This window comes from Musa acuminata, chromosome BXJ2-5 (assembly GCF_036884655.1).
Source record: "Musa acuminata AAA Group cultivar baxijiao chromosome BXJ2-5, Cavendish_Baxijiao_AAA, whole genome shotgun sequence".
NCBI lineage: Eukaryota > Viridiplantae > Streptophyta > Magnoliopsida > Zingiberales > Musaceae > Musa > Musa acuminata.
Genome location: NC_088342.1, coordinates 35780472 through 35852560, shown reverse-complemented (window position 1 = coordinate 35852560; position 72089 = coordinate 35780472). Strand labels below are relative to the sequence as shown.

The following is a 72089-nucleotide window of genomic DNA, read 5'->3' as shown; positions in this document are numbered from 1 at the left end:
AGAAATTTGGATAGAAAAAGCACAGTAGCAAGATCAAACAGATGGTCCTATGCGGCTTGAATTCTGCAATTCAAGTGCAGCAGATTGGACATAAAAGATCAGTAGTTTATATTGAGAATTTTTTGATGAAACCAAAGGGAAATCCTCTGTTAAGAAGTGTCAAAGATGTCATAAAAATTTCGTAGAAATTTGGATAGAAAAAGCACAGTAGCAAGATCAAACAGATGGTGCTATGCGGCTGGAATTCTGCAATGTATCTTTCGTCGTAGAGATGAAAACTTTGTGACGAAAAGTTTATGCAGCAATATAGGAACGATTTTTTTTTTTTTTGGATTTTCGAATAAGGATAACTAAATTGCAGTAGCAGTAAGGTAGGAAACCAGAACCTGTTGCAATTCACGGGGAGATCAAAGGATGATCCGTGGTGGTGGAGATGATGACGGAATTCGGTGACGATCTTTTAAGCAATTGTGGGAATTGCTTTGGATGGTTGTAGAGGGTTGATGGATGGCTGTGGAAGGGCAGCGAGACACCAAGAATGCGGCTCTGATACCAGGTGTTAGAACCCTTGCAGATTCTAAACTTGGGGTTGATCTCTTTAGGGGATCGGCCTCCTTGGAACTCTATAGGGGTTCCTCCCTCCAAGTTGCTGCTCAAAGGCTGCAGAAAAGATTCATCTATTGCTTATGAAAAGAGAAGGAATACATGGCTATTTATAGGGCTTCTAAACCTTAACTCCTAATAGGACTCCTACTTAAGACTCTTACTTCTAACCAACTCCTAATAGGACTCCTACTCAAGACTCCTATTCCCTTACAACTCCTAATTCTTCTCTAAGAAAAAACCTCCTACATGAATGCCCCTCACAATTAGGACTCTCCTAGCTAGAGTCCTAACAGAATGTCCCTCTCAATTAGGACTCTCCTAGCTAGAGTCCTAACATTTTTATATGAATGTCCCTCTCAATTAGGACTCTCCAAGCTAGAGTCCTAACATTATCACTTTTTTAAATTTGAGTTTACTTTAATTCAATATGGTATATTGATAGGGGGAGTTTAGTTAAACTCTATCATCAATTGGTTGTCATCATCAGAAAGGGGGACATTGTTGACTCTTAGATTTTGATGATGAAATCAATTGGTGAAGTTATGATCTAATGTGCATTTGAGTGACATAGGACTAACTTCGATCATGGAAAGATAAATCAATTAAAGTAGGAGAATCAAATATTGAGCTAGAGTGGAATATGTCAGAAGATTAGACGTTGGGCCTAAGGATCAATCGACATGATGATAGAAGGACTTCGTGCTGTAAGTTCAGGCATCGAGCCGAAAGAATCGAACATTGCACTAAGATTGGATGTTGCGGAAGTCAACATATCGAAGAAGAGGACGATGCACCGAAGGATCCGATGAAGCATCGGATGAACTAATTGTTGAATCTCGGATTTTGATGATGAAGTCAATTGTCATTTGTTATCTAATCTATATGTTGAGATAAGTGTGCAGGATTAACTACGATGAAAGTAAGATATGCAGCAGGAGTTGCGCCGGAGTCAAGCCAATGATCATGTTGGGAGTTTGAGAGTTCGACGGAAGTTCGGACAGTCGTCGGAGGTTCTGCGGGAACAAATCCGAGAAGTCCATGAGCTTGCCAAAGAAGCTTGTCGGAACTCGCCAAGTGGATCGTCGCAAGTCCAGGAGTTTGCCGGAAGTCCGCAGGAGCATCACCAAGGGTTCATCGGATGATCGACGGAAGTTCGCCGGAAGCTCGCCGGAAAAAGCGATTGACGCACCGGAGCAAGTTGTAGTAAATGTCTTAGGAAATATCGTAGTTAGCACAATGATTAAGTTGGAAATGAGAGATGATCCCATTAACTTATTCTTAGGGCAATTGGGCCCCTGAAAAACCCAAATTGGGCCGAATGGATCAACCCATTCGGACCCTGATTTTTGCCAAGCGATTGAACCGCCCCAGCCAGGCGGTGGCACCACCTAGGCTCAGTCTCCGAGCGAGACTGGGCGGTGCAACCGCCCCTGACAGGAGGTGGCACCGCTTGAGCTCGGTCTTCGAGCTCTGGCAGGAGGTGCAACCGCCTCAGTCAGGCGGTGGCACCGCCTGAGCTCGGTCTTCGAGCTCTGGTAGGAGGTGCAACCGTGTTGAATCTCGTATTTTGATGATGAAACTACTTGATATATGTTTATGATTTAATCTGCGTTTTGAGTGACGCAGGATGCTTCGATCTGGATGAGACAATTAAAGCAGGAAAATCATATTGTGCCGAAGGAACATGTCAGAAGATTGGACGTCGGGCCGGTGGATCGGTCGACGTATCAACAGAAGGCTTCAGGCCGTGGACTCGGGCATCGGGCCAAGAAGAGCAGGTATTGTGCTAAGGATATCGGAGTTGCGGAGTCAACTGGCCGATTGGACAATAGGCTGCAGGAAAGGACGATGCGCCGAAGAATCGGACGAAGCGTCGAGGGACCAATGACATGCCGGACAACTTGGTTAATTGCTTAGGATTAATTGTCTCGATCGAAGTTTTTGTTTTGAGTGTGCAGGATTAACTACAATGAAAGTAAGACATGCAGTAGGAGTTGCGCCGGAGTCATGACAATGATCACGTTGGGAGTTCGAGAGCTCGACGGAAGTTCGAACAGTCGTCGGAGGTTCTGCGGGAACAAATCCGAGAAGTCCAGAAGCTTGCCAAAGGAGCTCGTCGGAACTTGCCAAGTGGATCGTCGCAGTCCAGGAGTTTGCTGGAAGTCCGCAGGAGCATCACCGAGGGTTCATCGGATGATCGACGGAAGTTCGCCGGAAACTCGTCGGACGAAGCGAGTGACGCACCGAAGCAAGCTGCAGAATATATCTTAGAAAATAATCATAGTTTGCACTTTGATTAAGTTAAAAATGGGAGGTGATCCCATTAGCTTAATCCTGGGGCAATTGGGCCCCTGAAGAACTCAAATTGGGTCGAATGGTTCAACCCATTCGGACCCAGGTTGCTGTGGGAGGTGCAACCGCCCAGGCAGGGAGGTAGCACCGCCCAGGCTATGTCTCCCAGTGAGACTGGGCGGTGCAACCGCCCCAGCCAAGAGGTGCAATCGCCCAGGGCTCAGTCTCCGAGCGAGACTAGGCGGTGCAACCTCCTCTGTCAGGAGGTAGCACCGCTAGAGCTCAAGTTTCGAGCTCTGCCAGGCGGTGCAACCTCTCCAGTCAGGCAGTGCAACCGCCTGAGCTCGGTCTTCGAGCTCTAGCAGAGCGGTGCAACCGCCCCTGACAGAGAGGTGCAACCGCATGGGCTCAGTCCTCGAGCTCTACCAGGCGGTGCAACCTCTCCAGTTAGGAGGTGCAACCGCCTGATCCCGGAATTCCGGGATTTGATCGTTTTGAGCTCCAAATTTGAACTGGGTTGGGGCCTATAAATACCCCACCCATTCAGCACTGAAAAGATACAGACCTACACTGAATTCTTGATCTTTTCTGTGATTCTAAGAGCTCAAATTTGTGTAAAGTCCAAAAGTTCTCCTCTTTCTGTTCTTCAAGTCTTGAGTTGTAAAGAGAGGAGAGAAAGGTTCTGTAAGGGTTGTCTCCTGAGCCCGTCAAAAGGAGTGAAACTGTAAAAGGGCAGTTGGCCTTCGCCTATTGAAGGAAGGCCTCTAGTTGACGTCGGTGACCTCGTCGGTGGAGGAAGCCAAAAGTGGAGTAGGTCAAGACTGACCGAACCACTCTAAATCTCTGGTTTGCTTTTATTTTGAGCACTTTATCATTACTGCAAACCTCCTACATAGCTACTGCTCTCTGCGCTTTTACGAACAAGTTTCTAAGTTCTAATCTTTCCGAATCTGCATTCAGACGTAAATCGGTGTTTTCGTACGATCTTTACATTGCAGTTTACATTTACGTTTTGATTCTATTTATAACTGCAAACTGTCTTCTGCGCTTTTACGAACGAGTTTCTTTGTAGTTTACGTTTACGTTTTGATTCCATTTATAACTGCAAACTGCCTTCTGCGCTTTTACGAACGAGTGTCTAAGTTCAGATATTTTCGAATCTGCGTTTAGACGTAAACTACGTTTTGACGTAAAACTGTGTTTAGACACAAACTGCGCTTAGACGCAATCTGAGCTTAGACGCAAACTGCGCTTAGATGCAAACTGCGCTTAAACGCAATCTGCATTTAGACGCAAACTGCATTTAGACGCAAACTCCATTTAGACGCAAACTGCGTAAACTACGCTTAGACGCAAACTGTGTTTAGACGTAAACTGCACTTAATCATAAGTAATCTTAGAATTGGCTTTTGCATCAAAATAGTTTTTATCGAACGAACGCAGCTTTCGTTTTTAATCGCTGAAAGATTTCCGCTGCACTAATTCACCCCCCCCCCCCTCTTAGTGCTCTTGATCCTAACAAACCGCCCCTGACAGGAGATGGCACCGCCCAGAGGCTCAGTCTTCGAGCTCTGCCAGGCGGTGCAACCGCCTCAGTCAGGAGGTGCAACCGCCAGATCCCGAAATTCCGGGAATTGATAGTTTTGAGCTCGAAATTCAAACTGGGTTGGGGCTTATAAATACCACACCCTTTCAGCACTAAAAGAGCACCAAAAACACACCAAAATCCTGATCTTATTCTGTGATTTTTAGAGCTCAAAATTGTTGTAAAGGCCAAAAGTTCTTCTCCCTCTTTTCTTCCAAGTTCTAATCTTTAAAGAGAGGAGAGAAAATTCAGTAAGGGTTGTCTCCTAAGCCCGTCAAAAGGAGTGAAACTGTAAAAGGGTGGTTGGCCTTCACCTATTAAAGGAAGGCCTCTAGTGGACGTCGGTGACCTCGTCGGTGGAGGAAGCCAAAAGTGGATGTAGGTCAAGATTGACCAAACTACTCTAAATCTCGGTTTGCATTTACTTTGAGCATATTATCTTTACTGCAAACCTCCTCAAAAGCTTACTGCTTTCTACGCATATACGATTGGGTTTCAAGCCTTGCACTTTCCGAATCGGCGTTTAGACATAAATCAATTTTATCGTACGATCATCATATTTCAATTTGCGTTTATGTTTTGATTTCTATCATAACTGCAAACTGCCTTTATGTCCTTGCTTTAACTGCATCTTGCTTAATCAAGTGATTTACGAATCAGCATTTAGACATAAATCAATTTTTTCGTACGAATATCATATTTCAGTTTGCACCTACTCTATGATTTGAACCATAACTGTAAACTGCATTTATATCTTTGCTACATCTCGCTTAATCAATAGTTAAAGTGATTTATGAATCGACTTTCTTACTAAAATCACTTTTATCGAACGAACGCAGTTTTTTTAATCGTAGAAGGTTTTTCGCTGCACTAATTCACCCCCCCCCCCCCCCCCCCCCTCTTAGTGCTCTTGATCCTAACAATTGGTATCAGAGCGGGGTTAACTCTCAAACGGATTAAAACCCAAGAGAGATGGCATACGCCGGAAACCAAGAGGGTCATTCTATTACACGTCCACCCATGTTCAATGGGACGGACTATACCTATTGGATTTTCGAAGTCTTCTGTTCCAATGATCGATTGGAATGAATTGGAGAAGAAGGCTTTCGCTCTTAATGCAAAGGCTATGAATGCCTTATTTTGTGCACTTGATAAAAACAAGTTCAACCGTGTTTCGGTTTGTGAAACCGCATTTGATATTTGGCACACACTCGAAGTGACTCACGAAGGCACAAGTAGAGTGAAAGAGCCAAAAATCAATCTTTTGATACATTCTTTTGAACTTTTCCGGATGAAACCGAGTGAGACTATTGGTGACATGTTTACCCGTTTCACGGATGTCGTCAACGGTCTAAAAGGACTCGGAAAAAGTTTTTCAGATTTTGAGCTCGTAAATAAGATTCTAAGATCCCTTCCTAAGAGTTGGGATCCTAAAGTCACTACTATTCAAGAGGCGAAAGATCTAAACAACTTCCCTCTTGAAGAACTAATTGGGTCATTAATGACCTATGAGATGACTTGCAAAGCTCATGAAGAGCAAGAAGACATCCTTCCAAAGAATAGGAAGGATATGACACTTAGAACTTCAGAAGACTACTTGAGAGAAAACTCAAGTGATGAGGACTGTGACGATGACTTGGCACTTCTAACAAGAAAATTTAAAAAATTCATTAAAATAAACAAGTTTAAGAATGAAACAAAAAATAAAATTGAACCCAAGAAGGACCAAGTTATTTGCTATGAGTGCAAAAAGCCGGGACACTACAAGAGTGATTGTCCCCAAGTCAAAAATAGAACATCAAAGAAGAAGGCGCTCAAAGCAACGTGGGATGACTCGAGCGTGTCCGAAGAAGAGGAGTCCAACACCGAGCAAGTTGCTCATTACGCCTTAATGGCCATCAGGGAGGAGGTAACGAATTTAATAGATACAGATTTATCATTTGATAAATTATTAAATACCTTCCATGACTTATTTGATGAATGCAAGATTATTAGTAGAAAATACAAATTGCTAAAAAAGGAGCATGATAGTCTTACTTGTAATTTCGATAAGTTAAAAACTGAATGTCATGATAGTTTAGGTTCATGCATAAAATGCCATGATCTAAAAACTCTCCAAAAGGAAAACTTGCTACTTAAAGACACCTTAAAGAAATTCGAGGTTGGTAGCAAGTCTTTGAACATGATCCTTGCAAACAAGGGTCACGTTCCCAAAAGAAGTGGAATCGGATTTGTGAGAAGTACTCACCAAAATCCAACCACCTTCATAAAAGGCCCCATCTTACATGTTCGACACCAAAGCAAATGCAACTTTTGTTGCAAACTTGGACACAAAACGTATTATTGTCCATTCAAGAAAATTAGTCCGAACAGATTAATTTGGGTTCCTAAAGGAACCATGATAAATTCTATGCAACATGATAAAAAATGTAGATCTATTTTTTAGGCACCCAAAAGCAAATGGGCCTAAAGATCATCCTTTCTTGTAAAGACATAAAACATCATAAGCTGGGAGCAAGAAATAATATCCTGCTCTTTGGATTCTCGATATTCATGACCCGAGATCCAAAAAGAACTCGCGATGCTCTCTAGCCTAAATAACAAAAGAGGATTAGAAAATTAAAATTACAAATGTGATATAGATACAATCCTATTTGATCCCTCGAAACCCATGATTCTCACTTCACATATCCTCTAGATTTTCGAACCCATTGATGTCATCCGTTCATAACTTTCAAATCCAACTATATCATGAACTGACTAAGTTTGTCATAAACTTGCAAGGCTTACCAACTTGAACAATCTGTCACAAACATGTGTACGACATTGAGAGTATGCACGTCAAAAGATCTATCTTGATCGTGCAAAAGTTCTTATCTTAAAATGAAAATTCTTACGTAATTACGTAAGTAAAGTTGATTGATCCACAAATAAAAATTCAACTCAAAGTCAAAAACATTCAAATCAGACCACACAGCAGTCAGAACCATGCTCACTGCTTGCAGCGGTTGCACCGCCCTAGCTGGAGGTAGCACCTCCGGCTATCACGTATTGCAAGCGGTTGCACCGCCCTAGCTAGCGGTGCAACCGCCCGCAATTCTGCCTCCTTTTAACCCGAGCTAGGGCCGGCGGTGGAACCGACCCCAACTCATTCCCTTCCATTCTTTACTCTTCCAAAGCTTCTCCACCTCCATTTCTCCCCTCACAGCATCCCAAATACTCCTCATTTCGAAGTAAAATATCAACAATCTCTCCTTCTCTTGAAGATCTCACTAAGGTATTCTCTAAGAAGCCCTTAAATTCTGTTTTTGATTCATTTACTCTTGCTCATTACTATCCTCCTAAACAGCAGTAGTTATGAGGTCTAGAAGATCATCAAGGGACAAAGGGAAGAGGAGATTAGTGGAAGACTTTAATCTTACCCTTTTCGATTCAAAATATCATGCTGAAAAGTTTTCCTCTTTCGAATTTAGAAGTGTCAATAAGGGAAAACATGTAGATTTAGATGAACTAAGAGACTTAGAGACAATCCAATGGTTTGCAAACCTAGATCTACTCCCTATTTTACAAATTAATGAATCCATCTATCTAAGACTTGTTAGATTGTTTTACAATAATATACAAATAGATGAAGAAGAAAGAATTGTTAGGATCGAGAGCACTAAGAGGGGGGGGGGTGAATTAGTGCAGCGGAAATCTTACAGCGATTAAAAACAAACAGCTGCGTTCGTTCAAAAACTGTTATGATGCAGAAGCAAATTCTCAGTTTGTATCTAAGTGCAGTTTGTGTCTAAGCGCAGATTGCGTTTAAGCGTAGTTTTGCGTCTAAGCGCAGATTTACGTCTAAACGTAGTTTTACGTCTAAATGCTGAAACTCGTTCGTAAAATCGTAGAGGAAAGTTTCCAGTTATCAATAAGATCAAAATGTAAGTATAAACTGTAAAGAAGCTCGTTCGTAAAAGTACGGAAGACAGTTCTGCAGAATCAAACGTAAACGTAAACAGTAACGTATGAAAATACGAATTTACGTCTGAATGCAGATTCGGAAGAACAGCACTTAGAACTTGTTCGTGAAAGCGCAGAGAGCAGTAGTAATGAGGGAGGTTTGCAGTAATGATAAAGTGCTCGAAAATAAACGCAAACCAGAGATTTAGAGTGGTTCGGTCAGCCTTGACCTACTCCACTTTTGGCTTCCTCCACCGACGAGGTTGCCGACGTCCACTAGGTGCCTTCCTTCAATGGGCGAAGGCTAACTGCCCTTTTACAGTTTCTCTCCTTTTGACAGGCTCAGGAGACAACCTTTACAGATCCTTTCTCTCCTCTCTTTACAACTCAAAACTTGAAGAACAGAAGGAGGAGAACTTTAGGACTTTACACAAATTTGAGCTCTTAGAATCACTGAAAAGATCAAGAATTCGGTGTGGATCTATATCTTTTCAGTGCTGAATGGGTGGGGTATTTATAGGCCCCAACCCAATTCAAACTTCGAGCTCAAAACGATCAAATCGATCAAATCCCAGAATTCTGGGATCAGGCGGTTGCACCTCTTGACTGGAGAGGTGGCACCGCCTGGCAGAGCTCGAAGACTGAGCTCAGGCGATTGCCTTTCTCTGCCAGAGCTCGAAGACTGAGCTCGATGGTCGCATCACCTGGCAGAGCTCGAAGACTGAGCTTGGTGGTTGCATCACCTGGCAGAGCTCGAAACTGAGCTTGGTGGTTGCATCACCTGGCAGAGCTCCAAACTGAGCTTGGTGGTTGCATCACCTGGCAGAGCTCCAAACTGAGCTCAGGCTGATGCACCTCTCTGCCAGAGCTCGAAGACTGAGCTTGGTGATTGCATCACCTGGCAGTGCTCGAGACTGAGCTCAGGCTGATGCACCTCTCTGCCAGAGCTCGAAGACTGAGCTCGGTGGTTGCATCGCCTGGCAGAGCTCGAAACTTGAGCTCTGGCGGTGCTACCTCTTGGCAGAGGAGGTTGCACCGCCCAGTCTGGCTCGAAGACTGAGCTCTGGGCGGTTGCACCTCTCGGCTGGAGCGGTTGCACCTCCCAACCCCACAGCCCAGGCGGTTGCACCTCCTGGCTGGGGCGGTTGCACCTCCCAACCCCACAGCCCAGGCGGTTGCACCTCCTGGCTGGGGCGGTTGCACCTCCCAACCCCACAGCCCAGGCGGTTGCACCTCCTGGCTGGGGCGGTTGCACCTCCTGGTGCAATCAGGGTCCGAATGGTTCACTCCATTCGGCCCAATTCGAATCTTTTCAGGGGCCCAATTGCCCCAAGATTAAGCTAATGGGATCACCTCCCATTTTCATGCTTAATCATCATGCTAACTACGATTAACTCTAAGACAACTTCTGCAGCTTTGCTCCGATGCGTCAATCGCTTCTTCCGGCGAGTTTCCGGCCAACTTCCGTCGATCAACCGATAACCCTCGGTGATCCTTCTGCGGACATCCGGCATACTCCTGGACTTTGCGACGATCCACTTGGCGAGTTCCGACGAGCTTCGCTTGGCAAGCTTCTGGACTACTCGGATCTGTTCTCGCTGAACCTCCGACGACCGTCCGAACTTCCGTCGAACTCTCGAACTCCCAACGTGATCATGATCTTGACTCCGGCGCAATACCTGCTGCTTGTCTTACTCTCATCGTAGTTAATCCTGCACACTTATCTCAACACATAGATTAGATAACAAATGACAATTGACTTCATCATCAAAATCCGAGATTCAACAATCTCCCCCTTTTTGATGATGACAATCAATTGATAAAGGAGTTGTCCTCAACTCCCCCTATCTATATGCCATAGTTGAGATAAGTCAACCTTGAATTCAAGACCTAAGAATTCAAGTGACGTATTGATAAGTTAACCTTATCAATGCTCTCATCATGATACCCATCATGATGTATCTCTTCAAGAATGATGTCAAGGCATGACATACATCATCAGGTTTGTATGATAGTGTTTGTAACTATTCATCATGTAATAATTTAATGCTGCGAAGGACTTTTTACATGATGCACACATTTGAGATTTCCTAGCAAGTTTGCATTATCTTCACAATATAGAATATTAAATCAAGATATGATGCAAACTATAGCACATGTTCACATATCTCTTGGTGATGCAAGGATGGCATAACATTGTTTATAGCATCACTCAAGTATTTGCAATTACATAGACATGATTATGGCAGTTCAGCTATGACATAGTGTTTATCAATTCATATGTTTCTCCCCCTTTGTCATCAACAAAAAGCATGATAGCATTATCAAGCATATAATGGAAGTCATGACGGAGGAAAGTCATTTTTCAAAGAGTTTTCAAGGTGTACAGGAACATCCCACCGAAAAATGAACTTCTTACATGCATTTGGTTAAAAATATTTGTCACATAATTTGCAATATGTTATTTGATCAAGCGTTGTCAAGGCATGTAATAGTAATAACATCCGAAGGATAATTTTAACTAGTTTAAGTATTCGGACACATCAACATTCCTAATTCTCTTCTTATGTAATCAAATTGTTCTTCACATAGGGGTTTTGTGAAGATATCAGCCAGTTGATGTTTGGTATCAATAAACTCTATGGTTACATCATGATTAGTGACATGATCTCGTATAAAGTGATGTCTAATATCAATATGTTTTGTTCTTGAGTGTTGTATAGGATTCTTGGTTAAGCATATCGCACTTGTGTTATCACATTTAATTGGAATATTTTTGAGATGAACTTTATAATCTTCTAAGGTATTTTTCATCCATACAACTTGTGCACAGCATGCACTTGCTGCAATATATTCAGCTTCGGTTGTTGATAGTGCAACTGAGTTTTGTTTCTTTGATGACCAGGAAACAAGGGCATGTCCTAAAAATTGACATGATCCTGATGTGCTTTTTCTATCTAATCTACACCCAGCAAAGTCAGCATCAGCATAAGCAATTAACTCAAAATTTTCTGATTTTGGGTACCATAATCCTAGATTTGTGGTACCATTAAGATATCTAAATATTCTTTTAACTGCTTTGAGATGAGACATCTTAGGGTTTGATTGAAATCTAGCACAAAGTCCTACACTGAACATGATGTCTGGTCTGGTTGCAGTGAGGTACAGTAAACTTCCTATCATACCCCTATAAGTTTTTTTATCAAAGCTTTCTCCACTTTCATCAATTTCTAATTTAGTGGAGGTGCTCATAGGAGTGTTACTGGCCTTTGAGTTGTTCATGTTGAACCTTTTTAATAAATTCATGGCATATTTAGCTTGGCTAATAAAGATGCCATTGCTTAGTTGTTTGATTTGTAAACCTAAGAAGAATGTTAATTCTCCCATTAGGCTCATTTCGAATTCAAGACTCATAGTTTTAGCAAAAGATTCACAAAGAGATTCATTTGTAGAGCCAAAGATGATATCATCAACATAAATTTGAACAATGAGAAAATTATTTTCAAAGTTCTTGATAAATAATGTAGTATCAACCTTGTCTTTTATGAAATTATTTTCAATGAGAAAAGTACTAAGTCTCTCATACCAAGCCCTTGGGGCTTGTTTTAAACCATAGAGAGCTTTAGTTAATCTAAACACATGATTAGGGTGGCCATTATTTTCAAATCCAGGAGGTTGTTCAACATAAACTTCTTCGGAAATGAAACCATTTAGAAAAGCGCTTTTAACATCCATTTGAAATAACTTAAAATTATTACAACTAGCGTAGGCAAGGAGCATCCTTATGGCTTCTAATCGAGCCACAGGTGCGAAGGTTTCTTCGTAATCGATACCTTCTTCTTGGTTGAAACCTTTGGCCACTAATCTAGCCTTGTTTCTAACCACGATACCATTTTCATCTTGCTTGTTTCTAAAGACCCATTTAGTATCAATAACTAAATGGTCATTTGGCCTAGGAACAAGCGTCCATACCTCATTTCTCTCAAATTGATTTAATTCATCTTGCATTGCGATAATCCATGAATCATCTTTCATGGCTTCATCAACACATTTGGGTTCAATTTGGGAGAGAAAGGCGGCGTTGGCACAAAAGTTTTTAAAAGAAGATCGTGTTTGAACCCCCTTTGATGTGTCTCCTAGGATTAGCTCCTTAGGATGAGCTTCTACATATTTCCAATCCTTGGGTAAGGATGTTTTGGAAGTAGATGCATCCAAGTTGCTAGTTGGAGACGGGGTTTCGTTCAAATTCAAGGAATCAAAATTAACATCATCATCAAGATCATTTTTCTTAATTTCTGAAATCTCATTGAAAACAACATGGATGGATTCTTCAATAATTAAGGTTCTTTTATTGAAGATGCGAAAAGCTTTAGAAACTGAAGAATAACCAAGAAAGATTCCTTCATCAGATTTAGCATCGAATTTTCCTAAGTTATCCTTTTCATTCAAGATAAAACACTTACACCCAAAGACTTTAAAATATGAAACATTGGGTTTTTTGTTATTCCATAACTCATAAGGAGTTTTGGTGAGCAAGGGTCTTACTAGGATTCTATTTAAAATATAGCATGCAGTGTTTACAGCTTCGGCCCAAAAATATTTGGGTAGGTTATGTTCATTCAACATGGTTCTTGCCATTTCTTGTAAATTTCGATTTTTTCTTTCTACTACCCCATTTTGTTGAGGATTTCTTGGAGTAGAAAAATTATGGTTGTATCCGTTGAGTTCACAGAATTCTTGGAAGTCATGGTTTTGAAATTCTCCACCATGATCACTTCTAATTGACGAAATCATAGATCCCTTCTCATTTTGAACAAGTTTACAAAACTTGGTAAAATGTCTAAAGCATTCATTTTTCTGTTTTAAAAAGTAGGTCCATGTATATCTGCTATAGTCATCAATAATGACAAAGGCGTATTTGCTACCTCCTAGACTCGATATAGAGATTGGTCCGAACAAGTCCATATGGATCAGTTGTAAGGGCCTAGAGGTACTTATTTGATTCTTAGTTTTGAAGCTACCCTTAATTTGCTTACCTAATTGGCAAGCATCACATACATTATCTTTGATGAATTTGATATGAGGAATCCCTCTTACAAGTTCTCTAGATGATACTTGAGTGATTAGTTTCATGCTTGCATGACCTAATCTTCTATGCCATAGCCAAGCATCCTCTTTCATAACGGCAAAGCACATTTCATCACATAAGTCATTGATGTCAATAGTGTATACGTTGTTTTGTTTTAATGCAATCATAGATATATTTTTGTGTGGTTTTTCAATGATGCAAGCATTAGATTCAAATCTTATAATATATCCTTTATCACATAATTGACTAATGCTCAAGAGGTTATGTTTTAAACCATCAACTAGTAAAACATTTTCAATAGAGAGGTTGGATTTGTTACCTATGGTTCCTTTGCCAATGATTTTACCCTTGTTGTTGTCTCCGAAGGTGACATATCCTTCGTCTATGCTAGTGAGCTTAGAGAATTGAGATGGATCTCCGGTCATATGCCTTGAGCATCCACTATCAAGATACCATTTCTTGCTCCTAGCTTGCGATTGTTTAGTTTTCTACAAGAAAGGATGATGTTTAGGTACCCATTTGCTTTTGGGTGCCTCATAAATGGATCTACATTTTCTATCATGCTGCATAGAGTTTATCATGGTTCCTTTAGGAACCCAAATTAATTTGTTTGGACTTATTTTCTTGAATGGACAACAATGTGTCTTGTGTCCAGATCTGCAACAAAAGTTGCACTTGGTTTGGTGTTGAACATGTAAGATGGGGCCTTTTACAAAGGTAGTTGGATTTCGGTGAGGACTCCTCACAAATCCAATCCCACTTCTTTTGGGAGCATGACCCTTGTTTGTAAGAATCATGTTTAATGACTTGCTACCAACCTCGAATTTCTTCAAGGTGTCCTTAAGCAGCAAGTTTTCTTTTTGTATAGTTTCTAAATCATGACATTTGATACATGAATTTAAACTATCATGATGTTCGATTTTTAACTTATCAAACTCACAAGTAAGGTTATCATGTACCTTTTTTAGCAACTTGTATTTTCTATTTATAACTTTGCATTCATCAAATAAATCATGGAAGGCATTTGATAATTCATCGAAAGATAAATCAGCATCTAATAAATCCGTTACCTCCTCTTCGATGGCCATAAAGGCGTAATGAGCAACTTGCTCGGTGTTGGACTCCTCTTCCTCAGATGCGCTCGAATCATCCCATGTTGCTTGGAGCGCCTTCTTCTTTGTTGTTCTTTTCTTGACTTGGGGACAATCACTCTTGTAGTGTCCCGGCTTTTTACATTCGTAGCAGATCACTTGGTCCTTCTTGGGTTCAAGTTTATTTTTCACATCGTTTTTAAACTTGTTTCTTTTGAAGAATTTCTTAAATTTTCTTGTCAAAAGTGCCAGGTCATCATCACAGTCCTCATCACTTGAGTTTTCTCTCAAGTGGCATTCAGAAGTTTTAAGTGCCATATCCTTCCTGTTCTTTGGAAGGATGTCTTCTTGCTCTTCATGAGCTTTGCAAGTCATTTCGTAGGTCATTAATGACCCGATTAGTTCTTCAAGAGGGAAGTTGCGCAGATCCTTTGCCTCTTGAATGGCAGTGACTTTAGGATCCCAACTCTTAGGAAGGGATCTTAGTATCTTATTAACAAGCTCAAAATCCGAAAAGTTCTTTCCGAGTCCTTTTAGACCGTTGACGACATCCATGAAACGGGTAAACATGTCGCCAATGGTTTCGCTCGGTTTCATTCGGAAAAGTTCAAAAGAATGCAGCAACAGATTGATTTTTGACTCTTTCACTCTACTTGTGCCCTCGTGGGTCACTTCAAGTGTGTGCCAAATATCAAAAGCAGTTTCGCAAGTTGAAACACGATTAAACTCGTTTTTATCAAGTGCGCAAAATAAGGCATTCATAGCCTTTGCATTAAGAGCGAAAGCCTTCTTCTCCAAATCGTTCCAATCGATCATTGGAAGAGAAGATTTTGAAAATCCATTTTCAACAAGGTTCCATAGTTCAAAATCCATAGAAATAAGAAAGATCCTCATTCGGGTCTTCCAGTAAGTGTAGTCCGTTCCACTGAACATGGGTGGACGTGTAATCGAATGCCCCTCTTGGTTTCCGGCGTATGCCATCTCTCTTGGGTTTTAATCCTCTAGAGAGTTAACCTTGCTCTGATACCAATTGTTAGGATCGAGAGCACTAAGAGGGGGGGGGGTGAATTAGTGCAGCGGAAATCTTACAGCGATTAAAAACAAACAGCTGCGTTCGTTCAAAAACTGTTATGATGCAGAAGCAAATTCTCAGTTTGTATCTAAGTGCAGTTTGCGTCTAAGCGCAGATTGCGTTTAAGCGTAGTTTTGCGTCTAAGCGCAGATTTACGTCTAAACGTAGTTTTACGTCTAAATGCTGAAACTCGTTCGTAAAATCGTAGAGGAAAGTTTCCAGTTATCAATAAGATCAAAATGTAAGTATAAACTGTAAAGAAGCTCGTTCGTAAAAGTACGGAAGACAGTTCTGCAGAATCAAACGTAAACGTAAACAGTAACGTATGAAAATACGAATTTACGTCTGAATGCAGATTCGGAAGAACAGCACTTAGAACTTGTTCGTGAAAGCGCAGAGAGCAGTAGTAATGAGGGAGGTTTGCAGTAATGATAAAGTGCTCGAAAATAAACGCAAACCAGAGATTTAGAGTGGTTCGGTCAGCCTTGACCTACTCCACTTTTGGCTTCCTCCACCGACGAGGTTGCCGACGTCCACTAGGTGCCTTCCTTCAATGGGCGAAGGCTAACTGCCCTTTTACAGTTTCTCTCCTTTTGACAGGCTCAGGAGACAACCTTTACAGATCCTTTCTCTCCTCTCTTTACAACTCAAAACTTGAAGAACAGAAGGAGGAGAACTTTAGGACTTTACACAAATTTGAGCTCTTAGAATCACTGAAAAGATCAAGAATTCGGTGTGGATCTATATCTTTTCAGTGCTGAATGGGTGGGGTATTTATAGGCCCCAACCCAATTCAAACTTCGAGCTCAAAACGATCAAATCGATCAAATCCCAGAATTCTGGGATCAGGCGGTTGCACCTCTTGACTGGAGAGGTGGCACCGCCTGGCAGAGCTCGAAGACTGAGCTCAGGCGATTGCCTTTCTCTGCCAGAGCTCGAAGACTGAGCTCGATGGTCGCATCACCTGGCAGAGCTCGAAGACTGAGCTTGGTGGTTGCATCACCTGGCAGAGCTCGAAACTGAGCTTGGTGGTTGCATCACCTGGCAGAGCTCCAAACTGAGCTTGGTGGTTGCATCACCTGGCAGAGCTCCAAACTGAGCTCAGGCTGATGCACCTCTCTGCCAGAGCTCGAAGACTGAGCTTGGTGATTGCATCACCTGGCAGTGCTCGAGACTGAGCTCAGGCTGATGCACCTCTCTGCCAGAGCTCGAAGACTGAGCTCGGTGGTTGCATCGCCTGGCAGAGCTCGAAACTTGAGCTCTGGCGGTGCTACCTCTTGGCAGAGGAGGTTGCACCGCCCAGTCTGGCTCGAAGACTGAGCTCTGGGCGGTTGCACCTCTCGGCTGGAGCGGTTGCACCTCCCAACCCCACAGCCCAGGCGGTTGCACCTCCTGGCTGGGGCGGTTGCACCTCCCAACCCCACAGCCCAGGCGGTTGCACCTCCTGGCTGGGGCGGTTGCACCTCCCAACCCCACAGCCCAGGCGGTTGCACCTCCTGGCTGGGGCGGTTGCACCTCCTGGTGCAATCAGGGTCCGAATGGTTCACTCCATTCGGCCCAATTCGAATCTTTTCAGGGGCCCAATTGCCCCAAGATTAAGCTAATGGGATCACCTCCCATTTTCATGCTTAATCATCATGCTAACTACGATTAACTCTAAGACAACTTCTGCAGCTTTGCTCCGATGCGTCAATCGCTTCTTCCGGCGAGTTTCCGGCCAACTTCCGTCGATCAACCGATAACCCTCGGTGATCCTTCTGCGGACATCCGGCATACTCCTGGACTTTGCGACGATCCACTTGGCGAGTTCCGACGAGCTTCGCTTGGCAAGCTTCTGGACTACTCGGATCTGTTCTCGCTGAACCTCCGACGACCGTCCGAACTTCCGTCGAACTCTCGAACTCCCAACGTGATCATGATCTTGACTCCGGCGCAATACCTGCTGCTTGTCTTACTCTCATCGTAGTTAATCCTGCACACTTATCTCAACACATAGATTAGATAACAAATGACAATTGACTTCATCATCAAAATCCGAGATTCAACAAGAATGTCTACCTATTTCTTAGGACAACACATCTCCATTACGGATAAACTCATTTGCGACATGATAGGTATTCCCATAAAAAAATAGAGGACTTTACTTTAGAGGATCATGGGATGATGAAACTGTTGGGACAACATATGTTGAAGCCTTAGGAACAATTTTTGCCAATCCCAATTTAGCGATTGTTCCTAAAAGTTGTGAACATCTATTACCATTAAACACTAAGGTACTTCATCATATCCTAACTAGCATCATTCTCCCTAAACAATACCATCATGATGAAGTAAGCCAAATAGAATTAGGAACTATGTATTGAATCATGAAAGGACATGACATCTGTCTTGGTTATCTTATCTAACAAAACATGTTAGAACTATCTAAGAAAGACATGATGCTTCCATATGGTGGTATAATCACTAGAATACTGAAAGCCTACAATATTCCAATACCATCCGACGAAGAAGTAATAAAAGTAGATAGGTTTAGTATAATAAATAAAAATCTACTTCACCGATTGAGATGTGTTTATAGAAACGGTAACTGGGTTAGAATGCCTAGAAGAACCGATCCCCCTCAACCTGAACCAGAACCAGAAACACCAGTCTTTAGGGGTACTCAATCTCCTCCGATCTGTCCCTTTGAGGAAACACATTCATTTGAGCAAGCTCCTACATCATCTGTCGAAGATATTGGGATTCGGATGGACCGATTTGAACAAAGACAAGAACGACTTAAACATCGACAAGATCAAATCCTATTTGAGCTGCAGCAAATTCATCGACAATTTGACTCTTTATTTAGGCATTTTAATTTTTCACCTCTTGAATGAGCTTATATGTGTATTGTAAACTCTTTATGTTACTCACCATGATCACAATGCCCTGTGCCTTGATCTTTGATATGGTTACCTGATGTATTTATTTGTGAGCAGAGTTACAAACATCACTCATTGTTTAATCTCGTTACTCACTGTCGGATTTTACATTGAAACTAAATATTTTTATAACCACCTTGAAAACCTTGTGCCTTGGTTTCCATGATAAATATGATTTGAGAAAATGATACACCAATGTAGTTGATGCATCATGTTATTATATTGCCATAATACTAAACATCAACTAGCTGATATTTTTACAAAACCTCTAAGTGAAGAACAATTTGATTTCATAAGAAGAGAATTAGGAATGTTGATGTGTCCGAATACATAAACTAGTTAAAATTATTTTTCGGACTTTATTGAATGATCAAATTACTTGATTGCCATTATATGCCTAAATAACATGTTGGAAATTATGTGTTGAAATATAAAAATTTCCATAACAATAAGCATGTTTTGTCTTCATGATTGTATTTGAAAATCTATAGCATAGTCTTGTCTGACTGCATGAAAGTGTTAATTTCATTTTCGGATTCGCTTAACAATTGGTATCCTAACAATCGGATTTTCTCATACACTTATTATATGAAAAATATTTTTCTGAAATGGATTTGATGAAATGATTCCTGCTTATAAATTCCATCTTGAAATATGGATGATAGTGTTTTTACTTGCAAAGATTTGTTTCACATACATATTTTGATCCTCGTAAAAATGAAGCATGATTTAATCTCTCATCGATTTTAACTTCACTCAAAGTAAACTCACAAATAGCCTTCCTCCTTCATGCAAAAAAGATTATAACAAATAAAAAGGAAGAAGTACTCAAAGCGATCTACATATCACGATTTCCTTTATATGCTTGTATAATTGATTTCCTATCACTTACTATTGGAAAATAACATGAACCTAGTAAAGGCATGAACAATTATCACACTTATGCTCAAAATTTGCTTATATTATTCTCCTGGTATCACAATTACCACACTTTTTATTGATGACAAAAGGGGAGAAATATTTGAGTATTAATGCTATGCTATGCCTTGTTTGTATCGTGTCAAGATATCAAACAAAAAACTTGCATCGTAATTTTACGTATTGATATCTTACCATGTGATGAAATGCAATAATTGCTAAAACATTTGAAATGTATGCATCATGTAATGATATCAAAATCTTACTTCGTAGTTTTACATGTTGACATCTTACAATATGATGAATTGCTACTATTACCATCATTCAAACTTGTAATGTAAAATTTGAAAATGAATGTCAAGCCTTGACATCATCTTCAGAGAGATACATCATGATGGGAATCATGATGGGAGTATTGATAAGTTTAAATGATTTTAACTTATCAATATGTCTCTTGAATTCAAAGGTTTTGAATTCAAGAATGACTTATCTCAAGTATGGCATATAGATAGGGGGAGTTAAGGTTAACTCGATTATCAATTGATTGTCATCATCAAAAAGGGAGAGATTGTTGAATCTCGGATTTTGATGATGAAGTCAATTGTCATTTGTTATCTAATCTATATGTTGAGATAAGTGTGCAGGATTAACTACGATGAAAGTAAGATATGCAGCAGGACTTACGCCGGAGTCAAGACAATGATCACGTTGGGAGTTTGAGAGTTCGACAGAAGTTCGGATAGTCGTCGAAGGTTCTGCGGGAACAAATCCGAGAAGTCCATGAGCTTACCAAAGAAGCTCGTCAGAACTCGCCAAGTGGATCGTCACAAGTCCAGGAGTTTGTCGGAAGTCCGCAGGAGCATCACCGAGGGTTCATTAGATGATCGACGGAAGTTCGCCGGAAAAAGCGATTGACGTACCGGAGCAAGTTGCAGTAAATGTCTTAGGAAATATCATAGTTAGCATAATGATTAAGTTGAAAATGGGAGGTGATCCCATTAACTTAATCTTGGGGCAATTGGGCCCCTGAAAAACTCAAATTGGGCCGAATGGATCAACCCATTCGGACCCTGATTTCTGCCAGGCGGTTGAACCGCCCCAGCCAGGCGGTGGCACCGCCTGGGCTTAGTCTCCGAGTGAGACTGGGCAGTGCAACCGCCCCTGACAGGAGGTGGCACCACTTGAGCTCGGTCTTCGAGCTCTAGCAAGAGGTGCAACCGCCTTAGTCAGGTAGTGGCACCGCCTGAGCTCGGTCTTCGAGCTCTGGCAGGAGGTGCAACCGCCCCTGACAGGAGGTGGCACCGCCTAGAGGCTCAGTCTTCGAGCTCTGCCAGGCAGTGCAACTGCCTCAGTTAGGAGGTGCAACCGCTAGATCTTGGAATTCCGGGAATTGACAGTTTTGAGCTTGAAATTCAAACTGGGTTGGGGCCTATAAATACCCCACCCTTTCAGCATTGAAAGAGAAAAAAAAACACACCGAAATCCTGATCTTATTCTATGATTTTTAGAGCTCAAAATTGTTGTAAAGGCCAAAAGTTCTTCTCCCTCTTTTCTTCCAAGTTCTGATCTTTAAAGAGAGGAGAGAAAATTCTGTAAGGGTTGTCTCCTAAGCCCATCAAAAGGAGTGAAACTGTAAAAGGGTGGTTGGCCTCCGCCTATTGAAGGAAGGCCTCTAGTGGATGTCGGTGACCTCGTCGGTGGAGGAAGCCAAAAGTGGATGTAGGTCAAGATTGACCGAACCACTCTAAATCTCGGTTTGCATTTACTTTGAGCATATTATCTTTACTGCAAACCTCCTCAAAAGCTCACTACTTTCTGCGCATATATGATTGGGTTTCAAGCTTTGCACTTTCCGAATCGGCGTTTAGACGTAAATCAGTTTTATCGTATGATCATCATATTTCAGTTTCCGTTTACGTTTTGATTTCTATCATAACTGCAAACTGCCTTTATATCCTTGCTTTAACTGTATCTCACTTAATCAAGTGATTTACGAATCAACATTTATACGTAAATCAGTTTTTTCGTACAAATATCATATTTCAATTTGCGCCTACTATATGATTTGAACCATAACTGCAAACTGCATTTATATCTTTGCTGCATCTCGCTTAATCAAAAGTTAAAGTGATTTACGAATCGGCTTTCTTACTGAAATCACTTTTATCGAACGAACGCAGTTTTTTTAATCGTAGAAGGTTTTCCGCTGCACTAATTCACCCCCCCCCCCTCTTAGTGCTCTTGATCCTAACACTAATGACATGTCAGATAATATAATATTCATATTTTGTAATCATGTGTGTCTAGATCGAAGTAGGTTAAGTCATAATTGAGTTAGTTTTAGGTGTAACCTGGCTAATCAATTAGGGGCCCATTGGGCCTGATTTGGGGCTGAGTTAGGCTCATTGAGAGGCCTATTCAGTGACCCACATATGGATTAAGAGGTGGCACCACTAGAATATATAGTGGTACCACCCAAACATAGTCTCCCAAACCATGTTAGGTGGTGGTACTGCCTAGTGTCAATGCTACAAGCGGTGGTACTACCCAGCACATGTGGTGGTACTGTTAGGACCTAGGAAACCCGGGATGAGACCTTTTTTGGCTCTATTTTTGAAGTCATTTGGGGTCTATAAATACCCCACTCTTTTGTGCTTAGGTAAGCAAGAAATTGAGTAGAAAATGGGAAAAATATATTTGAGAGAAAAAAGGTGTAAACTCTCTTGAAGTATAGAGTCTTTTCCTCCTAGGTTTAGAAAGTCTTCTAAAGGGAGGACTGAGGTATAATGTAAAAGAGAGTTATAAATGTTCTCTCCCGAGCCTATTAAAAGGAGAAAGAGTTGTAAGGGTAGTTAATCTTCACCTATTGAAAGAAAATCGGTAGTGAATGCCGATGGCCTCGACTGAAGAGGAATCAAGTGTGGACATAGGTCGGGACAACCAAACCACTATAACCCTGGTTTGTATTTACTTTATGCTTTTCATTTATTTTGTAAACTGATTTAATTGCTCACTAACGAATGTTTCAAGTTAAACTCATCTTTCCGATATAAGCTTTATCAAACTAGATTTTAGAATCAATGTAATTTTTCGAAAGCACTAATCACCCACCCCCCCCTCTCTTAGTGCTGAAATGGTCCTAACAACATCTTCTAAGTTAATACAACTAATCCAAAAGATGACATCTTTTGGGTTAATACATAATATATAACCTTAAAAATATAACAAACAATATGGGTTGAACATTTATATCATTAATTTCTACTAACACTTGAATGAGAGAAAATAGTTAATATTATACTTTTGGATATTAAGATATTGAATACCCAAAAAATATTGATTCAAACATTTGATTATCCTACAATTGTTAGATTATGTAGCTCTATCTAATTAGGTAAGATATATTATAATATGACTAGATTCTAATGATGGTAAGATATATTATAATCGACTAATAGAAAGAAAGTCCAATTATAATAAGATTCAATAGGAGATTACTTTAATGGGAGGAACTGTCATAATTATCATCACTCTTTGCTCCGCTTATAAAAGGATAGGGCCTCCTAGGGACAAAACACTAATTATTAAGATTACATATCTATCCTTAATCTCCCTAATCTATCCCTCATAGCAATCTTGTGAAGAATAGGAAGAGAGGAGAATATGAATTTATTTCTCCTTATAGATTGGTATTACTGTAGCTTTCAGATTTAATAATGATGCACCTACAGATTAGATAAAGATATCCTGAATGACATCGATCTGACATCGATCTGAATGACATCCTGAATGGCATCCTGAATGAAATCAAATTTATTATGATTTTATGTTTACAATTGGTATCAAAGTCATATTTCTGAAGTCAAATATCTTAGATATATTTATTAGCATCCATCTTGATGCTAATAACTTGTCACTTGATTTTCGATGGTTGAATGATCTATCTACATTATTGATCTATTTTCTTATCACATCCATCTTGCCACTTGCTTATGGGCAATGTAAGATTCCACATGTTTGATCAATAGATTATTATTGACAACTTACTATTGATAGCATAGTTGAGAGTGATGGCCTCTAATGATCATTGGTTTAGTCATTGGCAGCGATTGCATACAGGTGTTGCTATACATAGTAGAAGCTCAATGGGGTGTGACAAAGGTGGTGGTCGCATGCACGATTGCCTCTACACAATAGTCTTGCGATGGTCAGCTTACCTTAGTCACAGGTAGTTGTAGTAGTGCTGCTACCTACAACAACTAATAGTGCTTCCTTTGTTCAATGGCTACAATAATGCCGCTATAGTGGCATTTACTAGCCATGACCAGAATTGATTGGAAGTCAAAGGTTGTAGTTTCTAACGACTAAGCAGCAAACAAGAATGGCCATGGCAATCAATGGGGTCGTCGAGTAGATATGATAGCACAATTGCATGCCATGGCAATTGTGTGAGCTCGTTAATCCATGCATATGTACAATCACATGGTGGGACGACAATCGATGGCACTCGATCACCTGCACATGGTAGCGGAAGTGTTCCATTGGTTAGGAACCCGTGCGCAATGAGAACAACCATGCTTGGGTGCTGTAGCACAGCACAATGACTAATGAGATTGTTGATCAATTGCATAAGAACAGTTGTGCCACCGTAATAGGCATAGGTGACACGTAAGCGGAGGACAATCGTGCACCGCAACGGTCACATGCCTCATACAATGACAAACGAGAAGAGAAGGAAAAAAAATAGTGTCTCATTTATTAAAATGATAGTTTGTCATTATAAATATTTTAATTTTAATTTTAATTTATATCCTTTTGGTAGTTTTTCATTTCAAGAATAATATATTTTCACTATATATCCCAAAATAAAATTATAGTTTTATTCTTCAAAAATTAAAAAAATTCTTATATGTCCTCAATTACAAAATTGACTAATTTGATTTATTTCGATTGAATATTTTGGTCAAACTTGATCCTAATTGTATTTTAATTACTTGATTGGATTTAGATTTGATCAATCATGTTTTGACTGAATTTGAGAATAGTTAAATTTTTTATTAATTTTTGACTTTAGTCAACTTTAATTTGACAAACTTAATTGGGCTAACTTTGGGCCTACCTGATTAAATATGATTGACTCGTCTAATTTAGAGTTCTATAAAATATATATATATATATATATATATATATATATATATATATATATATATATATATATATATATATAATGATTTTTTAATATTTTTTTCATATGATATATTGATAAAATTTTATATGTGACAATTAAATTCTAATTATTATACTTGGATATTTATTTAGGTATTACATGCATATGTTTAAAATTATTAAATAATATCTATTTTTATATAAAGGTATAATTTATATTTTATCATGATTATAGTTATCATATGAGATTTTTTTTTTATGTTGATTAATATTTAATAATTATTATAGTTATTTTTTTAATTATTATTAAACTATTTTGATATAAATTAGATTAAAAAATATTTGATGAATATTATTTGTAATTTATATCCTTAAGTATTATTTAATTGGTAATTGCCAAAGTGACTTACGATGGTAGACTTTTGAGATATAACTTATAATAAATATTTTATCATTTATAGGATTTTTTAAATTATAGTATTAGTCTTGTAGTTGTCAAAGTGGCCTAGACCAATAGCTTCTAAAATTATATTAAAGAATTAGTTCTAAATAATATTAAAAAATAATATTGATAATGATACATACTTAAGAGATTTAGATAATCCTAAAGAAAAATCTATTTTAAATAATTATGTGATGGGATAAGATAATACTATTTTGGACATCCTTGTAGTTTAGAGTTGTATACCTAAAGATAGCAATACTATTTTACAAAAATGATATTAGACAACCATAAATAATTTTGAGTAAACACTACATATATCCATACTTTTAGCCAAAGATAAAATATAGATAATATCAATAGTTTATTATATCTTGAAAACTCAAAGTGTTAATGTTGTTTTATATTTTACATTGATACTTCCTTTTATACACTCTTATGCTTCTAATGTTCCTGTACTATTTGGTTTAAATTACTCAAAATGGTTAGAGTATGTGTAGTTCATATTAGGTGTATTAGATTTTTCTTGAATATTCTTCTATCTTTAAAGCTTATAGAGTTTTCAATAAAAGATCTATAGTTATTGAAGAATCTACTCAAATTATTTTTGATGAATTCTTGAAGCTATGAAAAGTGATTTTAATGACGATTTTAAATTTGATAAACTGAATTTGAATGAGGATTTTACTCCCCAAGACAACTTGGATATATCTACTTCTAAAGAAGTCTTATGAATAAAAAGTATGTAGATACACATCCTAAGGAATTAATTATTAAAGATATATTAAAAGGTATTTAAACTCATTCTTTGCTAAAAAATATTTGTGTAAATACTACTTTTTTATCTCAGATTAATCCTAAATGCATTGATGATGCTCTTAAAGATGACTCATGGGTCTTGACAATATATGAAGAGTTAAATCAATATGAAAGAAATATAGTTTGAATATTTATTTTTAGATCCAGTGATCATCTTATAATTAATACTAAATGAGTCTTTAAGAATAAATAAGATGAATAAGGTATTGCGATTGGAAGCAAGACAAACTTAGTGGCCAAAGATTTCAACTAAGAAGAATGTATAAACTATGAGGAGATCTTCACTTCTATAGCTAGACTTAAAGCCATAAGGATACCCCTTGTCTATTTCAAATGGATATCAAAAGTACTTTGTCACTAGGATTTAAAAATGACTTTTTCCTAAATCATGTTTATAAATTGTCTAAAGATCTATATAGGGTTAAACAAGCCCCCGTACGAGAGACTTAGTTCTTTTCTTATTCAAAATATTTTTTTAAAAGATAAGATCGACATCATATTATTTATTAAATATTTTAAAAATAATTTTCTTATTATTTAAATTTATATTAATAACATATTATATATAGCATAGATTCCTTTATATATTTCATCAATTGATCTAACTCGAATCTCTATCTAATCGATTCAATATTTTGCTCCCTCTTATGAGTTCCTACCAAAAATAATCATCCTTGGCCTAGTGAAGTTCCTCCAAGCACACTTTATGTTCCTCCAAGCTATTTCAATCTTTTCTTTATGATATTAAATTTTACTTTTGCTTGGTTTCAATGCTCTGGATTATACTTCCTTCTCTCGTAAAGAGTAATCAACTTGTTGCTCACTATTTTAACTATCACACTCCTCTTGAGCAACTCGTGTTGTGATCGTTTGTGGTTACTACCCGCCTTACGTAGCCTTGCTCAATTCGTCATCGTGAGTGTGTGAACTTTGTTGTTTGCGCAAATCACTTATCCACTCTAATATTAAAAATTATGAATTTAATAGAAATTACCTAAATCATAAGGTATTTTTATGATATTTATCCATAAAGGATCAGTCAAGTGTAAACTCGCAAAGTCTTAAAGGCCTACAAAAAAAAAAGGAAGTTAATTATATTCGAAAACAAGTAACAGACAAAACAAAACTTACGTCTCGCTCAAAATCACATTTTAAACAATTTAACAAGCACTTGGAAGAAAAGAAGAAAATAAGAACATTGAACATTAAAAATATAGCCATATGTCCAATAACAAGTGCTTAACCAACCAGACATTGCGGTGAGTGGCAAACCTACACAAACTTTCAAAATTAGAGCGTAATACTATTAGAAAGCCTCGTTTAATCTTATGTCATGCGGATGGTTTTAGGGTGCTTGAGACGATTAATGTTTTATGACATTCATCATACACCACATTATAGGCTTGAAAAATCAGATTATGAGACATGAAAACGAGACTGTTTTGATCTAATTGTACCATCTTCGGTAAGTGTTCACCACAGTAGTGTTTTGCACACAAGGCAGCCAGCCGTAGAAGCGAACAAAAACCAACAGTATCCTACGACTTAAGCGGATGACGGTTTGTCGACAAAGCCAAACGACCGTACAAACGAACAAAAGTAACGAAGATGTTGACAAAGCTAAAAGACCCGCGCAGTGGCCGTCCATGACAAGGCGGCCAACTCACAAGTGTCAAAAGTGGGAGCGAGTGGTTTCAGGCAGGTACATGAAAGGAGGGTTCTAATGCCACAGTTTCTCCATGGAACCGAAACGACTCTGTAAAGCCACCCGTTACTGGGTGGATAAAACTGGCTAGAAAATGAAAGCGTCGGAAGAAGCAGCGGGTAGCATGCAACGTTACTAGGAAGGGGTTAGAGCTAGATTGGGATTGGGATTGGGATTGGGATTGGGATTGGGATAGCATTGGATCGATATGCACCACTATGTTAATATATGACAATACCAACTATTAAGTGTAAAGTGGAAACCCCACCATTAGATCATGAATCTCTTAACTTCCACATTCAAATCAGATTTCAAGACTGACTCAGATTTTAAAGTATTTTTTTTTATCCATCACAGCATCCTATGCCAAAGGTCACTTGCTGGTCAACTCCATCGTCAAATATACACATTTTGATTTGAATTACGAACACATTGGTTATTCTCGTCCACTGTCAAAGAATACATGCATCAGCTTCAAAAATCAAGAGAGACAACTCGGTTGGAAGCTAAAAAGAATACTCTCTCCCTACATACGTCTGTTATTGTACATAGACACTACTTTCTACAACAAATTGCCTTTGATCGCTCCTAACTGACATGACAACACCATCGCCATAAGAGATTGATGCAGATGAAAGCTAACGAACCACTGAGATCCGAAGAACTATTTCACGACACATGAAGATTCTGAATTTCAACTTTCATAGCTTGGAGATTCTGTTCAACCTTTGCCAACTCATCTTGTGTTTTTGCCAGCCAATCTATTCTGTCCTGAGCTGCTTCAGCATATGGTTTACCGGTAGCTTCCACAAAGTGATTCAGCTTCTCAATGCTATGCTGCAGGTCCTTCTGCATAGCCTTCTCAATTTCATGCGCTAACTTATCAGCGACCCTCTTGACCTTCTCTACTGCTTGTCTCCTTCGTGCTGGAAAATTTGAAATTGCTAACCACCTACAATATTATATGGCAAAACATCAGAAAATGATACTTCATGTTTCGCCTAAAAAACTAGTATCATTTTTATGCTCCTCCCTTGTATTGATCAATAACATGCAATCTCCAATCAAGTCCATGACAAAACTGAAGTTAGAGATATTACTTGAATTGTGCAAAAGTAAAAACAGTTACTGCGAATTCCAAATTAACACTATTTTTAGTGTAAATCACTGCAATCATTAGAAAATTTACCAAATCTAGTTTTATTTAAACAAAATTATTAGCTACTTAGCCATGTATAAACACATATGTATTATAGAAACACACACAAGAAGCTGTTAAGTCCCAACTTTCGGGCCCAAATACATGAATCTTTCTTACCATTGAGCAGTATCACTTGTTAAAATGCCTTTTCATTCCTTTTACAGTTCCTAATAAGATTTTAGTAGGTCTTCCTAAACCTCTTGGCAACAATGTCCATATGATCGATGCTCATTCAGCATCCAATTCACAACCTTCTCCAATAGCCTCAAATCTCATCTCTGGCAATCATCTCCTATCATCCATCCATCCCTCCTCTTTCCCTCGGTCATCACGACACAGTAGCAGCACAATACAAATCCTCAACATTGCACTTCATGAATTCCTGACCCAATAAATTTTGGACCAAACTGATCAAAGTTGGAGGACCACATTGAATATTACTTTTTACATTCTTCTTCCTGAATATTAACTTATATCCACTTGGAGATGCTTTAAACTTTAAGAGCATGAGATAATGCAGAAACCAAACAACTAAAACATTTGAAGGCAAAAGAACTAATTATATGACAAGAGAGGAAGAAAGAAACATTGAGAGTTACAAGGTTTGAAATATCATACCGTACCGACGTTTCAACATTCATTCGGTACGGTACGATACTATATACCAAGCGGTATACCACTCGGTATATATGTATATGTATATATATATATATATATATATATATATATATATATGTATATATATATAATTCGGCAACGTTGCCTCTCCCTTCTTCCCAAGCAGGGCGACGTCGCCTCGTTTATATATATATATATATATATATATATATATATATATATATATATATATATATATATTGCTTTTTTTGACAACATCGTCTTTAAATATATATATATATATTTTTTTTCTTCTCCCACACGGGGCGACATTGCCGAGGAGACATGACGTCGCTTTAAAAAAAAAAAAAAAATATATATATATATATATATATATATATATATATATATATATATATATATACACCGTCCGGTAACGGGCGGTCCGTGTACCGGTCAACTGACGGACCGGTACATACCGTCCGGTACGAACGGTATTATTTGAAACTGCATACCTTGGAGGGTTAGCAAGGAGAAAAGGATTAAAAAATTAATGATGTTCAATCAAAGGTGTTGTGTTAATTGCTGCAGAATATCTTCAAGTCAGAAGCCTGACAACCTCTCATCAGAATAAGAAAGTAAACCATTAATAGTTTGCAACAGTTAAACAAATTACAACTACTGAAGTGTTGTAGTAGCATGTGATGGTCAAATGCAACCCTGAGAATATAAAGCTTAGCTAATCATCTGTAAATTCAGAGGCTCAGATAGATACCAGTTATATTTGTAGAATCCAATTAGTCAAAGTATATATATGTACCAGAAAAAATGATGCAGTTCAGTGCAAAACTCAGTACCTTAAACCCATAATGGGACAATCATAATTTGCCAACCCAATTTGGAATCCCTTTTGGCTGGCAATTTTTATTTTTATAGAAAGAAAAAACTAGAGAACTAAGTGATGAACATCCATAACATTGTTTTTATTACCTCTTGAAAAGATTTTCTGAAATATTTGGAATTAAAATATTTTTATTTAATAAATACAGTGCAAAAATTCATGATCATTGAATTTGTGAGTTCAAGATACGAAGTTCTCCTGCTTTACACCAATTGTCACGATCTAATCCGATGGGATAATTGACCTCTCAACCAAGGATTAAAATATCATACTATATCAGAGTTTCGACATTCGGACGGTACGATATGATATTGTATATCGAGCGGTATACCGCTCGGTATATATATATATATAATTCGGTGACGTCGCCTCATATATATATATATATATATATATATATATATATATATATATATAAGACTATATATATTTATATATAAATATTTTAATATATATTAAAAAAAATATATATATATATTTATTTATTTATTTATTTATATTTCGTCCGGTAACGAGCAATCCGTGTATCGGTCAGCTGATGGACCGGTACGTACTGCCCGGTACGAGCGGTATTATTCGAAACTGAATACCTTGCTCTCAACAAGCTTGAACACTTGACTCAAAATGTTTAAGCTTAACAACAGTATACTCATTAGACCCTTTAAGTTATTCTTAATCTTATCCTGCTTTCAATGTGGACTAAATTGGGATGTTATAATATATTTAACTTAAAGGTTTAATGTCCTCATCAAGGTTTGAATCAAACACTGACATGATGTATGTGAGGGTTAGCCCAATTGTAGCTCCATCCATAGAAAGCTCTTTCTACTTAATCCTCTCACCATACTCCAAAATTAACTCGACTTTGATACCAATTTTATCAGACATCTCTAAAAGCCTCTCACTGCTAAATATTGGAAGAGATACTTAAGAAATGAACATCAAAAGTATTATGTGAACCCTAAAAAAGAACGTATGCAAAATTATCTTATTTAAAAGGAAAAATACAAAAAAAAGGAATGTTATGAACAAGGCCAATGTTCTTTAGTTCAGTGTTAGTGAATGTTGCCAGCTTCGTAATATTTAGAAACAAAAAAGTACAATCAATGTACACTTTAGGTTTTCCTATTCAACTTTGATGTCACTTGTCATATCAGCATCAGCTTCCAAATCAATCATGTATAGCAAATCTGCACAGATCTTCATTAGTTATTCACTGAATCCACATATCTTCCAAACCTTCTTTTTCATTCACTCGATTAACATTGATTATTAGGTGCAACAGATTGTAATTGTACATTTTGATATTGGTTCTAGAGATTATCATAGATTGTTTTGAATCATGAAAGAGATTCCAAGAAACCATGTACTATATAACTCAGATCAGCTAGGAAAAGAAAAAAACATGAGTTGTTCTCACTCATGCAAAATGTTCTAGCTATTTTACAGAATTAGCATTGCATGCAACCTGGGACTACTCTGAAAATTAAAAGTGCTATTGAGAGAAATATCTTATTTTTTAGCAGAAATCCAAAATAAGAATAAATACCCAAAAGAAGGGATCTTTTCTGGATAGTGGGCTTTCTGTGAAGTGATCAAATTATATGAAAGAGATATGCTAAACAGATATAGGAGAGAAAAAAGATCAAATAAAGGTTTAAGAACCCAGTTGCTCATTAGGAACTTTTGAGTCTAGCACAGATTAAAGAAAGCTAATTTCTTGGAAAGGCTTAATACTCACCCACCAGCAGAACAAAAAGCAAGAGCAAGAAGATCTTCCAGTGTGGTTGGCAGGACGGATGTAAGAAGAGAAGCAGATAGTCCTGCTGCTCCTAGCCCTCCAAATGTTCCTACAACCTGCTTAGAAATTTAAAACAGTCAAATGGTTAAATTTATAACCAATAAAGAATTTCATTCAAATAATTAGAACAATATAATTGCCATCTCAAAATATTTCAACAACAATAATATACCTAAGAAATATCTTAATATTCCTAAGTCATACATCAATATTCAATGCTTATTACCATGAAGAACCATAATAATACACAACTCGATTCGAGTTAATAGTAAATAGACACCTCAAAAAATGTTTCAACGCACTTGGACTTTTTATGTTGATGACCAGTCATTGTAATCTAGAATTTTGATGACGATAAGTGTTACGGCATAATAGTGCACATATTTTAGAGAACAGAAAAAAAATCTATTAAGTAAAATTTTTCTCAAGTTTCCACATGATAGAAATAAAATTGTATTACCTACGACTGTTTATATCAGCAAAGATATTTCCTCTCATATACTTAATTTTTGAATAAGAGTAATATATCCAGAATTTCAACAGGGGACACAATAACTTTAGACAACACAATATCCAGAATGCATGTAAGGTTATCTTAAATCGTTTAAGTTAAATGATTATATAGAAACATTTTTCTAATAAAAGTTTGCATAAGTATATGCCAAGTTGTTCCAATATGCCAATGTGCTAGTGTACTATGGCCAAAAAGCAAAGAATTTAATGGTATAACCTGATCTAGATTCCAAGCTAAACAGTTCTATATAGACTTCTATACCTTCCATGCCTTTCTCATTGAGGAGTCCATTGATTGAGAACCATAATTATAGCCCTCGGCTAGAATTTAGTCATATATTACAAACTGAAATTTACAAGAAATATTAATATATGACATCAAAGCAGGATATTTTTCTTTCAATTTTCCTTCAAAGCATATTTATTCAATAACCTCTGATCCTCTTCTTATGTGCTCTCTAAGCAATGCGTATGGGAATAAACTAGAGCAAACATACTCATGTTGTGGGAAGAACAGCTAATCCCTTCGCCCTACAAACTGTCCTCCAAAAATGACATAGATACGTTCTGAATTGGTATATAACTAACCAATCGAACACTCTATTTACCAGGGCTCTTTTGCCCTACTTGAACCTTGTTTGGGACTCTAGGGACCCTCTGATAGCAGTTGAAGATAATGACAAAGTTGTATTAATTTTGCTAGAAAAGAACTACGGTTTCATCATATGGATGCCTCCTTTTCTTTCTTTATGCCCTTGGTTTTTCTCCTTGAGTCCTCCCAGCAGAGTTAGATTGAAATAGGGCTTTCCATATAATGGTAAAGCTGGACTGCTATGTTCCAAATCCTAATCCAGCTAAAGTTAATATACCGTTCTTGCTTGTATCTGGCTAAGGGGAAAGGTACATATCCTTTGAAAATCACCAATCTAAGCTAAATAAGCAAAACCCTAGACATATAGTGTACAATAAAGACATGATTAGGCATATTTCTTTATTCAAAATATAAAATATATTGATGTCAAAAAATGTGAACAACCCTATAACCAAAATTTCGCTAGTAAACTAGTAATATAGCTTCCTATATATTTGGTAAGTAGACTATTTTTACATGAAATCCCTAAAACCTACAATGTTAGGTGCTCTTTTGGGCTTCCTTTCTGTTAAATGTCATAGAGAAACAAAGAAAAACAAAGAAGCCAGTAAAAAGTAACCTTTTTGCAGAAGACAAAAATGTGAATGTCACATATCACTCTTTTTGATAAACCATCTTGAACATCAAATTTTAGTTTCTATGCCCTGTTAGATAAGTATTTATTTGCAATCATGTTCTTATAAATTCCAAAATATACTAGAAGTTTAAAACCGCCAATTAAATTCCATAAATAAGTTTGGATAAAGTAAGATCCTATCACAATCAAATTAAATTCATATATAATGAGAAAATTTTGCTAGGATCTATCAAACTCATCATCTTAGGAAACAAGTTAAAGGTAAATTGTGAGAAACACAGTACCTAAAAGCAAGGTTTGCTATATCAAAGTATACTGCCTGGTACGGGAGGTACGTATCGGTCCGACAAGTGACCAGTACGTAGACCACCCTATAATGGGCGATACCATTACATGACCCCTTATCGCCCGGCACGGGGTTTGTATCGGTAGGTAACAATCGAAATCCGATCAGTACAAGTCGGTAATGATCAGATTTCAACTGTTACCAGCCAAGTGTTGAGATTGCCCTGTTTCAAATGGTCTAAGTAACTGTTTGAACCATTGGAAAGGGTTTTTAAACCCTTTCCGCACTTCTCTTTTAGTCCATTTTACTTTCTCAATCTCTTCAACTCTCTTAAACTCTTTTTCACTTATATCTCTCTCTCATTCTCACATATTCATTCTCCTAAACTCAACAAAATTATGATTTATGGATTAGATCAAATTTGGGAGAATTAAGAAAAAGAACACTCTAATCAAGAGATACATGTTCTCGTTTTAGATTTTTATTGATTTATGAGATGATTATATTCTATATGGTCAATGACTTAATGTCTAATATGTTGTTTAATATATTTTTTATGGTAGAATAATGTTAATTAAAGACTAATTAAGGCCTTTAATATTGTGATTAGTATGTTTAATGCTGATTTTTTCAAAATTAGACACTTAATGGGTCAAATCTTTGTATTTCATGGTGATTTATATGTTTGTGATGGTATAATAGGTGTAATTAGGTTTTAATTAAGATTTTTAATACTATGATTAGTGATTTTAATGATGATTTAATCAAAATTTAATCATTATTACGTCAATTCAATGCCTTTAATATTAGGGTGTTTGAGATGTTTATAGCGGTAAAAAAGGACTAATTACGAATTAATTAACTATGTTAGTACTGTGATTAGTGTATTTAATTACGACGATATCGAACCCATATTGGGTCAGTTAAATGTCAGTGTTTGGCATATTTATAATGATGAAAGAAGAATAATTAGTGGGTAATTAACTATGTTAATGGTGTGATTAGCATATTTAATGATGATTTTATCGTAATTTAGGATCAAATACATGCATTTAATGCTTCTTAGGGTGTTTGATATATTTATAGTGGTAAAACAGAGCTAATTAGGGTTTATTTAAGTTTTTTTGTTGCTTAATTAGTGCATTTAATGAAAATTTTAATGGTATTGAGTTAATTCTACGTATTTAATGCTGAATAGGCTGAGTGACATGTTTATAATGATAAAATAAGGTTCAGTACATATAATCGCACCTTATTATTTGGTTCAATCTTGGTAGGAATATGGCACCAAAGGAACAAACATATTAGTTATTTGAAAAGTCCTGAGTGCCAAAGTCCCACAAAGCTTGAGGTGCTAGGCGCTAGCTTAGGCGTCCGCCTGAGCAAAGCGAGATGCTCTAGAATATTATAATTAAAATAATATATAACTAAATAAAAATATGCTAAACATGTTTATGAAGACCAATATTAGAATTAAACTGCTTTGTACACTTGTTATTAATTCTAAAACCTAATATATAATTTCAAAACAATAAAGATTAGAGATTTAACAATTACAGTTAACAATAGTTAAGAGGGGAAAAAAACCGTTAACAGTAGTAGAGGGCGGAAAAAACAAGAGAAAAGTATCATCGATGGTTGACAGTGGGGAAGGATAAGGCAGTGGTGATGAAGGAAGCTACGGACGACAACAACAGCAGCGGAGGAAGCTGCGAATGATAGTCACGACAACGGAGGAAGTTGCGAACAGCGGCGGAAGCTGCAGACAACAGTAGTGGCATCGGCGGCATCGACGAGAGCTATGGACGACGACATCGTGGACGGAGGAAGCTTCCGAAGCGTATGTCAATCGCGGAGGTAGCTACAGTCCTCTCCCTCGACGGTAAAAGGAACTGCTAGCGGCAGAGGCAGGAGCGCTTTCTAAGGTTGATCGCTCGAGGTCACCCATGCATGCGGGGGTGACTTTTGCAAGTAAGAAAAGGGATCACTGGGTGTCGAACGAGACTTAAAAATTTGGTTTGGTTCAACTATTTTGAACTAGGCACTCGCTCGAGGCACCCAACGCCTGGGTTCGGGCGAGCACCCAAATGGCGCCTCATTGAAGCACGCTGCCTGGTTCACTGTTGAGGCGCTCGGGCCTCGCCTCACCTTGCCTGAGCGCCTAGGCGAGTGCCCAAGCGCCCATTTAAATCACTGAGGCACATGATAACGTTTAGGATCATGCCCGAAAGATAGACGAGAACCATTATCATCGGCAATGCATTTATTGTGATTACATCGATAAGGGTGGAGAAATAACCAAGGTAAAGATGCATTTGGCCGGTGAGTATCCTAATGTTGCAACATGCAAGAAGGTTCCGATAGAGGTCGATAAATCATTTGAAGACAAGTTATAACAAGCAAGGGAAGATACAATGAAAAAGAAGGCAAGAGTTGAGGAAGAATACGATGGGGCTACACAGGAGTTCATTTATGACGAATATGAGAGTCGTGATAATGAAATTGACCCAGATCTCAAAGCTGGTAGTCGTGCATCATTAGAGCATTAGTACATATACGAGAAAGCAATGAGGCATCAGCGACCTGACTCATAATGGGAGCATGGCGATGGTAGTGGGCTTGTGCCATAAGGAATCTAGAGGTCGACCAACGTGAGACAACCAACTGCCCCTCAGTTAAGCTGAATTGGTAGCATGAAGCAGGGTGGAATACATGGTTTTATGAGAGGACTTGGCAGGAGGTCAGTATCAGATATTATTGATATTAATCTGCAAGCCTATCCTCCACAAATAATAAAACATACATGGATTGACGATGCATATACAAAAGAAAAGAAACGGGATATTAGGAAGGCAATTGCAAAATGGTTCAACTTCCATAGGATTTTGTGGATTTATAAGAGGACTTAATAGGAGGTCAGCACTAGATATTATTGATATTGATCCGCAAGCTTATCCTCCACAAATAACAAAGCAGACACGGATTGACGATGTATATGCAAAAGAAAAGAAACAGGATATTAGGAAGGCAATTACAAAATGGTTCAATTTCTATAAGATTCCAACAAATACAGCCTAAGGTCCATATTATTAGAGCATGATCTCCTCTATTCAAAAGTCTGGCACGAGGATCTAACCTCTAACACCGAAGGAGTTCACGATGTATATTTAGATAAGGAGATGGCAAAATTGAAGGATTGAATCAAATCCTTCAAGAGGAAATGGGACGAATATGAGGTAACACTGAAGTGTAATAATTGGATAGGGCCAACAAGAATGAGTATCATTATTTATTTTTTTTATTGCAACAGAAGGGTGGTTTTTCATAAGTCAGTTAATGATTCCAAGAAGATTCAAGATGCAAACTATATTGAAAACCTAATTGACATCATATTAGAGGAGATCAGACCATAGTACATTGGCCAGGGTCATCGACAATAGAGCTAATTTCAAGAAGGCTAATTTACAATTGATGGAAAAAAGAAAAATATTGTTTTGGACTTCATGTGCAACTCATTATATGGATCTAATGCTGAAGGATATTAGTGAGCTACCATCAGTCAACAAGAGTGTAGCTCGAGCACAATCGATCACAAAGTTTATATATAATTATCATTAGGTCCACTCTTTAATTCAAAAGTATATAAATGGTGAGATACTCAAACTTGGAGTCTTTCGATTTGCTACAAATTTCATTGCCTTAAGGTCAATACAACAAAAGAGGCAGGGCCTTAAGGCAATGGTCACCTTACAGGAATGGTCTAATTCCAGGTATTCGAGATCGAGCGATGGAAAAAAGATGGAAAAGACTAATCTTTCTTTTAGATTTTGAGATACCATGAAAGAAATCATAATAGGAGTAGAATCATTTTATGTTGTCCTCCGTAAAGTCGATATAGACAAGCGTCTCCGAATGCCCAATCTTTAACATATGCTAATTATAGTAATAGAGGAGGTCAAGAAAGTATTCAAAGATGATTTTAAGGCCAAGCAATACTTACAGATCCTCGATCACAGGAATGAAGTTCATATGGACTAAGATATCCATAATGCAAATAAATTTATATTCAATATAATTTAATTCATAATTTTTTAATATTTAAAATATTCTTAATAACAAAATTGTTTGTCTTGTAGCATATTATCTTAAATCCAACTATACTGGTTGATACACGCAATAATCATTTTTTAATTTTGCATGTTGATGTACCAAATTTTTGCAATAACATTATAGTTAAAATTGGTCTAAGAACATTCTGGTATAGATATTTGTAATATTATTTAAGACTTTATATGGAAAAAAATTATTAATTAACATATACAATAATTTCAAATGTAAGGTAGACTAGTAACAAGCATACACCAAGTTTAGTATTCATATGTATGTAATTTACGAAGAACTCATTAAAAATATGATGTCCAGCAACTGTTCATATATGGATTGACGTACTAACCAAACATGAGAAGAACTTCAGCCTTACATTCAACTTACCACTTCACGAATCTCCTGCTCAAAAAGTTTTGCAGCTGCAGCAGAACTGAAATTCTCTAACACCTTCATGCTAAAGTCCTCTGAGGTATCGAGACTAGCACATGTTTCCAAATACACCTTACGTTCATAATCAACTGAAGCAGGCCACCGTTTTTCAAAGCATTCCATATAGAGATTTGCTTCATCAGAATTTCTAGATTCTAACCACATTGAGTAGTCAACAAGAAGTCTCTGAAATATCACCATCACAAAAATAAATGACAACGATGTTCAAAGAGATCTTGATTAAAGAAAATGAGGTGATATGGCACAAATACAACATGCTTAAGATGTACTTATTTAGAATGAATACTGGAACGGCTTGTGATTGATTGAATGAGATTATCTACAAGTTATTCTGTTAGCTATAGGCTTTATTTTGAAACAAGTTACTGGTATAATGGAACAAGTTATCATTATACATTGGCTCTCCTTCAGCATGATCCAACTTTCAGAGGGGTTTTAGATAGAGATCCTTCACTCTATACAGGTTGCTTGGGAAACATAAGCACATTAGTCTGTTATCCAGGCTGATGTTGAGACCAGCTGAGTAGCAGTTAGCTCACTAATCTTTTTTATCAGATTCAGTCCAAATACGTCTCAGTTTACACATGCATTTTGCTGCTAAACTAAGTTTCAGAATTTGTATGGATATTTGGCATTACTTGGGGATCCCAGCCTCTCTCAGAAGTTTAAAGGCAAATAAATTTCTAGGTTTGCTTACTAGAATGCTTAACAGAACAGCAACTTGGAATGTCTGCAATTTGTTTTTTGCTGGAAGGTTAACACTAGTATATTCAGTTTATTTCTATGTCAATTCATACATCTCTTCTTGTTGGGTTTTAGTAAAAGTTTTGTAACACTCCAGTTTAGTTTCATATCGGAAGTGGGCTAAGAATAAGATTAAGGTCTGATAGGTATACTAATATTAACTTCAGCCTAGTGATCCAGGATCAATGAAGTTGATAAGTCAATTATCTCATCAGATTGGGTCATAACTATTGGTATTAGAGCTGATCTAATATTGAGCCATGATGAGGGACTCAAATAGGAAATGACTATCCGTAGACGAGATACATCACAGCATTGAGCCACCACTGGGCTATGCCACAAAAACACCATGTTAGGCTTTGATTTGAGTTATCCTAGGTCTTAACGAGGACATTAAAACCGTAAGTGGGAAATTGTAAGACCACACCATGTTAGGCTTTGATTTGAGTTATGTTGGGCCTTGATGAGATTGTCAAGCCCTTAAGTGGGAGAAATTGTAACACCTTGATTTAGTCCTACACCGAAAGTGGGCTAAGACGAAGTGTGCTAAGATTAAGACTAAGATTAAAGTCTGATGGGTGTACTACTTATAATTTTAGTTTAAGCATTTTGAGTGGTTTAGGCTCAATGAAGTTAACAAGTTGTTGTTTCATCAAACCGGGTTATGATAAGTTTTCTAAATAGGCTTGAGTTGTTGATTAGAACATTCCTATCAGGTAAGAAAATGGCAAGAAAAGAGGCCTGCATATTACATTGGGAGACTCTTACCAAGCCTAAAGTCTTAGGTGGTCCTCGCATAAAATATATTTTAATACATTGTTGAGCTAAAATTATTTTATAAAATAGAATTATTACTTTTATTATGTCCAGAACTGGTCCAGCAGACCATTTCTATTACTTTTAATGGGCTCCCGAACTGGTCTGTCAGAAATTGATCAGTCCAGCTCATACCGGTTCACACTGACCTCTATTGACAACGTATAGGTCGGTACTAGGACCATATCAGCCTACTTAATGAACATTATTGGTACCGGACATAAAATTTAGAACTTTATGGTAAGTATCTTATATTTGTCACCTATCAAATGTCTGGTTACTTTGAGAGACAGTATCCTTGAGAAAAGTGAGACAAAGATATTAAGAAGAAAAAGAAAAAGAACAGAAAAGAGAGAGGTAGAGAGGTAAAGGGGATTTTATTGATAGTAATACTTCAATTGTATCCCTTAAAGATTACATAGTTCATCTGTTTAAAGAGGTACAGCACTAATTCTACTCCATCTAAGATTATTCAGTCTTATGACCGATCCTTTCTTGAGTCCCAATCAAATTAAAAAAGGGTGAGGTGTCAATTAGTTTGCTGTCCAAACTTGTCCATGCCTTTAGTTCTCTTCCATACCTCTGACAAGTCACAAACTTCTCAAGACCTTATCCTCTTAGCTGTCCCTCCTGGTGTGAGTTGAAATTGACCTGATTTAAGTTCGGATCAAGTTAGGACTCAAAAGTGAACAAAAGTTTGGGCTGCTGCAGCCTAAGTTTGACTAGGACTTAAGAACATCCTTTGGAAAAGATGGCCATTTATAATTATTTACGCATAATGGCTACTGTGAATTCATAGTCATGCCTTTTGGCTTGACTCATGACTATGTCTACCTTGTGAGGACTAAAGAAAAATAAATACTAGACTCTTCTTTTGTGGGACATATTTGTTTTTCTTTCCGATAGATACATGGACAACAGAAGTGGGGAAGACCATTTTTGCAGCCCCTTTGCGACAGGAGATATTTCACCATCACTAGTTGTTCCTGGTGAGAGAAAATGCTTTTTGGCATGATTTCAGTCAATTAATTTTTATATCATCTTAAAATGGATGATTGCATGTGGACTGCCACTGCCACTAAAGCATTGAAAGTGCAGAAGCAGACTATGGCATCTATGCTAGCATTGGTAGTTCCAGTTTGACAAGACCTTTAAGATCCAGATGGACACATCCAAGACGAGAATACACAGAGTCCTATAAGATCACCCGATAGTATATTTTAGTCAAGCTTTGCATGGGAGATCACAAACAATCAACTTCTAAGGGAGAGCTTCTAGTAGTTGTGACAGCAATTAGAAAATGATAACCATACTTGATGATATGAGAAAATAAACCAACCCCCAACGGAAAGCTTATGTGTGGACTCCCAAACCACGAAGTACTCAACAAACTCCATTATAATTTGGCCAACTCTTATGCCACATCACCTCAATAGTGTGCATACAGGAAATCAGAAATCTTCCTCATGGTTGATCCATATGGGGTTCCAATGCTTTGAAAGAGACTTCCTCGCAAAGTAATGGAACAGACTTCTCTCTCTAGAATTTTAGTTTAATTTCTTCATCTCGTCCCTTACTTCACAATAAGAACCGACTTTAGTCTCATTGAAGAACCTGTCGGGCAAATTCCTGACACCCCTCTGTTTCGATAGGCTTTTTATCGATTAGTTCAGCTTGCTCACCCTTGGTACTCATATACATTGATTCACCTTCATGCTCCTTAGTGCAGAAGAATTCATATATGGTTACAAGTCTTATGGCAATATGGCAAGTCTTACATGTCTCAGTTCTAGGAAATGCAAATTTACTTGGCATTTCACTGTTTAACATGTCCTAGAATCCAATGGATGACTTTTGTAAATTATTATATCAAGATGCATTACATAAATTTTTCTAATAAGGTTGTGTGCACTGACCCTCCCTAGACCTTACATTAGCAGGAGCCTCATGCAGTAGGTTCACTCCTTTTTTTAAACCATGTTGGGCTTAAAATCTATAATGAACCTTTGTCAAGACCAAGTTACAAGGTTCTAAATTTTAATCCAGTACTGATATCAGTCTTTGGGCAGACCAGTTCCATACTAATACAATAGGGTCTACCATGTGTCTGTATACGGGCACGAAGAAGAGAAGTGATGGTGGAGAACATACTAAAACCACGCATATCGCTTAGTCTTCACCCAAGATTAGCTGATGGACCAATAAACACTAGTCCAAATCAACAAGTACAAATGGTATATTAAACCTTGTCATGTTATACCATTTACCAAACTTAATTTGTATCCTAAGGTTCCCTTTGGCGGTTCCTACTTTCTTGCTTTCCTTGATGAAATTATCACTGCCAAAAATGCTAGCTAGCTACAGAAATGAATTATCTTCCTGAGCATCACATGAGACAGAGGACCTTGACCTCTGGCATTCTCAGTTTCCAAGCATGAAGTAGTTTATCACAGTATGATATACCAACAAGAACTATTTTCATCATATTCCATAATCCATGAGTAATCCTTTATGATATAACAAGTTCCAGCACCACATTTGAGTATGTAACAATTATTACAGCATATATCATTGCTATTAACCCAAAGAACATTCCATCAGTGCCTCACATCCAATGCTTTTGACTAATTATGAGGAATCCCAATGTGTTTGTCTTCACAAACGTAAGCTGTTTTCAGTAACAGTCAGCCCAACATTTTGCTACAACAATAAAATTTTCTAATAAAATGTACATTGGAATTTATTTTTATCAATGTATAAATCAATTCACCAAAAGAATTTAGACAAGGACAGTTGAAGTTGAAACCATCAATACTGCAACGTTGGAATTTAGGAACATTGGTCTTTAGTGTAAAGTATTTAGTTAGGACTTATGGTTTTGTTGTTGTTATTGTTGTAAAGAATAATATTATAAAATTCATATTTATGTAAGTATATATAGTCAGTAGATTCCATCCAAACAAGGGCCATTACTGTTGTTGATAGATATATAAGATCATATTTCTTGTTAAGAACAGATAAATAAATTGCATTAGAAACTTAAATTTAAGTTAAATTAGTAGAAAACAACTGTACAAAACAGAGATGAGGATTAAAAAAATATACTTGTGCATCCACAAGGGCTGGGCTGATTATATCATTTTGGACAGCTGAAGTGGCAATTGTGGAACCTGCTTTTTCTCCTCTCAAGGCATATGTAGGAAGAAGGTCAATATTTGATAATCGAAGAATGGAGTCTATCAGGTTGACTGCTCTGGCTTTTGCTGTTGCAATCTGGACTATTAGAAGTATTAGTTCATTAAGACTTGAAAAGCACTGCTAGATAAATCAAGTATTGAAGAAACCATAATCTAGGAATTTAAAACTATCATTTATGGTGACAATTCTTAGTGTTCTGACTAATGTGTCTACTATCACACATACCAGAGACATAATATTCGTTCTCCATGAAACACTCTCACTTTCAATTCTCACAGCATAGTCTTTTACACTGCCGATAACTCCATTAATTGATGTCAAGTCTTCAATGGCATTTTCATACTCTTGCTTCACAATTCTTTGGCAAGACGATAGTAACCGGTCAGCAATTGCAAGTGGCGTTTCAAGTTTCAGCTTTACTCTCTCCATTCCAGTTTCTGTTGTTCCATCTAGAAGACTAAGTAAGAACTTCTCAAGTGCATAAAATCTACTGCTTATCCAACGATGATCATTGGATAAAACTTCTTCATAATCTCCCACACTGTAAATTGAATAAGACAGCTTGGCTTCCAATGCAGACCGTGCAGACACAGGAAATAACATGATGTTTTCGGCATTAAGCAGCTTACGAGCATTCTCTTTAACAAAACTGGTAGCTTCATCAAGCTACATCCAATCAGCAATTAACAGAGAATTAGTTGAATGGACAAATCTGAATAGGAGATGAACAAAACAATAATAATAATGACAATATATATATATATATATATATATATATATTATAAAATTATTAATAACTTGAACAGTAGAGGCTTTAATAAATTAAACCTCACTGGCTGTTCGATAAAGATCTAATTTGTTTAAAACAAATATGACTTTTTTCTTCCACTGTTGGACATACAGGAGAAAGGTGACCTGAAAATTGGAAAGATCAACTGTCAGATACCTTAATACAAAAATAACAGCAGATATACTTCATTCCACTGCTTGAAATGCAAAAAAATAAATATTATCCAGCTAAAGCAAGAAAATGTAAGCAAAATAACCAGCTGAAATGCATTTGAGCATTCATGTAAACAACACTACAAAATAAAGATATGTTATTACTAATAATATATGAAGAACAAGGTCATCACAACATAGAAGTTATCCAGGAAGCACCCTACATAGCTATTGACAGATTCTCAAGTATAACCTCTCAGTAAATAAATAGATTCCAACATTGTGGCTATATTCCCTGTACAAATTTTTACGTGTACTAGATTAAAAAATTTTGACATAATATAATAATTATTATTTTATTTTTCCTGATCGATAAAATCCATGGCATGGAAAAGAAAGAAAAGAAAAAGAACAAACCAAACCCAATTCGATAAGTTTCTATATCGAATGGAACTTATCCTAAGGGTTCAGACCAGGGTTTGCCGTACCGAGCTGTACCGCCCGGTACGGGCGGTACGTACCGGTCCGACAAGTTGTCGGTACGCGGACCGCCCTGTACCGGTCCGCACTGTAGCAGCGCTACAGTAACACTGTAGCGAACTGTAGCAGTGCTACAGTGCTCGGTACACCTCGGTGTACCGCTCGGTACACCTCGTACCGTACCGTACCGAGCATGAGTCGAAACGCCGGTACGGTACGGTACGGCGAACCTTGGTTCAGACCATGGTTCATAATTTCGTACCATACCGGAGTATCGAGCTCAGCTCGGTACGATACAGTACGGGTATACCGAGAGATAAATTTTGATGTACCGCTATATATATATATATATATATATATATATAAGTAAAAAAAAGAAGGTGACATCACCTCAGTTTTCTACTCGCGTGGGGAGAAGGTTTCCTTCTCCCCATGCAAAAAAAGGCGACGAGGCAACGTCGCCTCGTTTCTTCTGCCTACGTGGTGTCACGGACAAACTTCTAAACAAGATGTTTGATGTAATGCGTATGTATGTCCGTGTCTTTTGGTATGTTCATGCTTTGTACAGCATGTAGAGGGACGCCCGAAGGCTAAATAGTCCCATTTTAGTTAGGTTGGTGGTCGGTTTAGGCTTGTAAATAAAGATTGTGTCATGTGAACACGTGTAAGAAATTTTCGATCTGTAATGGACTATTTTACCCTTTGTTGTGCAAATGTTCAGAGCTTGTAAAGTTTGTTTGTAATTTGCATTGTCTATGAAGTGTTTTTCAGAGATGTTTGCTTGTGGATCCCGATTGAGGCGTTCTCTCTAACCCGTTCTCTCTTTTGTTAGTCCTAAGGGACAATGGGAGGCTTCGGGGAGGCTGACCTTTGCGGATGGACACGCAAGGGTGCCACACGACTTAGGCAAAACCAGCTAAGTCCGTGACAGTGAGAAGAAAAAACGTCGCCTCGACGATGCTCGATTTCTTCTCCCCGCAACGTCGTCGAGACCTCGTTGCCTCAAATGAGATGGGAGAGCGGCGCCGAATCTCCAAGTTCTCCCTCTTATTTCTTCTCCCTCAGCTAATACCACTCGGTAGCAGGCGGCGACAGTCGAAATCAACCGTCACCGACCGATTTATAGTGGTAATGGGGCGGAAACAGCCCCAATCGATGGTACTGCCCGATAGTGGGCAGTATTATTCAAAATTAAAATCCTTGGTTCAAACAATCAAGGATGACTTTCAAACTTAATTTGAGATGAACAGTCTAAAGTACATAAATGAGGATTAAGATTAAAATCACTATATCTTGTTATTAAATCTGTTGAAACAGACTTTTGTGCAATATAACTGGCAAGTGGCATAGATCTAAGAAGACATATCCATACTTCAAGTTGGCACATCAACTAGCTGTGTCATTGGGCATGATAACCACAAAGGAGATGCTGATAAAGTAATTTGTGCCATCGATCGATTCCAGTTTGATATGCCTGGTATATTTTGATGTCATCTACGATGTTCTTTTTCTTTTGCCGATTCCTCAACCATAAGTCAGAAATCAGTTTGAAATCAATGAGGCCAAATCAAACTCATCTGGAATTGATAAATTGTGGTCAATAGTAGCCGACTTCCCAGCCTCAGAGAAGGAAAACGAAGTGGGAAAGAGCAGGGAGGAGGAGGAGAAAACAAGAAGCCATGATGCAGATAAAGACAAGAAATCATCTATGGTTATGAAATAAAGAAGATTTGTTATGTACCATAACTATTACATTGCTCGTCATCCAATATCACATAAGATAAAAAAGAAATAAATTAGGGAGAGAATATAGCAGTCAGAGAGCAGCCTTTACCTCTTATAGAAAATGATATCAGCATAAATTTATTCCAAATCCATGATGTACTCTTTCAAACTTTATGCCAAGGTGATTAGACGAGCATTAGAGTGACCATTGTTCTTGAAAGAAGCAGGTTAATAAGTTTCAAGCTTGTTTATATGCCATATGGTTATACACAATAGTCATTTATTGCAATAATATCTTTGTACTATATGATTAATATTTATTTTCTAATAAGCACATAGAAGTTATTCATTAATGCATTTTATCCACTTTTTAGTAGCAAATTATATAAATGACAATTATGTCTTGATTGGTTCTGTTCTGACCAATTTTTCTGGTATGGTAGTGTAGATTCTAGCTAAGCCTCATCCTAATACCAATCTTGTGAACTATAGTTGATAATTCATCTAGCTAAATGTCAACATGCATGAGAAGAACCTTAAAAGAGATGTCGGCACATCAATGAAATGAGAGTTAATATCATGGTATGCAATTTCGAATGGTACCGTCCGGTATGGGCAGTATGTACCAGTCCGACAGCATACCGGTACGCGGACCGCCCGCTACCGGACGGAACGTGCTACAGTGCTTCAGTGCTACACTGTAGCAATGCTACATTGCTATAGTAAGAGGAAGAAATATTTAAAACCGCTCGGTAACAGTGATACAATACTCCAACGGTCAAATTGACCGTTGGAGCCCTTTCTCATAGTATTTAAACCTCTTTTTCTCCCTTATTTTACTCCATTACATTTTCATACTCTCTTATACTATCTCAAACTCTTTTTTTCTCACATTTGTGCTCTGCTAAACTCTACAAAACAATGATTTGTGAATTGAATCAAGGCTAATTTGGAAAGATTAAGAGGAAGAACTTTCTAATTAAGATGTATGTTTACATAAGGATAATTCGTAATAGACTGAAATACGAACCATGTACAAGATATTCTTCAAAGCTCGAAAAAGATATGTGATACTATTCTTACCTAATTTACATTGATTTTGCTAAACTTATGCTATTACTATATTTATTTCTAACTTAAAAACCCTATCCTAACTTTTTTTTTATTTTAAAGTATTTTCAGAGGATTTTACACCTAAATTAGGTGTACCGCTCAGTACGCCCTGGCGTACCGCTCGGTACACGGTATCGTACCATACCGAGCCAACCTCGAAACACCGGTATGGTACGGTATTACATACCTTGGTTAATATGCATAAAAGAGTCCAAGGAAATGTTAACGCCTAACCTAGATGTTTTATAAACAGAAGATCATGTTACCAAGTAGTGATAATTCAATAATTTAAGGGTCAAATTACATGGCAACACTTAATGATAAAGGGTGTGTCACCAAGTCATGTTTCATTTTTTAATTGGTCTACTCAGACTACATTTATGTTTGATTGTTTGTGCAAAGGAGTCATCTAGAAGCAAAATACTAGCCAACTATTTAGAGGGAAAAACAGAGAGAAATAAGAGGAAAAGAAGGGAATAAGTGATAACTAGACTTAAATTAGTACTTTTCTCATATTTAATTAACATGTCACAAACAAGTCATCATTTAGTCCGTACTATAGACTCCATAGTTTGCATAGAATTATTTGCAGTAATATCATTTTGCATATTTAAATAAGAGAGTATTGCCAGATTAACTACCCAGTGATTCCAGAAGGAGATCACCAATTTGGTGTATGTCTTGCAATGTAAAAAAGTATCCTTTCCATACAAAAAATCTATGTTTAATTCACTAAATTTTTATGCTCTATTTTCTAAAAATACTGGATCAAGCATGTAATATTGGACTATTAAATTTTCAGTAGATTTTCAACTATATACTTCACACCAAGTTTTTAAATACCAGCATATCGCCTGGTATTTACTAGTTCGACAGGGAACCGACAAGTGGACTAGGAAATTTTGTTCAGTCCGATTGAAAGAAACAAGTTTAATAAGCTTTCTACCTTTTTAAAAGTTTTGGCTGAAAATAACTATTGACAGCTGTCAACAGTTACTGATAAGTGATAATAACCTTTTATTATCATCCTGCTTTTTTCCTATTTTCCTCCCATTTCACTGTCTCTTCCCTCTGCCTTGCAGCCTTAGCCATCAAGACCTCTATCTTCACCATCGTCACCATCATACGTCGCAATTACTTTCATCCCATTTGGTATTCACTTATCCTCCTCTTTCAGTTCTACCTCTGCTTCCGATTCCTCCACCACCTCCCTCTGGCCAAACTTACTGGCTGGCACAGGGCATACTGACACAGAGTACAACCCACCATACTATTACCATACTAGGGAACGGGATGCGTTTCACATTGAGACTGTAAACCTTGCTTTGTACAGCCTGCACTTTGTTTCCAACTGTGCATTCAATTTTTTATCATCAGAATTTTAGTTTTGTGTTTCAAAAAATTCAGATCAAGAAGCTTAAGTTGGAGTAGAAGGAAAATGATTTTCTTTGCATTTGGGATATATCTAGCATCTGCAATGTGAAAAGGAAACAAGCTCCATAGCTGGAAGGCAGAAAAACCAGAAATCAAATAGTCAAAGTTTATGTCCTTTAAGTAAATCTAGTATAGAATCCAGCATAATCATCTTAAAATTGCTCAGGATCTAGTTTACATGACCATTTAGGTCATCTTTAATTATTATTTTTATCCTTATATCTTCAATTACATATTAAATTAGAACTCTATCCACTTACAAACTTGTGTAAACCAAATGAAAGCTTTTAGATTGTGGCTCTTCAATCACATGGGATACTGATGTTTCAAAGGTCAACCATCAAAGTACCTGATTAGACTGATGGCAACAATGGCCTTGTCTCTTAATAATGCTCGCCATCAATGAATATATAACAAAATATAATGTGCTTTACTCAATACAATATCATAAGTTGATAACCATTCTCGCAAGAAGGGGCTCAAAGCTTTTATCCCCATAAAGAACACTATCCTCATCTGTTTTTCTCGTGTGCATTTTTAATTACTTCAATTAAGTTCTTTTAAAGTTTTAATATGAAGTATGAACCTAAAAATTCGAACATCGAATGGTACAAAATGAACTTTATGAGGGAATTGGAAGGCGATAGAAGCTAAATTGAATAGTTATGACATGATTTTAAATGTTAGCAAAATAGTAAAATAGAAGAATATAGTTGAATGGGTGAAGATGTTGAGGGAATTGGAAGGCGATAGAAGCTAAATTGAATAGTTATGACATGATTTAAAATGTTAGCAAAATAGTAAAATAGAAGAATATGGTTGAATGGGTGAAGATGTTGATCAATGGTAAGACCGGTCTATACATATACTGATGATGTAGGATGCGTCACAATGGATTTTTTTTATAATAGAGTAATAGAACGAGAGGGAAAAAAAGTAATAACTGAAAAATAATACGAAAAGAAACTTTAATAACTACTAGACTCACTCTAGCTCAAGGACTGAACTTCCACGACAAAGTCTCACACCTCCATCGCATGTGGACAATTGAATATACCATCGGAAATACAACTATGGTCTCATTCCACTCACCCATTATATGGGACAAAACTCAATTTCCTATATCCATATTCTGATGATCCATTACAATGTTCTAGCCTTTTTATAATCTTAAGTACATAAATAAATATATAAATATAAAAATTATAATTGTATCAAATCAGATATGTGATATGATATTTCCTTTTAAGAAGGTAATATTTCTTATTTGATTTGAAAATAGTCTTTCCTCCTTGATTATTTTTTTATTGATATCCTTTCATCTTTGTAGAGATGAATTTTTAAAATTTTTAGTCAAGATTTGTATGTTCAATAAGATCGAAAATGATTTCTTTCATTTTTCTGTAATAGCTTCCTTGTTCTCTTTGTTGAGTAGATGTCGATATAAAACAACTTATTACACATATGAAATATACCTAAACTAATCGAATTTATTTAAATAAGAGATAAAACAAGGACTATAATTTCCTGTCAATCAACCGTGCCAATCTTTGGCCGGTGCGGTATGTACTAGTCTGTACCGGGGCATACCAACACATGATATGTCAGAAAGTGCCAACCGTTCAAAAAATGCCTAAAAAATCTCCAAATATCTGAAAATTAAAATAACCTAAATTAGGGTATTTTAATTAGAACTAAATGTAAATTTAGCTCTATTTTAATTAAAAATCCAAAATAAGGAAGGGATAGTAGATTTATCTTTTTTGGACATTGATGAGTAGCTTTACAACACGTTTTAAATGGTTCTTCCATTAATATTGAACAAGAGTGGGAATTTATGAGAAAGAGAGCAATTGAGTGAGAAATATTAGAAGATGTGAGATTGAAATAGGGTGAAAGAGGGGGGAGGGAAGGGAATAAATAGGCATTCAAATGGATCATTGGAACTAATTCAATCTGGGCCCTTGATTGCTTTCGATCGAAATATGATCGTTATCGGTAGGTACAAGTCGATAATGATCAAATTTTGACTATTTCGTTTCACCCTGTATAAAGGGTGTATCACTCAATACACCCCCGAACTACTACACCGCCCGGTATATGGCAGTTCATATTTCGATCAACTATCGGACCAATACATACCACTCATACCATACCATTTTGAGTGATACGTAAAATCATGAGATAAACTATATTGGTTTTGCATCATTCGCTTTCACTGCATAGGAACTGGACCCGAGTTCGTATAATTGAAATATAGATCGGCCTTAATGATGGGATACCTTGGCTAAACCAAAAGATTTGATCCCAAATTTGATGTAAGACAAATAACAATAATTTTTCCATAAAAAATCAAATATACGATATGATTTCGATGATATTTCTAATTTGATTTAAAAAATAATCTTCCCCAATGATATTCTTAACTAATAGAGTTATATTTTTGTAAAGATAAATCTTTAAAATCTTTAGTTAAGATTTGCCATCTTTAAACACGATCGAATCTTATTTCTTCTAATTTTTCTATAATTGCTTCTTTTTTCTTTTCGTTGAGTAGATTTTGACATGTGATAACTTATAGATATGCAAAATATTCCTAACATAATCAAATTTATTTAAATAAGAGATAAACTAAATTAGTTTTGTGTCATAATTCAAAGGCACCCACTTCATATGGGGCATTATCACCCTTTTTTAAGTATTTTAGCTTCATTCTTCAAGCTTAGTATTGTAAGATTTCTTTTGACATCTTAGTGGTTGTTTGACCAAACAATGCATATATTCACCTAAAGCTGCATACCAACCAAGATGCAGATCTCCCTGGAAGCATGTACCAACCAAGATGTAGATCTCCCTAGAGGCATGTCATTATACATATTGGTTTGTCATATGATGCGGTACCAATTTATTTTGTTAAATATTTGAATAAATTTAATTAATTTAGGATTCTTATGCATATGTCATAAGTTCCCATAACGCAACATATAGAATAATTCGAATCTAATTTCATATATTAGAAGCTAAAAAAAACACAAATGTGGAAATCATGGAAGAAATCGATTATAATTGAAGATTATAAATCCTGATTCAACATATTGCTACAAAGATACAAAACTATCATTGAAAAAAAGAAGATTATTTTCAGGTTAGATTCAGAATGTTTTCTTTGAAGAAGCAAAAACAAATGATATATTTGACTTGATGTAATTGTTTTTTATTAATATATTTTTTTCTTATAGTTGGGCCTATAAAAGAGATTAGAACATCGTGTAATGAAGATCGTCATAGAATAAATATGTAAATTATTATTCTTTTCCCACGTTCTTTTCCACATGCATGAAATGCAAAGGTGTGAGATTTTCATACTAAGAGTTTGCTCCCTGAGCGAGAGCGAGTTTGGTAGTCATCCAATTTTATTCTATTGTCTTTTAAGTATCATTTATTCCTCTCTCTTTTTGTTCTCTATCCAAAAAATGTTGCTACTCCTATAATATTTGATTTAGTATCAGAGCTTATCAAGATATTCTGTAATGAAAGCCAATTTATAATTCTTGAACTCTAGATGAGTAATGAGGGACCAATTTATTTTGTCCCTAATTTGAATAAATTTGATTAGTTTTGGATTTTTTTCGTAAGTCATAAGTTGTCATATAGCAACATCTAGAATAAATCTGATCTAATTCCTAGATCACTCAATGAGCACAAAAAGAAGCAAATGTGAAAATTATTGAAGAAATCATGATTGTGATTGAAGATTACAAATCCTATTTGAAGATATTGTATTTATCACTACATAAAACTATCATCAAAAGAAGAACATTATTTTCAAATCAAATGCTGCATGTTACCTTCTTCGAACAAGAAAATAACAAATGATTTATTTGACTTGATGTAATTGTATTTTCTTCCTATTTCTATATTTTTCTTTTTTTCTTGTAATTGGAACTATAAAAAAATAGAATATTGTAATGAAGATCATCCGAGTAAATTGTTTCCTTTTCCTACATATATGTATGAGCGGTGTGAGGCCACATTTGTTTTTCCGATGGTATAATTCTGTCATCCAAGGTGCGAGGCCTTTATTCAACAAGTTAGCTCCTTGAGCAAGAGCAAGTCCAATACGGTAGTTATCTAATTTTGTTTCCATTGTCTTTCAATTATTATCTATTTCTCCATCCAAAAAAATTATTGATACTCATCCTACATCAGATTTGGTATATCACCATATCAGATCTTTTGGTTTAGCCAAGATGTTCTATCATTAAGACCAATCTATATTTCATGAACTCGAGGTGAGTTTGTACACAGCAGAAGCCTATAATACGAGACCAATTAATTGTCATTTATTTGAATACATTTGATTAGTTTAGGGTTATTTTGCATAGGTTATATGTTGTCATATAGCAACATCGAGAATAAATCTAATCTAGTTTCCTAGATTACTCAATGAGAAGAAAAAGGAAGCAAATGTGGAAATCATGAAAGAAATCATAATTGAAGATTTTATGAAAATCTATCGCTACATTAATGGAAAACTATCATCAAAAGAAAATTATTTTCAAGTCAAATTCAGGATGTTATCATCTTCGAACAAAAAAAACAAATGATTTATTATATATATATATATATATATATATATATATATATTTATTTATTTATTTATTTATTTATTATTTATTTATTTATTTATTTATTTATATATATATATAAAAGGTGACATCGCATCGCGTTTTTCGGCGACGTCGCCTTTTCCGACGAATATTTATATATAAATATTTTATATATAAATATATATATAAACTTTTATATATATATATATATATATATATACCAAGCGGTATACTGTTCTGTATGCCACTCGGTATACAGTATCGTACCATATGGAGCTAACGTCGAAACTCCGGTACGGTACGAAATTGCGAACCTTGCATAGGAAGCCACATTTATTTTTCTAATGACATGATTCAACCACCCACGTGTGAGATCTGTGAAGGTGTGAAGCCTTCATCTTAGGAGTTTGCTCCTTGAGATATATTTCTTTTTATTATCTTTCAATTATCATATATTTCTTTTTTTCCATTCCTTATTGCCCGTTGTCCTAGAACAGATTTAATGAGTTTTTGATTTAGCCAAGATGTTCTATCATCAAGATTAATCCATATTTCAATCAAGGATTACAATTTCGAATAATACCGCCTGTACCGAGCGGTACGTATCGGTCCGTCAGCAGACCGGTACACGGATTGCTCACTACCGAGCAATATATATATATATATATATATATATATATATATATATATATATATATATATAATTCGACGAGGCGACATCGCCTCGCGTGGGGAGAAGAGAAGCGACGTCTACGATTTTTTTTTTACTTTATATATATATATATATATATATATATATATATATATATAATTCGCCGAGGTGACGTCGCCTTGCATGGGGAGAAGATAAGCGACGTCATCAAATTTTTTTTTTACTTTATATATATATATATATATACCGCTCGGTATACCGTATCGTACTGTACTGAGGGAATGTCGAAATTCCGGTACGGTACGATATTTCAATCCTTGATTTCAATTACATGAAATCAATGTGAGTTTTTATGCAATGGAGGCATATGATATGGAATCAATTTTATTTATCTCTTATTTAAATAAATTTAATTAGTTTAGGGATATTTCGCATATATAACAAGTTGTCACATGACAACATTTACTCAACACTAAATGTTAAGTAAAAAAAGAAAGTAATTGTAGAAAAATTAAAGAAATCAGATTTGATCTTGATTGAAGATAATAAATTTTGATCGAAGATTTTAAAGATTCATTTACAAAGATGGAAGTCTATCAATTAAAAATATCAAGAGAGGAAGATTACTTTTCACATCAAGTCAGAAATATTTCCTTCTTTAAAGGAAAAAACATATCATATATTTGATTTAATACAATTGTAACTCTTCTTATCTTTGTATTTTCTTTTTTATTCTTGTTATTCAGATCTACAACAAGAGATAGGGCATTGTAATGGAAATCATCAAAAATGGATCAATAAATTGAGTTTTGCTCCCACATTATGTGCGAGTGATGTGAGGCCATAGTTGTATTTTCGATGATATGGTTCCATCATCCATGTGCGAGACGTGTGGAGTGCGAGGCCTTTATACTGGAAGTGTTTTCATTGAGCTAGAAAGACTCGAATCTGTTACGTTTCTAATGGTATGGTTCCATTGTCCAAGTGCGAGACGTATTGAGGTGCAATGTCTTTATCTTGGGTGTGTTCTCACTGAGACAGAGCGAATCTTTATTTTCCTATTATCTTTCTCTTCTCTCTTTCTATTCCTCTATAACCAAAAAAAATCCACGGCTACTCGTCCGACATCATATTGCTTTACTTTGTCTTCAACAAGGTACCAGAATTATTTGCGACTTATATACATTACTGGTTCATGGATCAAGTCACAAATTAATTCCAGCCCAACTACATTATTCCATATTCCCAACAGAACCTTTATTATATTTCCAAAATTGTCACATACATCCTATGGTCCAGTAATTCATTGACATTATGTGAAAGTGTCTATTAAAGTCAAGTTCACAATCACAAAACCATACATGTAGTATAAAGTAGCCCAAACACAAAGAACAAAGTTACCTCACTTTCGGTCAGGGGCCTGTCTGCTGATATCACAAAGAGAATCAAGTCAGCACGTGGCACAAACTCTTCAGTGAGACGTTGTTGCCTTTGAAGAATCACATTTGTTCCAGGTGTATCCACAAGGTTCATCTGTTTTACAGGTGAGTGACTACAAGTATTGCAAGAAATAACATATTGCCATAGGCCTAATAGAAGAAATTGACAATTTCTAACATGGCTGCTCTGCAAATTGCAATATGAAGACAATATCACTAAGGTAAATCTTTAAGATACGTGATAGCTTAAATTTCTAGCTACAAATTAGAAAAAATCAATTAACTATACTCAAATGGAAAAATTTACACATTCACAGTAACAAATTATAATCATGACTTTACATTGTACAAGTTAATCAAGCAAAAGTGTCTTAAGATTTAAAATAAGCATATGTAACATACACGGCAGTCAACAAATGAGTGATGGTATATAGCGTAAGTGTCACAAATGATGAATCTAAAAGATAAACGTGTTGAATTAGCTTGGACAGATAGGTAAACACGATGAACCAGGATCAGCCCATCTGAGTTAATTATGACAGATGTTGGTAAACATCTGACAACGAAAATACTGGAGTTCAGGATAGTTGGACGTCAATTTGAATCTTATGGCCAATCTGATAAGCAAACTTTCAAAATCACTTTATGTAGTAATATATTATTATATGAAGCAACATCAGATACTACATAATTTCTTATGTTTTGCTTAACTAGGATCTTTATTAGCATATTCATATTTTCAGCCATTAGTCTTGCTAACAGCTCAGAATCAAAATTTACAAACCATATTAATAAACAAAGAATGAGAACAAAGAGAATAAAAGGATTATTAAAAAATTTATTCAGATTGTATTTTGGTGTAAAAATAGTTAAAAAGATAAAAGGAAAAAAGACACCATTTCTCAGAGGCACCTTGAAATAATAGCTTATTAAAATTTTTGAGGCCATGATACTTGGACAATTAGTAGGTTGTTAGAATAGAATATGCACCACATTTTGAGGTATGAATAATCTTAGGCACTCATTTCATGAAAATTCTATTCAAAAAAGTGTTAAGAACAACCTATTGTTCCTCAAGAAAAGAGAGATCCAATGTCGAGAAAAATGTTTCCATGGTCGTTGTTGACTACAATATTGGATTGTTCAAGCTTCCTTTTCTCAAAATTCTATGAAAGAAAGAACCTACTTCTGATTAATTATCTGTGTGTATCTCTGTTGGTGTATAAAGAATGAAGTACAGAACTGAGACACAAAAACCTAATAAAACTAGTCTCTGTTGGTGTGTTTCTTTTAGATGCGTAAAGAATATATAATTATGCAATATAACAAAGTAGTGAAGTGCAGAACTGAAATGGACTAAACCTAATAAAACTAACATTTAAATCCTCTTAAGAGGAATTCATTTTTCTTTGGTGATGCCTAATGATGTCAGTAGAAGCAAATGTTCTAGAGGACTTTCTTTTGCATTTCGTGACACCTAATGATGTTAGCAGAAATGAGAAGCCTAGCATTTCAAATTACATGTTGCCCAGCTTTAGAAAAGTGCCCTAAACAGGATAAACAATAAATGTACAGTAATATTGAAAGGAAAACAGAAGACTATGTGATCACATCGGGACTCCATACAGCTTCGTCAAGTTACAGTTGACTCCACCCTTCAGCAGCTCAAAGTAAATAAAATGTCCACATAAAAATGAAACTTTGAGTATACATTTAAGTGCTAAATCTATTTATTTATAAAACATATATAATGTCCTGCCAATAGACCTCACCTCTTCTATTAATAAGTAGAATTAACTAAGTCAGATAACTATAACATATGACAATCAGACATTGCAGGAACTGTTAATCTGAACAAAAATTTAAAATGAAGTTCAGGAATACTGACATCCTTGAGTATTGGTGACGATAAGTAGCAAATGAATTGTCCATCAGGATTTCTTTCACAACGTTTGTGATTGTCAGAGTCCATATCAGAATACAAAAGTAGAGTGATCTCATTTGTAGTGGGAACTACTCCTTCCTCAAGATACCTTTTTCCAAGAAGAGCATTTATAACAGTAGATTTCCCAGAATTAAATTCACCCTAAGAATGAAATGTTGAAAAATTATCATGAGAACAGGAGAATTTTAACATGGAACAGAAAATTATTATATGACAGAAGCATCCAACAAAATATCCTTTTGAAAAGTTTATATTAAATTACCACATCACCAGATTTATAATAATCCACAGTAAATTTAGCAACCAAAGTTCTCGAGGTTAATAGAAATAAGAAAAAGAAATATTGATTAAAGTGGACATGAAAAGGCAATCACAAAATCAGAAGCAAGTGGAATATTACAAGATGTTCCAACAGTTTATGAAAGAGAAAACATCACGATTGCAGAGCTAAAAGTATGCATAAGGACTGTATATAACTTGTCATCATGTATCAATCAATAACTTAAATTTCTTCAGAACAATTATATGATGATAGTTTTTTCAAAAATTTTAGTTTTAACTCACCACAATAACCAGCAAAAATGGCTCACAAAGGCGAGCTGCAGCATCCACAAGAAGCGAAACATCCTTCATCTACCAGCAAAGGTATATATAGCTGATGTCATGCATATGACAACTAATCAAAGAAATGAATTCTTATTCAAAGCATTTTTCAACTACCAAATGTTTAACAATAGAAGATCACCATTGGTGTCGCTTTCTGGATAATAGAAACTGCTTCATCTATCAATAGTCTTTCTCTTTCTATCAATTGTATTTCACGATCATCCAACCTTGTAAACCCACTGATCCCCTTTTGTTCATTATTTACAACTCTAGAATCATCAGACTTGGTTCCTGAATTTGGAAATGCATCTTGCAGGATGCCATTAGCCATATATGCCATAGCAAACATCTTCAGAATACCATCATCAAAGGACATCAGGTCATTCAAGGACATAACCATCCCACCAGCACCATATTGGAGCAACTTTGATGCCATTTTTGAAGGTAATTGATTACCATGTGAGTCACTTGTGGTGAAGAAAACTGGAACCTTGATAAACTGAGTAATGGAGCTTTCTTGTCCTGCAACAGATTTGACTGTTTTGATACTCATTATAAGAAAGTCAGCACCCTCAGAACTAGATGCAGTTATAGCAGAGGCTGTATCTTGCACTGTCCTTGCTACTAGAGGGAGATATACTGAATCAGATCTTGATTTCATCATCATATTCCTTGCAACAAGAGCAGGAATAGCTGTATCAAAAAAGAAACTATGCTAAAATACAAAATGTCAAAGAACTAAATGTTATTTAATAATTTCTATCTAAATTTGCAAGCAACAAAAAGTGAAAAAAAATACATAGGAAGCATTTAAGATTCTCAAAATGTGAAAGATACAGTATCATTTATACAATGGTTAAAAGGAAAAGGTAAGCAGTAATAGAACATAGACAGCGACAAGGTAGGTATGGTCCATATAGATACACTAACAGTACATAGATTTGCAAAATAATAAAGATAAAATACATTAAAAACAAGGCACATTGGGGTTTGAAGTTATCTTCTCAATTCATGTGATATTGTCTAATCCGACCATTAATTATTTCTAAAGAGTGCTCTTTCTTTGAGTTTGCAAAACAATGAGGCTTCTTTTTGTAAAATAAGTAAAGAAAAAAAATCATGCAATAACTAGAAGCACCTTTCACTCAGATGGCTTACATGTGGGGCTGAGTTGGATGAAAAGCAATAATAGCAAAATATAGAAACATTTGCCACTGTCATACACGAAAGTCGAAACTATGTTTGGCATCTAAAATTCCTCCCCCAAAAGTTCCTCATCAGGTGTGGCTTTTGAATGAACCTGATATGTGGAGTCAATAGGTTAGGTCATGATTACGCCATCCATGATCCAGTACATCAAGTTTGTGAGTATATTAAATGATAAGAAGTTTTTGTAAGTGTTCTTTAGTATGTGTCTCTAAGTATTTTTTTTGTATTTTATAAATGTAATTAGACTTCATTTAAAATGATGGTGGTAGTTATATGTCTTTTTAAATCTAATAGCACCAACATATCTTTGGTACATGTTACTAGACTATCTGAAATGGGAATGGCAATTCACATCTCTCAAAAGCCAAGGGGTTATGGCACACACCCATGCTACTAAAAACCTTCGCCACTAAGGAAATCTTTAAAAAAATGAAAATCCTAGAAAGGAAAATTTTATGCCCCTTAAATTATATAATGATATTTGTTAAGCAAAGCTCAATGCTGGAAAAGATCCCTACGGCCAACCATTTATGGTTGGAGCCTCGGAGGTTGGACCTTATGTTGTGTTGTTTAAAATTTATTATCCAACTAACTGAGTTTTATAATTCCAAATATTAATTTGCTTCCCTAAACACTTTAATGCCCATAATTTTTTTACCAGTTCAATCAAATTGAAAGAAAAATTTAACGAGCTTAAGGGGTCAGTAGCTTCTTAACCATACATTCAATTTTAGAAAATAAAAATCCAGTGAATCAATGCCAAGATGACAACTGCAGCTTGGTCACAAATGTCTCTCGATCAATTATGGAAACTGAGAACTTAAACGCATGATTTGAACCATACACGTGCCATGTAGAACTTAAAGATGATGCAACTTCAAGTAACATCAAAGGGAAAATAAAGGTATAATTGAAATTGATGGTGAATAAAATATTAAAAAGCAAAAGAAAAATCATGGTTGGCCTTATCGGTCCATACTGAGCCGTATCAAGCCATACTAAGCGTATCAACACAGTATATGGCGACGTACCCAAAGATTGAAATATCATACCGTACCGGAGTTTCGACCTTCTCTCGGTACGGTACGATACTGTATACCGAGCAGTATACCATTTGGTATATATAAATAAATAAATAAATATATATATATATAAGATAATAAAAAATTCGGTAATGTCGCCTCCCTTCTCCCCCACGCGAGACAACGTCGCCTCTCTTCTCCCCAGGCGGGGTGACGTCGGCAAGATATACATATATACAAGGTCTGCAATTTCGTATCGTACCAGAGTTTCGACGTTCACTCGGTACGGTACGAAACTGTATACCAAGCGGTATACCGCTTGGTATATATATATAAATATATATATATATATGTAAGTATATATATATACATATATATATATATATATATGTATGTATATATATGTATGTATGTATATATATGTATATATATATATATATAACTCGGCGACGTCGCCGAAGCAACGTCGCGTCTCTCTTCTCCCAAGCGGGCTGACGTCGCTTCGACGACGTCGCCTCGTTTATATATATATATATATATATATATATATATATATATATATATATATATATATATATATATATATATATATAAATATATATATATATAAAAAGATTATATATATATTTATATATATGTTTTTTTATTTAAAAGACGACATCGCATCGCCTCGACGACGTCGCCTTTTCCTTGCCCACGCGGCGCGACGTCGCCTCGTTTATTTAAATATATAAATGTATATATATATATATATATATATATATATATATATATAATCCAAAAAAGGCGACGTCGCCGAACGTCGCCTTTTTCTAAAATATTTATATATAAATATAAATATATATATATTATTTTATTATTTTTTTCGTTCCGCTCAACGCCCGGTAGCGGGTAGTCCGCATACCGGTATGCCGTCGGACCGATACGTACCGCCCATACCGAGCGGTATCATTCAGTATTGCCTACCTTGCATATATATATATATATATACATATATGTATATATATACATATATACATGTATATATATACATATATATACATATATATAACAATGTGCGATGTTGCAGAAAAACGACGCGATGTCACCTCTTTATATATATATATATATACCATCCGGTAGCGAGTGGTCCGCATACTAGTTTCCTGTCGGACCAGTATGTACCGCCATCATTCGAAGCTGTATACCTTGGGCGTACCAATGTACCACCCGTACTGGTCTCTTGTCGGACCGATATGTACCACCTGTATCGAGCGATACGCCGTGATATGGCGAACCTTGAGAAAAATACATTTCATCAATTTTCAACTACAAAAAAAGTGAAGAGGATATTTTCAGTCTAATGAGGGAGAAGTGGTTGAAGATAAAAGAAAGAAACTAGCATGTGGACAAAAATAAACATTTTGGAGGACTACTCACTTTGTAGTGTAATATACTAGGGATTTATAATATATAGTATACAAAAGAAAATATATATGTAACAACGCAGAAATGGATGATTAAGGTGATTGAATAAAGAGGAAATCCAAATAATTCTTGACTAGAACTATAATGTGACAATTTTATGCTACGTTTTTAATTTCGAATACCGGATGGTACGTACCAATCCGCCAGCAGACCAGTACGCGACTGTATCGAACGACACGGGCTATAGCAGGCGGTAACAGTCAAAATTTCGATCGTTACCGTTACCGACCTATGACAGTGTTCCAACGGTCAAATTGACCGTTGGAGCCCTTTCCAATGGGTTTTTAAACTCATCCTCCCCCTTATTTCACTCAATTCTACTCTCACACTCTCTTAAACTACCTCAAACTCTTTTTTTTTCACATTTGCATTCTACTAAACTCTACAAAGTAACGATTTGTTAATTGAATCAAGCCTAATTTGGGAGGATTAAGAGGAAGAACTTTTTGATCAAGAGGTATGCATTCTCTTACTTTAATCAGAGAGTAATTAAGATCTATAATATTATGTTTAGTGTGTTTAATATTGATTAATTCGAAATTAGACACTTAATAGGTCAAATTTTATATTTCATGCATATTAAATATTGAAAGATATTTACGATGGTAAAATAGGTTTAATTAGGTTTTACTAAAATTATTTAATATTGTGATTAATGATTTTAATGATGATTTAATCGAAATATGATGGATTTTGGATCAATTCAATGTCTTTAATACATATTAAGGTGTTTGACATGTTTATAGTATTGAAAGAAAAGTAATTAATAGGTAATTAACTATGGTAATCGTGTGATTAATGTATTTAATGATAATTTCATCGTAATTTGATGTATATTGGATCAAAATTTACGTATTTAATATTTCTTTTATATGTTTCGTATATTTATGATGGTAAAATAGATTTAACTAGGTTTTATTAAAGTTATTTAATGCTGCGATTAGTCATCTTAATGATGATTTAATCAAAATTTGATCGATTTTATATCAATTCAATGTCTTCAATACCTATTAGGGTGTTTGACATATTTATAGTATTGAAAGAGAAGTAATTAATAGATACTTAACTATGTTAATCGTGTGATTAGTATATTTAATAATGATTTTATCATAATTTGATGTATATTGAATCAAACTAAAGTATTTAATATTTTTTTATGTGTTTCACATATTTATGATGATAAAATAGGATTAGTTATGTTTTAATAAAATTATTTAATGCTGCGATTAGTGGTTTTTAATCGATATTAGGTCAATTCAATATGTTGATGCTTTACAGCTTATTTGATTTAAATTTCATAAAATCATGACACTAAAGGAACAGCCACATGATGATGCATAGGTTTATGCCCAAAAAATAGATGGGAACCGTCATCATTGACAATGTATTTATTGTGACTACATTGGCAAGGGTGGAGGAATAACTCGGGTGAAGATACATTTGGCCCGCGGGTATCCCGATGTTGCAAAATGAAAGATGGTTTCGACGGAGATCCGTAAATTATTTCAAAGCAAACTACAACAAACAATGGAAGATACATTAAAAAAGAAGACAAAAGTTAAGGAAGAATATTGTACGGCTACGCAAGAACCAATTTATGATTAATATAAGGGTCGCGGCGATGAAATCGACCTAGATCTCACAGTTGGGATTCGTGCATCATTGGAGCATCAGTATATGGTCGATGAAGCAATGAGGCATCGACGACCTAACTCACAATTGGAGCATGGCAGTGGTAGTGGAATCTAGAGGTCGACCAGCATGAGGCAACCAACTGCTCCTAAGTTAGGTTGAACTAGTAGCATGAGGCATGGTGGACTCCAATGATTTAAAAAGTGCTAAGCGTCAAAAGGCGCCAAGGTGCAAAAACGTCCGAGGCGCTAGGTGCTCGCCCGAGCGAAACGAGACGCTAAAATATAAAAATATATAAATTAATTAATAAATATAATTATTTAAATAAAAATATAATATTAAATTAAAAAAATCTTACAAAATCATAATATCATATTAACAAAAAAATCTTAAAATTCGAAACAATAACAATAATTTAAAATAAATAAAAATTAACAGTATTAAAATCAAAATAATATATTATTAATCTAATAAATAAAAAATAATTGTTATTAGTATATAGTTAACAGTATATTGTTAATATATTGTTAATAGTATACTATCGAGTCGATGTAAGTAGAGGGAGTAAGAGTAACAGTAACGGCAATGGCAGTGGGAGCGGGAGCGACGATAGTGGCAAGCAGCGACAGTAGCGGTAGTGGCAGCGGCAACGATAGCGGTAGCAGCGAGCAGCGATAGCGGTAGCAGCGAGCAGCGACAGCGATATAAGAGTAAGACTGAGGCTACTGACTGAAAGAAGCAGCAACGATAGCAGGAGCGGTGATAGTGACAACGGTAGCAGCGACGACGAGCAGCGACAGCAATGGCAAGCAGCGACAACGAAGACGGGCAACGATGGCGAAGAGAGGCAGCGGCAGTAGAGAGGAAATGTCAGCGGTAGAATCGCGAGCAGGGTTAGGAAAACATTAGGTCCACAGATACTGAATCTTAAATACATGCTGATTTCAGTAAGAGAGGAGGTCAGGAAAACATTCAAAGATAATTTTAAGGCCGACCAATACGTACGGATCATTGATCGTCAGACTGAAGTTCATATGGATCAAGATATCCATAATATAGGTAAATTCATATTCAAAATAATTTAATTTATTATTTTTTATACAATAAAAAATCATACTAACAAAATTATGTCTTGTAGCGTATTATATAAACCCGACAATTCAATATCGGTATACTCTCGGAACGCAAAATGATTTACAAATGGCACTACGAAATGTTATATATCGACTCTTGCCAAACATTATTGTTGCAGCCGATGCTCTTATGGATGGTCGATTATTCCGAGAAACAATTAGTTCATTCTCCGATGTTGTAGTTGTATCGTGTCGTTACACTATAGATCCTGGTGAGAAAAAGTTACACATATTGATTATCAATTATATTTGATGTTAATTATTTGTTATGATAATAAAATCTTATTTATATATTTTTGCAGTTGAGTTGTGGCTATAATTTGGAAGGGATGCACCACATTTAAAGAAGGTTGTCGTTCATGTACTTTTACAAACGACAACATATAGTGGTTGCGAACATAATTAGTTAACGTTTGCATTGATTCACACGAAGGTCCACAACAAACTCTCGTATAGACGGTTAGAGAAACTGGTATATGTCCATTATAACATACGGCTAAGGTTGCAATGTGCTGAGCAGGATAAGGAGCCAGAGGAAGTATCTAGAGGAACCAAATATTGATCCCATCAACCTCCAATTCTATAAAGAAGATTCAGAGCCGATGTTAGAGTGGGTCGAAGCGGCAGAGAACCAAGAGGATCCTCTACTTGATGAGGTAGGAGATCCTCAACGTCCTTCGCGTTTTATCACCAAGGCAATAGAAGAAAAGGAAGTACAACTCCAGCAGGTGGAAAATCCCCCTCGATCACAACATGGCAGGAGTCAAACAACATCGAGTCAAACTACTCAAGGAACTACAAACATCCAACGGTCATAGTTGTCCGCCCAACGTGCAAAGGCAAAGGGGAAGGCAGTAGCATTAGTCGCATTGTTGGAAAGAATTGAATCAAGCGACGAGACACCTTCATAATCGTATTCAGCAACTTGCTTGGTCCAGAGACATGACAGCAACACGGACAGCAATGCCTCAACGGATGATGGCAGCGATGTCGGGCAGTCGTTGGTCTCGTCTATACAACTTGAGGGTGGTGCATAGACCGCGGAGCAATATTTTAAACATGCCACCCAAGATTCAGATTATGAAACTCGATAAGATACTGATCAAGTTTATGCGCGAAAGGGGAAGGGGAAGGGGAAGGCAGCGAATGAATTTGAGCAGATGGGATAAAGCCTACATAATGTAGACACAAAACGAAGCTCATCGTATTCACAGTTGTCGTATTATGGAGAATCATATGGCTAAAAGTAGTACGGTGATAGTTGGTCATACTTCTCTGAGCAACAGTATGATATGGAGCACTAGATCCGTAACGAAAGTAGAAGCTCTAACATTCATTAATACATGCCTCAGGAGCCGCCTCGGACAAATGTGATTCATGACGATCAACCTACAATCATCAGTACATTGATGCACCAATGGCATACGGTGTATAAATACACTATTTCGTGGGATCAATTTCAGGATTAGGTCCAACAAATATATCATACTAATATGCAGATGCATAGAATCGAGGACCCCGATCCACCACTTGTGGAGGCTCGTCATTCGTTTTTATGATAGAATCAGCAACCAGGTATATCTACATACGTGATTATTTAATTCATTTGAATTTTAAAATTTATATTGTAACAAAATAATCTAACAATTCAAATGATTTTTCTGTAGATATTTCAATATTTACAAAAGGAAAATCTGTAACGGACCGAAATACGAACCTTACACAAGGCTATTCCTCAAAACCCGAAAAAGATATGTGACACTATTCTTACCTAATTTATATTGATTTTGCTAAACTTATACTATTACTATATTTATTTCTAACTTAAAAACTCTATCCTAACTTTTTTTTCTATTTTTTAAGTATTTTCGGAGGATTTTACGCCTAAATTAGACGTATTGCTCGGTACACCATATCGTATCGTACCAAGCAAAGCTCGAAACTCCGGTTCGGTACGAAATTTCAATCCTTGATTTTATGAAAGTTACAACCAAAACTCAGACTAGGTTTATTTGTTTTGGGCCGAGTTGTTATGTTACTTCTACTTTGCCTACTTTTCTGAACTTATGTTGAATTGTCATAATTGTTTAAGTAATGGTTTGACATTTCTAGTAGCAAACCTATGTCGGTCCCCGGCAGTAGTAGTACAGATCTGATACATCTTGACACAATGACACATGGTACATCAGCATGTGTCACGAGACTTCTCTGAAGATTTGAGTATATATGGTGTTGAGAAACATGCCACAGTCTGTGCCGCTGACCCGACCAGCCATCTAACCAGTACATACCAGTCCAAGAAAAATATAGAACCATGGTGTGTGTTATAGCCTAACAACATTTGTGTGAGCTTACTGCTATATCATTTTAATTCCTAGTCCCAAACCAACTGAAGATTTGAGGCATTAGGAATCTGACACCAAATATAAACATGTACCTTAACTAATTTCGTTATATGGCTAAGTCACCATTTGGAAGTGATGCAAAACATTTTTACCACCTAGCTACCGAAGCTGTGAAGATGGAGTAACAAGTTGCCCAAAAGGACCCATCATATTGGCATAGGATGTGGCATAAAACATACAAGGAGTATGAAATTGTTTTCAGTTAATCCAAGTAAAGAAGTCAGCCCAAGTTCAAAGTCAAGCTAACAACATAGAGTATAAGAAAGCATCTAGAGGAGTTGGAATTTATAGAAATAAAGTTTAGAAATATAATGTAATATATAGGAAACGTTAAAACATGGCAATGGTGTAAATTTTACAATAGAAAAAGATTTTAAGGACAATATTAAAGAGATGAAGAATTGGCAAGCAAATTTTATTCGTTAAATTTTACATTATGAGAATGTATAGTAAGTGTTTTAAATGTTTATGTTCCCAAATAACAGAGGAGTTTGTGATGATAAATAACTCTACAGTTGGGTTATTTTCAAGGATTGAAATTTTGAACCATACCGATGTACCAAGCATTACTCGGTATAGAACGATACAGCGTACCGAGTGGTACGCCTAGAAAAATATATAAAAATCAATTTTAGTACCGAGCGGTATTAAATATAAAAAAATAAAAATATATATAATTAATATATAAAAAGATATAAAATATATATCTTTTTATATAAAAAATATATATATATAAATAAAAATTCAATATATAAAGATATAAAAGATATAAAGAAGATATGGCGTACTGAGCAATCGCCTCGTCGTCGTCATCTCGTCTGCGGCCTTCGACGTTAAGGAGGAAGGGAGAAGAAAGACGACATCAGAAGATTCTTCGTGCAACAGCAGTGGACGAAGGAGACTGTTCGAAGATGAAGAAGGTCGGGGTCTTCGCCACCTTCCTCACGACCGCCTCTTCCATTGCTCTCACCGCTGCCTCCCCTGATCCCCGCGCCTCCAGCTCCCCTCCAAAGAGGTACGACTCTTCTCGTCGTTACCTCCTGGATCGGGATTGTCGAGGGAGAGCAGAACCAGATTGGGATCAAGAAAGGGCGTGGAAGACAAGTTCAAGCCGAGGTTCGACGGGCTTAGGTTCGTCGAGATGCTGGTGACGGCACATCGGTGATTCCACGGTACTCTTTCTCGACACTTCTCCCTCTTTCTCGATGCTTCTCCCTCTTCTTCAAATGCCCTCTTCTTCCTCGCCTCGCCTCATCGTAGCCAGGCTGATACCACCCAGTAGTGGGCGGTCCACGTGCCGGTCCACTGGCGGACCGGTACGTACTGCCCGTACCGGGTGGTACGGAACGGTATTAAAAACCTTGGTTATTTTCTGAGAAAAGGGTTAAGACAAGGTGTTGCTACATCACCTTTTTTATATGTCGTAACAATGGAGTTTCTTTCTTGAAGATTAGCAAAGATCACAAAGCCAAATGACATCACATCGCATCCATTATGCAACAAATTGATGTTTCAACCTCTAATGTTTCATATGACCTCTTGCTCAGTAGGGATGATTTTGAATCATCAAGTATTATGCAGACAACAATTACTGACGTCTCAAATGCATCAAGTCCAGAAATAGATAAAAGACAACAGCACTGTATATTTTGCTCAGAATCAAGGACATTAAAAAGATCTTGGTCCTGGCTGATCTTCAATACACGTGGCAAAGACTGACAGTATGTCTAGGCATACTTTTAGTAATCACAAGATCAAAAGAAATTATTGACCACAAGACAGGATTGTTACAATGACAAAGAATTGGACTAAAAGGTTTTTATCTTTTCAAAGGTTCTAGATGATTCAATATAGCTCAATATTCATACTGCTTAAAGTAATTACGAAGAAACTACAAGTAATTCAGACAGATTGCAAAAGAAGAGTTTGCCAAATCGTATAAGTGAGACTGTAAAGCTAAATATTGCAGAGGAATGCAAAGTAGCTTATGCTCAAGAAAGTAATTAATGGCTGAGATGTGGAATATTCCAATGTCCTCTATTTTAGTAAGGAATTTGTCTACAGTTTCCTGGGATTTGCACTGATAGCATACCGAATGGTGAGTTCATGACTCCAGGCTGACACCCGTATATGAGTTTTTGTCTTTTTCACCTAGGATCTGGAAATAGATTCTCTTAATTACAAAAGAAAAACTCTCTTCTTCTTTTTTTTTGTCCTTTGTAAACATAATATGCTACACAAGCATATTTATGCAACAGTTGACAACAGATAAGTTATCTTAAATCCTTCATGATCATAGTTCAATGGAAGCTAGCATCGAACTATGACGGTGACAATTGAAAGTTACAGAATATGAGAGAACCAAAAAAAGTTGTAAATATAGAAGAGCGATACGAGCTAAACTAGCATCACATGTACAGGAAGATCAAAAGACCACATATTGATACTTACCCGAATCTGACAGAACCACTCCGCTGGCCCCGACAGCAGCAGCAATGTCAACACGCTCTGCAATCAGAAGATAAGCCCTGTCACGGAGAAGCGATTTCAAGGCACAGGCCGCCTCGTAAAGCCTGGCACCGCTCTGGTCGCCGCCGTCGAGCACCACCACTCCGACCCGTTTTAACAACGCAACGTCGACGTCGGCCTCCCTTTCGAGCACCTCATCAACGCTCAACCGGAGCACCAAGGTGGGGATATTTAACTCCGGCCGCTTGAAGCCACCAGGAAATAGGGTCCTCACCTGCTTCTGCCTCTGTTGGTGCTGCTGCTGCGGAGTGCCTGAGAAAGAGGAAGATTGGTCTCCGATTGCATTGATGGGTTGGGGAGCAGCTCGGCGTTTGGAGAAGGGAGGCCGGTGGAAGATATTTAGTAGGATGGGTTTGAATAGGAGAGGGAGGTGGGGGGGACGACGTGCAGAAACGGGATAGTGACAGGGACTACAGACCACCATCGGATTCGGCGAGAACAAGGCAAAAGAGAGGGAGCGAGGGGGAGGAGGGAGGAGAATTGAGGTGGGCTCGAAAAGAGAGGAGAGGAGAGGGAACCGGAGAAGGGAAAAAGGAAGGGAAGAAACACTTATCTGCTCGTCGATGGAGTTGTTGGATGCGTTCAACACTGAGACTGCCAACAGAGGCGGCGTGGGTCCCAGCTAGATCTATGTCATTACAGAAAAAGAAAAAAATGAGGAAAATTACGGATCACAAGTTCCTCGGCAAACACCTGCTTGCTATCTTCCTCTTCCGAATATTTTTCTTCGATGTTGTCGATGACCACAAAATTCCTGTAACTTGCAACGCTGGGTTTAAAAGACTCTACAAGAAGGGAGAGAGTAGATGATCGATCTTCGATGAGACATGCTAGTGATCCTCTAGATGTAGTGTAAGGAGTCAAGAAATGAAAATTTTCAAATATTTAAATGGAAAGATTAGTCTTTTAAAAAATAAAATTAATCAGAGACTCGGCATATGTTTCATAAAAATAAAAATTATAATTATAATATCAATTCAAGAGTTTTTTTTTAATACCAATTCAAGAGTTGAAGAATATTTTTGGCATACGTTTTACTTCTCTTTCCTAATTATTTTTCTTTAGTTGTTTTTTAATTAATCCTTACGTCGCCTAAGCCGCACCTAACACTGGTTCTTAAACCGATAAATCAGGCCTTTTCAAATTTGGAATCAAAGTTGAACCAATTTCAAATGATTCTAATTTTATCAATTTTAGAACTATAGTCAGATTGGTTTTGAGCGATTTTGGTTATGAGTCAAGTTTATGTTGAATCCCATATTTTGATGATGAAATCAATTAGTGAATTAATTATCTAATCTATGTGTTGAGATAAGTAATGTAGGACTAATTATGATCGCGAGAAATACGAAACGATTAAAGTAGAATCGAAGTTGAGTCGGAGTCAATGATTGGGCATCGAGCCGGATGAATCAGGGATATACCAAAGGATCGTTGATGCAATGAAAGCTCACCGGAAGTTTGCCGGGAGTTCGTTGAAAGCTCGCCGGAAGATTATCGGGAGTTCGTCGGAAGTTCACCGAGAGTTCTATTGAACCATTGACATGTAGGACAACTTAGTTCGGTGGTACCATCAGAGCTCAGTCTCCGAGGCTTTGTCAGGCAGTAGTACCGCACGGATTGGGCAATGGTACCACCTAATGTCAGTCTACAAGTGGTGGTACCGTCAGTACCCGGGAAACCCGAGATGAGATATATTTTGGCTCTATTTCTGAAGTCATTGGAGTCTATAAATACCTCACTCTTTTCTACATGAAAGATCACGAAAGTGTGAAAAAAAGTCTTGTGATATTGGATTGTGAAAGTGTTAAAAAAGTGCTAAGTGTCCTCCCCCTCCTTTTTTAGCTTTGTGATCAATCTAAGAGAAGTGTCAAGTTTGTAAGAGTTGTCTCCTAAACCCGTAAAAAGGAGAAAATATTGTAAGAGGGTGGTTAGCCTTCGCCCATTGAAAGAAGACCATTAGTGGATGCTAGTGGCCTTAACGAGGAGGAATCGGGAGTGGATGTAGGTCACAACAACTGAACCACTATAAATCCAGTGTGATCTCTTCCTTGTCATATCTATTCTGCATTTTCTTTATATTATCTATTGACTTGGCTGCTTACTCCACTTCACACCTTATTTATGTTAAACATATTTCTGATACGCGTTTAATCGAAACGAAGTTTTTCGACTCGACATAAGTTTTTACAAAAGCGCTAATTAACCCCACACTCCTCTTAGTGCCAACTTGATCCTAACATTTGGTATCA

The 72089-nt window shown here is 36.6% G+C and overlaps 1 protein-coding gene across 4 annotated transcripts; it reads right to left on the bottom strand.

Moving 5' to 3' along the window:
- Nucleotides 1-28044: 28044 nt before the first annotated feature.
- On the bottom strand, nucleotides 28045-70399 carry LOC103985144 (probable transmembrane GTPase FZO-like, chloroplastic). 4 transcript variants are annotated; one of them, XM_009402768.3, is made up of 11 exons: nucleotides 69760-70395; nucleotides 58580-59133; nucleotides 58399-58467; nucleotides 57778-57975; nucleotides 55852-55983; nucleotides 44323-44409; nucleotides 43720-44160; nucleotides 43402-43569; nucleotides 38671-38901; nucleotides 32092-32207; nucleotides 28045-28603 (listed from the first exon to the last, which is right to left on the bottom strand). In XM_009402768.3, exons 1-11 carry the CDS (start codon nucleotides 70259-70261, stop codon nucleotides 28321-28323), a joined length of 2781 nt encoding a protein of 926 aa, XP_009401043.2. In that variant the 5' UTR covers nucleotides 70262-70395; the 3' UTR covers nucleotides 28045-28320. The 4 variants fall into 4 exon arrangements, with proteins under 4 accessions (XP_009401043.2, XP_064965282.1, XP_009401044.2 ...); XM_009402769.3 differs by having other exon boundaries at nucleotides 28474-28603; nucleotides 32096-32207; nucleotides 69760-70396; XM_065109210.1 differs by lacking the exon at nucleotides 38671-38901 and having other exon boundaries at nucleotides 69760-70397.
- Between the last annotated feature and the right edge of the window lie 1690 nt (nucleotides 70400-72089).

Coding starts and splice junctions, on each gene's coding strand:
- LOC103985144 (XM_009402768.3), bottom strand. CDS start 70,261: ATGGTGGTCTGTAGTCCCTGTCACTATCCCGTTTCTGCACGTCGTCCC. Junction 44,410..55,851: donor GGCCCCTGACCGAAAGTGAG/GTAACTTTGTTC, acceptor TCCAATTTTCAG/GTCACCTTTCTCCTGTATGT. Junction 44,161..44,322: donor TTTATCGAACAGCCAGTGAG/GTTTAATTTATT, acceptor GATTGGATGTAG/CTTGATGAAGCTACCAGTTT.